This window comes from Danio aesculapii, chromosome 4, assembly GCF_903798145.1.
Source record: "Danio aesculapii chromosome 4, fDanAes4.1, whole genome shotgun sequence".
NCBI lineage: Eukaryota > Metazoa > Chordata > Actinopteri > Cypriniformes > Danionidae > Danio > Danio aesculapii.
The window spans coordinates 32,217,904-32,289,992 of NC_079438.1; the positions used below are offsets into that span (position 1 = coordinate 32,217,904).

At 37.8% G+C, this 72,089-nt stretch overlaps 3 long non-coding RNA genes across 4 annotated transcripts; 2 read left to right on the plus strand and 1 right to left on the minus strand.

Moving 5' to 3' along the window:
- Positions 1 to 23,481: 23,481 nt before the first annotated feature.
- Positions 23,482 to 25,103, plus strand: LOC130222460 (uncharacterized). Its single transcript, XR_008836469.1, has 4 exons — positions 23,482 to 23,721; positions 24,148 to 24,203; positions 24,808 to 24,985; positions 25,067 to 25,103. It is a non-coding gene; the product is annotated as an uncharacterized LOC130222460 (long non-coding RNA).
- A 335-nt stretch (positions 25,104 to 25,438) lies between these two features.
- LOC130222461 (uncharacterized) lies at positions 25,439 to 25,961 on the plus strand. Its single transcript, XR_008836470.1, has 2 exons — positions 25,439 to 25,570; positions 25,667 to 25,961. It is a non-coding gene; the product is annotated as an uncharacterized LOC130222461 (long non-coding RNA).
- Positions 25,962 to 29,126: 3,165 nt separating this feature from the next.
- LOC130222462 (uncharacterized) lies at positions 29,127 to 33,266 on the minus strand. Of its 2 annotated transcripts, none has more exons than XR_008836472.1 (4): positions 33,234 to 33,266; positions 30,962 to 31,130; positions 30,709 to 30,854; positions 29,127 to 29,521 (listed from the first exon to the last, which is right to left on the minus strand). It is a non-coding gene; the product is annotated as an uncharacterized LOC130222462 (long non-coding RNA). The 2 variants fall into 2 exon arrangements; XR_008836471.1 differs by having other exon boundaries at positions 30,709 to 30,866.
- Positions 33,267 to 72,089: the final 38,823 nt, after the last annotated feature.

The window sequence follows — 72,089 nt, forward strand, 5'->3', positions numbered from 1 at the left end:
AGCATATTCTATAGCATCCAAAAAATATATATAAATAAATTAGATTAGAATTTTTTTTTTAATTATTACATGACATTAATGAGTGTTGTAGTAAACATACTTTAACACAGGTTGATAAGGGAAAAACATTAATTTACTGTCTTCTTTAGATTACATTTATATAGGAAAAGCAAAGGGTGCATATGTAAGATCAACAGGAAATTAGATGGAGTTAGAGGAAAAAAAAGAATTCATATTTTTGTAATATTGAAAAGAGACTTCAGGAAAGAAATGCTATGGGGAGTTTGTTAATAAGTCAAGTAAAAAGTTCAGATGAAAATATAATGGCAAAAAAGGTTTTACAGTTTTACTCAAACTGATACACGTCACTTATACACTCCCAAGGATAATGCTGAATTGTTCTTTTAAAAAGTAAACAAATGTATTTCCAAAGTTGAAGAATCATTTAAAGACCTTTGGGATTCACATCTATCCATTTGTGAATTACATTTATCCATTAAAAAAAGAAAACTAATAAATCGCCTGGACCAGATGGGCTAACTTCAAATTTTTACAAGCTTTTTTGGGGGAGGATCTCAAAGTATTTTTGTTTGAAGCATTACAAGCATGCATAAGAAATAATAATCTAATGCCTACTATGAAGCAGGGACTCATTTTTCGGATTCCAAAACCTGGAAAGGATAGAAGAGTATTAGATATTATTCGACATATCATGCTTCTCAATACAGATGATTGCTGCTAAATTAAAGGTCGGTCTTCCTCAAATAATTAGTGAAACTCAATCGGGATTCCTAAAAGGTAGATCTATTCATAACAATATATATATTTTTTCTGAACATGCTAGAAAACAACAACAATTTTAGTCAGGAAGAGGCTTTCATTTTGCTTTTGGGGTTTTTTAAAAGCTTTTGATAAAGTAGAACACCAGGACACTAAAGTTCTTGGGTTTTGGTTCAAAATGTATAAATATCTTTAAAATGCTTTACAAGGACATTAATAGTTCAGTGGCTATTACCAAAAACAACTCCTTGATTTCAGGTAAACAGAGGAAAAAGGGAAAGATGTGGGCTCTCCTCTATTATTTATTTTGGTTGCAGAACTATTAGCAATTCTTGTTAAAAATGAAAATATTGCAGGTATTAATTTTATGGAACACAATTTTTTTAATTTAAGCTAGCTGATGATACGACTCTTTTTTTTTTTTTAAGACCATACACAAATCCCCTTAGCCCCTAAGCTAGTTGAATGTTTTTTTAATGTGAATTGATAGACACCCATGAGCACCCTTTGACCTCACTTTATAATATCTCACTTAAAAAAAGAAGTAAAATAATTATAATAATATAAAGATGTAGAGAGAAAAAAAGCTAAACATTGACACAAAAAATTGAGAAAAGTAAAATAATTTAAAATTCTTGGCTGCAGAGGGATATTACAGTTTTGGTAGAATATTACTGACAAAAATGAAAGTATCTCCAGATTAATTTATCCATGCTTCTCATTGTCAATTTCATCCAAAAAGTTTAAATAAATAAATAAAATTAATTATGATTTCGTTGGAGAAAAAAAAATATATATTAGGAAAGTTATAAGTTAAGGAAATTATATAATTAAGGAATATAGTGAAGGTGGATTAAAGACTATAGATTTTGATATTATGAACGGAGAACTTAAACTTAAATGGCTGCAAACATTTATTAAATATGAGGATTCTTATTGGGTGTAATCCCATGTTATTTGTTAAAACAAACTGGGAGGTATAAAGTTTTTTTTTTTACAATGTGACTTTGAATTATCTAAAATTCCACTGAAACTTTCCAATTTTCATAAACAGGTTTTGCTGTATTGGAAAATGCTGTACAAACATAACTTCAGTCCTCATAATGTTTTATTATGGAACAATCGCTGTATATTAATGCAACGTAAATCTTTTTTTTTTTGGAGGACTGGTGGCAAAATTGTTTTTCGTCTGTACTTCATATTTTGGATAAGAATGATTGTTTTTTTAGTTGCAATGAGCTTGATACTATCTTTAAATTTAATTGTGTTGAAAAGATTATTTAAAAAGTAATTAGACATATTTCCTAGTCTTCATATTTCCTACATATTCATAGTTTATTTCGCTATCACAACAAAAATTATGAATATTAAATTATGTCAGTTTAGTTTTGTGGACACAGGAATGCTATCCTGGTCCTATTAAAATAAATTATTTTTTCTAACCTTTTAATAAAATTTAGTTAAGTAAATGTTTAGTTTAGTTAAATTAGATGCTAATATTTGACATTACATCTTCCTCTAAAAAAGTAAATTTTAAAATTATGTATGGCATTTACCCTGCAAAGGAGTTTCTGAGAAAAGGATTTGATGTGAATTGTTATGTTTGCCAATTCTGCAATAGTGATATTGAAACATGTTGAACATCTATTTCTTCATTGTAGTTTGGTTAATCTTTTCTGGTTTGATGTGGGCAACTGGATAAAACAATATATTTCAATGTTTCCTTCAATTTCTTGGGACACTGTAAAATTTGGAGTACATTTGAACAACAAAGATGATGACAACTGCAAATTGTTTACTTATTTTACCTAAATTCTTTATTCATAAATGCAAAATTTTGAAGACAGCTCCTCAATTGATAGTCTTTAAAAAGTTATTTTATACTTTGTTTGTTTTGTGTAATTGTATAGCTTTACATTTGATTCTTGTATATAAGTTTATGTTAGAATTAAGTTTGGCCTAAACTGGTAAAAAAAAAACTGGCTGGTGCTAGTCCAGCATAAAATTTTTTGAAGACATTGTGAACTGGGGAACAAAGGTGTAGTCACACAGACAAATTCATAGTGGATTAGCATCATGAAAATATTAAAGCTATCAGGCAATCCAGCAAAAAACCTTGCAGTAAACAAGATCAATTCTGTTGATCCTGTTTCAAAATGGGCCACACAGAACAGAGGTGTTCTAAACAGAGGGAGACCTCTGCCCTATTTTCTTAGACATAGACTATTTAATTTAAGGACACAGAACAACACTCTGCAAACAGCCAAAATTCAACTTCAAGTAAAACCTTTACTGAGTTGACAAACATGGCTATGCAAGGTCTCCAGCCATTAGCCTCATTTGCTAGTGGGCTAACAGCTTTATAGAAATTACTTAATAATATAACACCCTGACTGCACTGATCCTTTTTGCATTTTCAAATCTGTGATTGTGTTAAACATGCAGCCCTTCCTCATAACACACAATAGTTGTTTGTACTACATGTATGCATAAACTCTTAGAATTGTTAATCAATCTCTGTGTTAAAGTAGAATTATCTCCTATATCTCCTGATTATCTCCTATAAGTGGGCTACTCTGCTATTTTCCCTATTACTGCAGTTGAACCATGAAACAGGCAACCATGATTCAGCGTTATTCACAATTGTAATAACATGAAAATGCCTTCTTTACAGCAGGATTCAGTATCAATGCTCTAGTAACAAACCTAAGTTTAGAACTTTGAGCCCAATTACAACCCCATCTCACGTTTCAAGAGCTTCCTGTTAAAACAACAATTCACATCACAATTGTCAATAGTAACCTTTATGACCTTTGGTTGGAGCATGGTCACACTAACACATAGTCAAACAGTTAAATGCAAGCACATAGAAAATACAAGTCTTTCTACACAGTGTCAAACTCTTCTTTTTAACTAAAATATGCTCATCAGGGCTCGAAATTAACCTTTTTTTTCTTGGTAGCACCGGTGCTTCTAACTTAAAAAATGTAGGCGCACCAGACAAAATTTTGTCGCGCCCACCAAAAATTATGAGCACTGTTACTACACGTTTTATATTTAACTGATTCTATTATATAATATTTACACTCTAATCACAACTACCAAATAAACAAAAATCTGCATGCGCTCACCGGCCCTGCACGCACTGCTTGACGTGAATGAGATGAACTGAATTAACAATAATAACTGTGCTGTGTTCTCACGGGTGCTTTCAGATATTGCACAGCTGATATTGACATATAACTTATTATTTGCATACGTTATCTTAATAGCAATACCGGTCTTTTCATGAGCTGCAATATTAGTTTCATCTCGGTAAATGCATGCTTTTTAGCGATGGTGAATGCGGTGTAAGTCGCACGACTGACAGCATCGTGACAATTAAATGAAGGATTAAATAATGTTAGAACATCTCATGCTTAAAATGTGTAGATCAATTTTATGCACTCGCACAAATGCTCCCAAATATATTTTGAGGTCGCATAGATAAAAATATTGGAAAGTTATACACCAGCTGTGTGTTTTTTAATAAGCAAATTTGGTAACACTTTATAATAACTACACACTATGAACCATTTATTAAGCATTAGCAAATAGTGAATTCATTATCTCTTAACTCCATTAACTCTACCTTAATAAAATGTTAGTAAGCAGTTTATAACTTCAGCTACAAATGCTGTATTCTTATGAGCACATTATAAATGTTTATTGTAAAAATGTATATTTTCATAATTTGTTAATGATTTATTTTTCATTACTAAATTAAGGATTGCATTCTTTACAAACCAGTTATTTAAGAATAGTTGGTTGTTTTTTAAGATCATTCAGAATGAGTTAGTAAATGATTAATAAACTTTTTAAATGTAACATTTATAATTCTTATTATTCAGGCATTTACTAATAATTAATTTGTATGTTAATAAATGCTTTATTAACTCAACTTCATCCAGTTTTGTGACCTAATCTAAAGTGAGGACTAATCATGCTTTATAAATGCCTTATAAACGACAATTAAAGGCTCAGTTTAAAACGAAAAAATAACATAAACGACTTATTCATTTCTATTAGTTTGAAAATCCACAAATGAAACTGAATCAAATAAAACAACAATCTTTGCAATCTTATATAAAATTACTGTGCAGTTTCCACATTGCATACTATTATATTGTTAAATTATTATATTGTTGTTTTATACAATTTTATGTTATATTTTAACAGTTATTCAGCAATGTTTAAACTTTAAAGTAATTTTACCTTTTAGATAAGATAGCAAAGATTATTGTTCATATTATTGATCATTTGATATCAAGCCTTTAATTATCATTTATAAGGTATTTATAAAGCATTAATAGTCCAAACTTTAGATTTGGTCACAAAACTGCATGAAGTTGAGTTAATAAAGCATTTATTAACATATATAGTAACGTTAGTAACTAAAGTAACCCTTTGTTCCCCGAGGGAGGGAACGGAAATGCTATGTGGAAACTTCCACTATGGGGATTTCGTCAGAAACCAATCATCTGAAAGAGTATAAAAACAGGCCAATGAAATGCCAATGAGTTGGCAGCGTCTGCGTGCACAGCTGGCGTCAATGACAATCAGTCATGCTATAAAGACGCAGCCAGTGCCATGCTCGACATCCTTTTCTAGCTGAAGAGACTTTCACGCTCAACAGCTAAGGGACAATCGTTGTGGCGAAGGAACATAGCATTTAGTATATTTTAGTAACCGTAATGTTCCCCATTCGGATGGGGAACTCCAATGCTATGTGGAAACTTCCACTATGGGGAAATCTATGGAAAACGCCACAACAAAAGAACCTTACAGCGTCCCTGGCAAAGGGTGTGCCACACAGTAGAGCAAGTGCAACTACAACGCCCCGAGACACAGTCTTCCAACGTGTCCCCTGGCCCTTACTTACCTGTTCAGGAACAGTTATATTTTTTGGGGAGTCGCAATAACCCAGTAAAAATGGCTTTAATACGACAGTACATTGGAAAAGCGTTCAGTCCCTATAGGGAGGATGCTGCGGAGCTCACCTGCTGCCCAGTGGGGAGACCTGGTGACAACCTGTCGACTAGCCCAGAGATGGGGAGTCCATGCATAAGGATGGTTAGCGGGGAGGGAAGACACGAGCCCGCCTAGAAGGGGGGACTAAACCATGGCTGAGTGAACGTATGGGATCGCCAGCAGGGATCAGGCATAGCAGGCACCTATACCCAGAATGTGGGCTGACCAGCGAGCATGCCAACAACGTAATGGGCCAACACCTGACTCCTCCGCTGAGTCAGATGTTGGGGGCCTCGGAGGAACTCTGCACGGTTCGCCAAATGGGGAACTGAACTGACAAAGCTGAAAAAGCGCACGTATCTCCAGGTTAGGGAGAATGGTGCAGCAAGCATGTTTCGACACCTCAACCGAATGGTTTCCTTAATCCCCAAGGGTTACCTAATACCCTTGAAGTAACCGGCTCCATTCGCAGAATGTAAAACCTTGCAAATGTAGAGGGTGTCACCCAACCCGCAGCTCTACAAATGTGTGTCAGAGAGGCGCAGCGTGCTAACGCCCAGGAGGATGCGACGCTCTGAGTGGAGTGCGCTCTCACCCCTGGGGGACACGGCTCACCCTGGCTTTGATAAGCGAGGGAGATGGCATCCACTATTCAGTGGGCCAACTTCTGTTTAGATACGGCACTTCCCTTCTGCCGATCACCATAACAGACAAAGAGCTGGTCAGAGAATCTAAAGCTCTGAGTGCGGTCCACATATATTCACTAAGGGCGAACAGGAAACAACAATGAAAGGGCTGGGTCTGCCTCCTCCGCGTGCAGCGCTTGCAGGCTCACTACCTGATCCTTAAACGGCATGGTAGGAACCTTGGGCACATAGCTGGGCCGGGGTCTCTGGACAATGTGAGAGCAGGCCGGCCCGAATTCTAGGCACGAGTCACTGACCGAAAATGCTTCAGGTCAACAACCCCCTTAATCGATGCCAACGCGACCAGCAGAGCTGTCTTCACGTAGGCTCGTTAGCACTACCGCGAGATCCTAAGAGGGCATGAGAGGGGGGTAGGGTGGAAACATCCGCCTCACACCTCTGAGCAACCGGAGAACGAGATTATGCCTCCTCACGGTGCCGCCATCCACCGCATCATGATGAGCGGAGATGGTGGTCACGTAAACCTTCAGTGTGGAGGGTGACAGCCTTCACTCCAACTTGTCCTGAAGGAAAGAAAGCACAACACTGATCTGGTAAGATCGGGGGTCTTCTTGGCGAGAAGCGCACCACTCAGTGAATAGACTCCACTTCAGGGTATAGGCATGCCTCGTAGAGGTTGCTCTAGCCTGAGTGATGGTATTAACCACCGCCAACGGTAGGTTACCTAAGTCTTCCTCGTTGCATCTATGGACCACACGTGGAGGTTCCACAGATCTGAGCGAGGGTGCCAGATGGTGCCCTGTCCCTGAGAGAGTAGGTCCTCTCTCAAAGGGACCCGCCAGGGGGGGCCGTCGCGAGGAAGGAGAGTTCTGATTTCCAGGTCCGGTTGGGCCAGAGAGGCGCAACTAGCAAGACCTGCTCCTCGTCCTCCCTGACCTTGCAGAGTAGCTGCATGAGTAGGCTCACTGGGGGAAACGCATATTTGCGCACGCCCCGAGACTCGGGGTGGAGTCAACATTCTCCAGGGGTAGGAGCTGCCGTGAGAGCCCGTTGGCCTGACGGTTGAGCTGATCCGGGAGTTGAATAGCAAGCAGCGACTTAAGCCGCATATGACTCCAGAGGAGCAGACGGCGAGCGAGCTAAGACATGCGGCGGGAGCGCATACCCCCCATACGGTTAATATACGCTACCGTCGCCGTGCTGTCCATGCTGACCAGCACGTGTTGCCCCCTCAGCACTGGTAAAAGTGACGCAGAGCGAGAAACACTACCAACAGCTCTAGGCAGTTGATATGCCAATGCAGCTGGGTTCCCTTCCACAGGTCCGCAGCAGCATGCCCGCAACACACGGCCCCGCAACCCGTACTGGAGGCATCTGTCGAAATGATAACATGCCTGGACGCCTAACCTAGGGGCACTCCGGCACGTAGGAAGGAAGGGTCCCTCTAGGGGGTGAGGTTGCGGCGACACAGCGCAGTGACAGTCACTCGGTGCGTGCCCGCGTGCCATGCGCGTCTGGGGACCCGATCGTGAAGCCAATGCCGTAGTAGTCTCATATGGAGCAATCCGGGCGGCGTGGCCGCGGTTGCGGATGCCATATGCCCCAGGAGCCTCTGAAAAGATTTCAGGGGGACCACCTTTTTCCTGTCTAACTCTCTCAGACAGTTCAGCATTAGCTCGACGCGTTCTCGTGAGAGGCGCGCCTTCATGGCGAAAGCCCGAAGACAAGGACCCGTACTGCCATGCTCGACCTTCGAACGCAAACCGCAGTTTAATGGCGTGGAAGTATGGAGACATGGAAATACGCGTCCTTCAGGTCAATTGCTGCAAACCAATCCCGAGGACGAACGCATCGGGTGATGCGCATCTGCGTAAGCATTCTGAAGCCCAGCGGTTTAAAACGCGAAGATCTAGGATTGGCCATAGCCCACCGCTCTTTTTGGGCACGATGAACTACGGGCAGTAAAACCCGCCCTCCATCTCGGCTGGAGGGACCGTCTTGATTGCATCTTTTGCCAGGAGAACAGCAATCTCCTCTCGCAAGACGGGGGCAGACACAGGGCTGAACCTGGTGAAATACACGCCCATTAACCTGGGAGGCCGTTTCGCGAACTGTATCGCATAGCCAAGTCTGATCGTATGGATGAGCCATTGCGATGGGCTGGTCTGCGCTAAACAGGCAGACAGAGCCCCTGCAAGTAGTCTCACCCGCACGATTGCTGACGTGCCAGGGGCGGGGCAGCGTGGAGTGAGTGGGCTCACCCGGGGTGGAGCGGTCATACAATCCCGCCGATAGAGATATCGCCCATCGCCTCCGACTGCTCCATCACCGGCGTGAATTCCTGGGCGAATTTACCGATGGTGTCGCCGAACAGGCCACCCTGGGATATGGGTGAGTTAAGAAAGTGAATTTTGTCAACATCACGCATATCACCAGGTTTAGCCTGAGGTGGCATTCCTGGACCACGAATGTGACCATCGTCCTTCCCAGGGCACACACAGCCAACTTTTTTTTTTTTTTTTAAGAGCATAGTCGGTTGTGGTGGGGAGCTCATGCTCAGTCCTGGGTCGGAATCATGTTCGCGCAGCCGGGCCAGCGCCTGCGCTTGGTAGCGCTGGTAAGTGGCCATAGCATGAATGGTGAGGGCGAAGACTGCTTGAGCCTACTGTGCCCATCCAGGAAGAAGGGGATGTGGAGGCTTAGAAGGTCTTGTCTTTATCCTCCACATCACACCCCTCTAATCGGTCCGACCGCGGGGCTGGGGTATAAACCATCTCCAGAGCCATGGCCGAAGCAGCCTGGGGAAGCACAGCCACAAAGTCTGCTTTTAGATTCGACGCCGTGCTCATCATCCCGGAGGGAGCGAGCGGGTTCGAATCCTCATCAGACCTTGACAGCCCAACCTCCAAGGATGGTGAGGATGGAAGCGCACGAAGACCAGGCACAAAAAAAGTGCCGTCAAGACTACGTGAGTTTACTGTACACTTCCGGGAAAAAGGGGACGGGAGGCTTTGAAGGTCTTGCCTCCTTATATCCTCCGCGTAACACCCATCTAGTCGGTCCGGCCGCGGGGCTGGGGGATAAACCATCACCAGGTCCACGGCCGAAGCAGCCCGAGAAAGCACGGCCATCATGTCTGCTTTTTAGATGCCAACGCCGCGCTCTCCACCCCGTAGGGAGGGAGGGAGCGAGTTCGCATCTTCATCAGACAATGACAGCCCATCCTGCGATGCAGCGATGGACATCTGACCCTCTGTGTTATGATGTGAGAGAGCGACCATCCAAGGACAGAGCGCTTCTCTTCACCTGAAGCTTGGATGGAGCGCATGGAGGAGCGAGGCGGCGGATTTACTCCCACTGTAACCCTCAGATCTGCCAAAATGCCAACCGCAATGCGAGACTTTTGCAAGAGCGAGCCGTGATCTTAACTGCGCAACAGACATGACATCACAGTGACGGCATGCACTGCCCGCGAGCACCGCATTAACATGCTAGACCCCCAGACATGAAACGCTGCGCTCGTGCCCATCATCCGGAGACAGGAAACCATCGCATCCAGAAACGCACGGTGGGAGTGACGTCTTGAAAAAGACACGCTGCACAACCGTCTTGCTCTTTTAGGAAAGCTTTTTTCCTATATACAAACCACTCTTGGAGGACCGGACCCAAAGGACACCAGGCAAGGGAAAAAAACCCAGCTCAACCATCTGCCACTCTGGACCAGGAGAAGGTGCTTCTCGATCTCTCTCTGTAGACACAGGTTGAAGATACCCTCAAAGACTCTCTTAGAAGCTTTGTGAAAGGCTCTGAAAGCAAAAAGGATGTCGAGCATGGCACTGGCTGCGTCTTTATAGCATGACTGATTGTCATTGATGCCAGCTGTGCACTCTGATGCCGCCAACTCATTGGCATTTCATTGGCCCATTTTTATACTCTTTCAGATGATTGGTTTCTGACGAAATCCTCATAGTGGAAGTTTCCACATAGCATTGGAGTTCCCCATCCGAAGGGGAACCATTACTATATACCTGAATAATAAGATTTATAAATGTTAATTTCAATATTTTATTTATCATTTACTAACTCTATCTGAATGTTCTTAAAAGTCACCAACTACTCTTAAATACAAATGGTTTGTAAATAATGCAATACTTAATTTAGTAATGAAAAATCATCCAGTCACAAATTATGAAAGTACAATTATTAAACAGATTATAAATGTGCTCATAATTCAAGAATACAGCATTTGTAGCTGCAGTTATAAACTGCTTACTAACATTTATTAATGTAGAGTTACTGCTTAACAGATAATGAATTCACTAGATACTAATGCTTAATGAATGATTCATAGTGTGTAGTTATTATAAAGTATTAACAAAATAATAATTTTTGTTACAAACCTATCGATCCACTTCAAAAGACATGACATGTTTTGGAACAGTTTGACGATGGATAGTTGTACTTTTTTCAACGTTCCAAAAAGGTCACAACAGCTAGGATGGCATAATGGTGAATAAATCATGGGTTAATTTTCAGTTTTGGATGAACTAACCCTTTAAAAGAACAGTTTTTGCTTTTCTTTGTTGAAATGCACTCCAACATTTCTTTTACATCCGCAAACCTCTGTTCCTCACGAAGTCACTTCAGTTTTTCTTCATTCTTTAAGAACATGGTCTTCTGCTATCTTGCATTGATCACACTCTGTTTTTGTGGTGAGGTGTCTCTTTAAAATATTTCATGACTGCATTCACTTCAGTCTGCTTCATGTTTGTATCATAACTCTCCTTGATTTGTTGTCTGCAACAGATAAACACAAATATACAGAAATACATATTTTTTTCTGACATTACTGTGTACTCTGACATTGTAAAAAAAACTATAAAGACTTATTTTACAGTCAGAGTGTGGGCTTTCTGCATCCTACTGGTGCATTTTTTTAGCTAAATACAGGTGCTGGTCATATAATTAAAATATCTTTAAAAAGTTTATTTATTTCATTAATTCCATTCAAGCAGTGAAACTTGCATAATGTATACATTCATTCCACATGGACTGATATATTTCAATCCTTTATTTCTTTTGATTTTGATGACAGCTAATGAAACCCTAAATGCAGTATCTCAGAAAATTTGAATACAACTTAAGACCAATACAAAGAAAGGATTTTTAGAAATCTTTTCCAACTGAAAAGTATAAAGATGAAAAGTGTGAGCATGCACAGCAGTCAATCCTTAGTGTGGGCTGTTTTAGCATGAATGACTGCAGCAATGCAGCATGGCATGGAGTGGATCAGTCTGTGTTCAGCATTGCTCAGGTTTTCTGAGAGCCCAGGTTGCTCTGATAGTGACCTTCAGCTTTTTGTGCATTGTTGGGTCTGGCATAACACATACAGTAGGTGAGAGTTCAAAGTGGCTATTACCGCCGTGGCTTATACCGCCGCCGTTTGAAATAACTGCTGCTCTGTTTTTAGTGTAAGACCGCAGTTTGTGAAAAAGCCGCCAGGGGGCGCAAAGGGACGGCATGCGAACGGAAAGAAATAGCCTTTACAGCAGCTTTAAATATGCTACTGTGCTTGTAAATGATATTAAACAATAGGTCAAAGCATTATAAGTCCTTAATTAATCATTTAAAATTTGTTAACACACTTTATTGTAAACTTTTTAAGTGCAAAGAGGACTCGTTTTGGAATTGAAGAAATAAAAGACAACTAACATGAAAGCACAAACATTCAGTACAATAAGTAGTCTTAAATAAATAAATAAAGCAGTCTTTTAGCCTGCTTTTAGTGTTTGCCGTTTTGATAGGACTAAGACAAGACTTTTTCATTTATGTTTTTATTTATGTTTTTATTTACATTTTCGTTGTTGATTATATTTTACTATCTTATTTTATGTCTGAATTATTGTACATAATAATAAACGAATAATGAAAATAAATTAATAATGAAAATATGACTAAATAAATAATTTATTTAAAGATTTTGCGGCGAAACACTGAGAAACGGTCAGGGGCATGGTCTAAAGAGCTTAAGTTGAATGCTGCTTCATCAAAAGCAAAAAAAAATAAATTGACCTACCTTTAGCAGATCACTAAAAGTATAATAAAAATTATTTTTTGCTCTCTCTCTCTCTCTCTCTCTCTCTCTCTCTCTCTCTCTCTCTCTATATATATATATATATATATATATATAATTATGTATTTATTTCATTATATATAATTATAAATATATTCTTAATAAACTTCCCAGCCACAAATATTAAAAAAACACAACTTGTATTAAAACTGGGCGAGGATTAGAAAGAATAAGATGCTTGTTATATAATTTAAAATGTTATTCCTCTTGTCCAATTTCTTTATGCACATTTTTTCACTCGCTACTCTGCCAGGAACTTCGCCGCTAAAAAGCACCTTCAAAAATCTCAATCTCATGGCTCATTCTTCACGAATATACAATTAAAATAATGGCGCGTTTCATTGTGCATCCCGCGGGTGCAACCAACAAGAGTTGTGCATTTTAGTTTAACTTTTTGAGCTATAAAGCAGTTCGGTGTTAGTTTTTATTTAAATATATCAAGCCGAAACTAAACAGCGCATTCTCTCCGCCTCCTCGTTCATAACCTGCGGGACCGGGACGCACTGCTGAAGCAGGCAATAGAGAAACTCCGTCATTCATCATAATCTTAGCTGATGTTTCGGAGTCGAAAGAATATATTAAAGAGAAATGTTCTTTTAACAGTCCCTATATATTTAATCTTATTCTTTCTTTTTTTCCTGTCATTTCTCTTCAGCAAATTATATTTTTTAAAGCTGCTTGATTCTTTTAAAACCGAAAGCAGAGCCCGTCAATTGGTGTTTTTCCATATACCTTTATCCTACGATAATTTATCCTCTGATCCTTTTGCATAAAGGTTTTAATAAAAAAAAAACAGGTCACTTAATTACTTTCGATGTGCTAAAATATTTGTTAAACGAATGTTATTTAAAAAAAGCATATGCACATATTACAATTGTAAAATAGTCTAAAATGCATGGTCTAATCAGAAATAAAGGAAATTAGTTATATTTAATGCATAAAATAGGCTAGCCTTTCTATAAATTGAGTTTAATTGATTTGAAACTTTTAATTGCATTTTAACGTCCTGTATAAATAATAAAAGTTGCATCAGATTGACGAAAAAACGAATATTAATACCTGCAAACAGGGCCACGGTTACTTTTTTTTCACTGACTGGCAAACGCGTCAGAAAAAAAACTGCTGAATCTCTGCGAATATTTGGTTAACTTATAAAACAAATGTCTGGTTTAGTGATGTTAGTAATGCATAGAAAAATGCAAAGCAGAATTCTCCTGAGCTCATTAAACCACTGATGACAGCGACGGAATCACTGGCCCACCACGTTCTTACGAACATATTTTATTTATTAAAGGTATTATTTCATTGACCTGAACATAACCAGTTATAATATAATTACTAACCCATCGTCATCACCGGTGTGACATTGCGCCACGACATGGATTTTCTAATACCGTCAATACCGTAATAAATCAATTTTGCGCGGCTTGAACGGCTGCATTTACATCAATAATAGCTAATTCTAAATAATAAGGCATTCAATTTTCTTCAAACGATCAGTTGTGGTCTGAATACATGTCCTTATACTACAGGGCTCGAAATTGCAACCATTTTGGTCGCATGAGCGCCCGAAATTTAATATATGCGCCCTCATAATATATTTGGGAGCATTTGTGTGTCTGAATATAATGAATATAATAAACAGGGAGCTTTTGTTACTGCAGGAAATGCAAACAGCTGAAGAGTGAAAAGTGCACAGGTTTGCAAACCTCACTTAAAGTTTTAATAATAATAATGGCGCAGATGGCAGCGATCATGACATGAGGTAAATGTTGATCCACCAGCTGAGATCAATCGAGTGTTTTCGGAGAAGGTGCCCGAATCTCGATGCGTTGCATTCACCGCGTGTTCAGCGCAAATGTCCGCTAAATATAAAATCTAACACTGTACACATCATTGCCAAAGAAACTCACCTTTACTAAGTTTACACTGAAACTACAGCTCATAACAAAGAGCTGAATTGCGCCGGTGGTCATCATGAGAATCCTGCTCTGTCTGCTCATAAATTGGTGCGGCTGACTCGCCTGCTTTATTCCACCAACACAGAGAAATGAAGATCAGCTCATAACGAGACTGAGCATTTACAATGACCCAAACCGAAACTTTTAAAAAGTGATAGAAGTGAGACTTTCTTTTGTCCGTTCTTCCTTGAGATGTATATTATTTTGCTATTGAAAGTAATACCATGATATTATGCCATCACCGTTCAAAAGATGAAAAATACCGTGATATTAATTTTAGGTCATATCGCCCACCCCTAACAGGTAGCCTAGTTCAGTTCAGAAGTTGTTGTGCATAGAAACATTCATTTTCATAAGGCCCCATATTTAATGCGGTTTCGTTTTTAAACGCATAGGTTTTGTTACGCCATCCGTCCTATGTCGGAGTTTTGGATTTTGTGTATTCATGTTTGTGAAAAACACTTAAGAGTGGAGACCCCTTCCCCCTTCTCATAACCAAAAGCTTGTCTGTCAGGTGTTAATGGGCATCAGTGAGGCCGAAATCATGTCGCGTTTTCACTGTCGGGCTAGCTGCATGCAAACCCTGCCCCCAGAACATCCCCGGAATTAGATTTTTCATATTATTCTGTGATCTTAAGGAAAGTGTTAAGTAGACTATTTAAGTGTCTTAAATATGGTGTATAGATTATTATGCGTTATTGAAACATCAAGGGGGACGCAGCAAAGTCACTTATAAATTAAAATTGTATTATTTTATGCAATTTTATTATTTTACGCAACAGCCTTACATTTAAAACGGAAACTTAACGGCGATTAAAATCAAAAAGAACTCAGCCTATAAGGCTAGATGTTTTCTTTCCCTTATTTATTAATTTATTTGTTCATGTGTTTGGCGCATGTAACTCTGTGCCATCGGAAAACTAGTGTAATGACGGCAAGCCATCTTTCCCAGACTCGGGGCAAAGTCCGCCTCTCCTTTCACTCCGTCCCGAAGCCCTAGCTGGCCCTCCTGGCATCCTCTGCGTAAAACATATGCTTGATAAGTTGACGGTTCATTCCGCTGTGGCAATTACAGACTAATAAAGGGACTAAGCCAAAAAGAAAATGAATGACAAATGAATGAATGAATAAATAAATAATAGTAATAAAATAAAAATAAGGTAATAATCTTTACACACAGATGCCGCGTAAGTGGCCTTTTTTAATTTAGAGATGGTACATTTGAATTGCCTCTGCCACTTCTTCCCCCACCTCAAACCTGAAAGTTGAAGAGAGAACTATAGCCTATTCACACCTTGATGCCTCAGCCTCAATAGCAACAGTTCACAGCCCATTTATGCCAAGACAGTGCAAGTTTAGCGGAAGAATGTCAAATCAAAATCACGCAGATGAAGCACACCAGCAACTATTATAATGAAACTATTAAAATGGCATTGGCATAACTAAAATAAATGTTTATTTGCAGCAGCTTTTTTTCGCGCAACAGAAATGCGGCGTTGGGAAGCATTTAATAAATAAAAGCAGGGTTAATAGTGACGTGATTCAAATGATGGATCTGCGACAGAGAAACTAAGGGTTTTGGGAAACACTCATCACTATATTCTTTCCCCCCCAAAACTATGCATAGTTCACCTGCAAGTTACTGTACGTCTTTGTTTGGGAAAGCACAGGTCCGCTGGTGCCGCGCGCCTCTTTCTCTGGGCCAAAGCGAGGTGATTTTAAAAATATTAAAGATATAGATTAATTAAATATTCAGCAAATGAGACATTTATTTAATATTTCACTATGCATTTCATCTGATAGGCTAATCTTTATAGCTTAATTAAACACATATTGTCAAAACCCACACATGTATGAAAATGAAAATGGCATTTATTTTATTATTAGACTCCGATTTGTTATTTGTTGCCTAGGCTATTTTCACATTTGAGGTGCTTTATTGGCATGACAAATAACTGTACATTCGTATTGCCAAAGCAGTGCAGCGTCACTGCGGACAAAGACAGTGCAAAAAGGGCAGTAGTGCAAACAATTATGGATATAACACAAAGAAAATAAAATAAAAAAATAGAATAATAAAAATAAAAATAGAATCAGGATAAAGGTAATGATATAGCCTATTATCAAAAGTAAGTCCACAAATAAAGAGTTCGAGTATTTGTGTGTTGTAGACAGTGGAGCGGGCATTGCTGGTTGAACGCACAACTAACAGCGCTTTGTGCTGGACTTTACACCTGCTTTGATCTGGTGCAGGCATAAATGTGCTTGCGGTGGAGGCGCACTCTAAACTCACACTGGAGAAAACTGGACTAGTGGATATCACGAAGACACGCAGCTTAATTTATTTCATGTTTTGCTTAACTAATTCTTTGAATAAAACTATTGAGCTATAAAGGGAAAAAACGCAGAAGAAATTTGCCATTATATTAATTTTAGCACAGCTGCCAGTCATTTTCACATTAGTTTTTCAGTTAGGGATTAATATTAAAGTAGCCTAGTAAAAATGTCTATACTATAATATTATAATTTGTTATATCCATTATTATTATTATTATTATTATTATTATTATTATTATTAAGCTATACAATTGACAAAACGCAGAACCCTTAAAAAAATTTGCTTTCATTTTGACATAGCTAAAGCACACGTTTAAAGTTATGTAAAACAAAACATCCCATTCTACAGCAGCAGTCAAGTTAGGACACTTAAAAATGCCTTTTGCGTTTGAAGATGATCGACCTGCGAAGTTATGTTTACAGTGTTATAAAAGAAAAAGGTAGGCTATTTAGTGCGTGTGGGTTTACCGTAGACAGGCTTTCTGTTTGGCTAATGCCTAAAAATGTAACTAAGTAACACATTAATTTTAGCAAATATTTTTAAATGGCATTTAAAATTTAAATTCATTTTTTAAATTTAATTTAACATTTAAATATAATTTAATTTAAAACATTTATTTTTTCCTCGCTGATTTTGGTTGGGTAATAAAGCGTGATGACTCAGATATGATCTAGTTTAGCTTGCATGTGTGGGCATATTTTGACGTCTTTACCTAAAACTTTAAACATTTATAATATTTAAAATAAAACGGAAAGAAATAAGGAGACTAACATAATTTAAACCACTTGTTTGGTGCTTAAACCATGATCTTTCTGCATTAATGTAAACGGTATCGTTGCCTTCATTAATAAAATCGGTAATAGCGAAACTGCATTATTATTACTATAAAAAGTAGGACTATATCGGTAATGAATGAATAAATAGCCTAAATAAAAGGAACAAGAAAGGACCAAATTCAGTCGTCAAGTGCAATGGGATTGCGCCCTTGCGCCCTCATTTATGATATCCTGCCGCCGGGCCTGCTATAGCGAAACTTTATTGTTTGAGAAGAAACAAAAACGGAAACTGTGCATGAAAACCTGGCTGGGAAGACGGCGATAACATGAATTTTCTGTTCTTCAACGAGAAAAAAAAAAAAAAAAAAAAAAAATCGCAGACACGACACAATGATGGCGTTAATTATACAACGCAGTGTTTACGGTCATATTAACAACTAACATTAATATCAATAACTCCTCTGGCTTTAGACTTTACCTTTTAGAGCTTGTTCTTGTCAGCGCAATATAAGTTTATTGCATGTATAGCTACGAATCAGATTATGAAGAATGATTAAGAGCATGCTTTTCCTTTATTTCATCCTTTCCGTAAGGTGTTTTATTTATTTATTTATTTATTCATTTATTTATAATTTTTTAAATAATGATGACAATATTCACTGTCTAAGCATTCCTCGGTATACTACCAACAAATTACGCCACTCTACCCAAGTAGCCTACCTAAGTTAATTTACATTTCATGTAAAACAATAAGAAATCAAAAAAGACCAAAGTATTATGCTAAATATCCGTACAAACGAACATGTTTGTTGTTTAACTTTCGTTGATAAAACAACACAATACAGCCTATAATAATGTAGGCTAGTTAAATAGAAATAACTTTAACTGCTTGAAACAGTAAACGTTACATTTTAGAAACTTCACAAATACTAATCAATAATAATATAAATAGTAACGAAGAACAAAAATATTAGCCTAGGCTTGTAACAACATAAGTCAGATGTTGAAAAAAAACTGCGTTTCTCCGCCTTTTGTTTTCTATTCATATTTTAAATTCTTTGCCAGAAAAACTAACATGTTGACTTTGTTCGGTTTAAGCTGAGACTTATTTGAGATTACAATGTTTCCAGCAGCACTGAGACGGTGTCCCTGTAGCGCATGCAGATACTTTTTCGCAACCGTGGCAAAGAGGGTATCCTGCTCCGCCGCCTGCATTTCTCGGAAACCAGCTCTACATCGTGGAGCGGCGCGTTTTTAACTACCAAATATGCTGCTCCATTTCTCATCAACGTCTACTATTTATCTGTTTCTCTTTTGTATTTGGCCATTTTTCAAAAGGCCTCTCTGCCATACCTGGCTGGACTAGCTGGGCATTTGCGTTCAGTAGATGACACCGGAGCTGGCTCCGCATTTCATGGGCTGGGTGACATGACCGCAGCTCTGGAGGTTCGACGTGTTTGTCCATTTAACACTTATTTTTCTGCCTTTTATGAATGACAAAAAAAAGAAGCCCTGCACTCTTTTGTATGTCACTAGAAAACGACTGAATCAGCTGGTGTGCGCGAGTCGAGTTGCTGTCGATGTTATAATTGTAATTTTAATAATATTGTAATATTCAAGATCTATAAATACAACTCTGGATAACTTGAAACAGCGACCACAAGTACTCTCCTCCATCTTTAAAAGTTTGCAATACTCACATTGACAACCCAAACCCCGCTGTCACCTCAACAGAAGTGCTTTCATTTGACTGAACAATGAAACAGAAGTAATACGCTTTTCCGCTCGAGCACACAGCATACAACGGCAAAACTTGAAGCGCGCTGAGCGAGCATAAGATCATGTTTATTACTAAGAAAACTAAGTCAAAATTATATTTTAATTGAACACATCTGATCACATAAGGTACGCACAGAAAAGTCTGTTTAGTGTTGTGGAAAGGCAAAGCTGAATATCTGTGGTTAAACTGCCACCCAGCGGTCAAAAGCTGCTGGCGCACCAAGTACCGCTGTCGCCGCGGTATGAATGGCGCCAAAAGGAACACATTGAAGTAGTAACATCTGTATTCCTCTTCATAATAGCCCATAGATTTCCTATGGGGATAAGGTTAGGCGATTTGCTGGCAAATTAAGAACAGAGATACCATGGTCCTTAAAGCAGGTACTAGTAGCTTTGGCACTGTGTGTATGTGCCAAGGACAGGTACCTGTTGAAAAAATGAAATCTGCATCTCCATAAGGTTGGTCAGCAGCAGGGAGCATGAAGTGCTCTAAAATGTCTTGGTATAGAGCTGTGTTGACCTCAGTCCAGTCTTTAGACCAGGCGAGATGCTTCTGATGCTGTCTGTTTTTCAAGAGTGGTTTGACACAAGGAATGCAACAGCGGAAAGCCATTTCTTGGACACATCTGTGCGTAGTGGTTCTTGAAGCACTGACTCCAGCTGCAGTACACTCTTTGTGAATCTCCCCCACATGTCTAAATGGGTTTTGTTTCACAATTCTCTCCACAATTATCCCTATTGCTTGTACACTTTTGTTCTACCACATCTTTTCCCTCCCTTCGCTTCTCTATTAATATGCTTGGACCAAGAGCTCCGTGAACAACCAGCCTCTTTTGCAATGACCTTTTGTGTCTTGCCTTGTGCAATGTGTCAATGGTCATCTGTTGGACAACTGTCAAATCAGCCATCTTCCCCATGATTGTGTAGCCTACAGAACTAGACTGAAAGGCCATTTAAAGGCCTTTGCAGGTGTTTTGGTTAATTAGCTGACTAGAGTATGGCACCAGGTGTCTTCAATACTGAACCTTTTCACACACTTTTCAAATTTCTCATTTTTAGTTGTCATCAAAATGAGAAGAAATAAACACTTGAAATATATCAATCTGTGTGAAATGAATGTATACAAGTTTCACTGCTTGAATGGAATTAATGAAATAAATTAACTTTTTGCAGATATTCTAATTATATGACCAGCACCTGTAAATGAGTGTATGTTTTATCTAATCTATAGTGTTTGCTGTGCTGTAAAACTTTATTTTACATAGCACAATCAACCCAGTCTCACGGCAGTTCGTGAAATAGTCACGAAATTTAATCTATTGATTCGTGTTCGTGGGCACGAATTTCCCTCTTTTTTCGTGTCACCTTGCACGAATTTCCATCCAATGTATTTCAATAGGAAATAATTTTCGTGTCTCTAGCACGACTTATTTTGCCATAGGGTACCCGATGCTGCGCTTTTAAAAAAATATTTGTATTAAATATTATTATAACCACAGGGTACCAGACGCAGTATTACGATTATTATTATAGCCACAGGGTACCAGACGCAGTATTTTGATTATTATTACAGCCACAGGGTACCAGACGCAGTATTATGATTATTATTACAGCCACAGGGTACCAGACGCAGTATTATGATTATTATTACAGCCACAGGGTACCAGACGCAGTATTTTGATTATTATTATTGACACAGGGTACCAGACGCAGTATTATGATTATTATTATAGCCACAGGGTACCAGACGCAGTATTTTGATTATTATTATTGACACAGGGTACCAGACGCACAATTTTGATTATTATTATAGCCTAGGGTACCAGACGGAGTATTTTGATTATTATTTTTACAGCCACAGGGTACCAGACGCAGTATTTTAATTATTATTGTTGACACAGGGTACCAGACGCAGTATTTTAATTATTATTGTTGACACAGGGTACCAGACGCAGTTTTTTTTTTATTATTATTATTGACATAGTGTACTAGTTTTTCTAAACCGACGCAGAAGGAATTCCATTGCTTTCAATAGGTTGCCTCAGACGTCATACGGAGACGTTCAAAGCGTCGTATAATTACCAAAAGATGTCAACGCAATATTTTATACCTGGTTTACGTCTATTATAACAGTTTTTTTTTTTTTTTTTTTTTTTTTTTTTGATTTTTGTTTTGTTTATGAAAAGCGTCTGTAAAGAGGGTCGAGACAACTGTAAATGAGAATATACATCGGTCAACGTGACTTCTATTCAACAGTGAGTTTAACATCGCTCAGCTATTGGTCAAAATGCATCACCGATGAGTTCACCGATGAGTTAAACTGCAGCAATACGTGGTAGGTTAATGCTACATAATGTATTTTTTATTTTTTTATTGGAGATTAGTTGGTATTTATGTTGGTATTTATAAATGTGTTATCATTTACTTTATATTTAATGAGTGAAATTATATTCAATTGCCCAGTTTAGGGTAATTATGCCTAATAAAACTGATTAATTTGTTTGTTTTTTTTTACTTAAAAAATATTACATTTAAAGTACTAAGTTTTAAAAATATTTTTAGCTGATCTTTGTATTATTAAATTATTCATTGAAGTTGGGGTCATAGTACGTCGAGATCTATTTTTTTTTTACAGTCTATGGTCGCAATCCCAAGGTTCATTGCGATCCCAAGGTCCACTGCGGTTTTCCACGCGGTAAGTAAAAAGTAAACAAATAAAGACGATTTGTTGATTTAGATAAGGGGTTTGTTTAGAACTTTTATAAAAGCAGGGAAGTTATCTCCTGATGCATTAAATGACTGTAGACTTGATATAAATAAAGCATGTACTGCAAACTAGCGATGCTATCTAATTACATCTAAGTTCATTTATTAAAAAATATATTTTCCCCACATATAGTCGTGCATAGCTCAGAACAATATAGTTATACATTTGAAGATGAGGAACAGTGTTACCAGATTGTTGTTTTCCACAATAGTAATCGTCCAAAATCGAAATAAATTATGCAATATACAATAAATATTACCTCTAATAATACAATTGTATTCATAACTACATCAATATTAAAGCAAATCAAGTGTTTCTCTTAAGTTTAAAGGCTACATTGTAACTGCAATTATTTTTCATGCCTTAAAAGAAACAAAAAAGGCAGACATAACTGAAATTCTGCCTGTCTGAGCGCATTTTATTCATTTTAGACCACAAAACTAATATTTGTATTATTAAATACAGTCTCTTTCTGCATATATATATATATATATATATATATATATATATATATATATATATATATATATACATATATATATATATATATATATATATATATATATATATATATATATATATATACAAATATATATATATATATTTGTGTATATATATATATATATATATATATATATATATATATATATATATATATATATATATATGCAGAAAGAGACTGTATTTAATAATAATTCTGACTAATAATTCTGACTTCAACTATATATATATATATATATATATATATATATATAGTTTAACAGACCAAGGAAATTTTCACAGTATGTCTGATAAGATTTTTTCTTCTTGAGAAAGTCTTATATGTTTTATCTGGCTAGAATAAAAGCAGTTTCTAATTTTTTAAAGTCAAAATTATTAGCCTATTAACCTAATTAACCTAGTTAAGCCATTAAATGTCACTTTAAGCTGTATAGAAGTGTCTTGAAAAATATCTAGTCTAATATTATGTACTGCCATCATGGCAAAGATAAAATAAATCAGTTATTAGAAATGAGTTATTAAAACTATTATGTTTAGAAATGTGTTGGAAAAAAATCTTCTCTCTGTTAAACAGAAATTGGGGGAAAAATAAACAGAAGGGGGCTAATAATTCTAAGTATAAGGTGTTCAGATATGAATATTTTGTTTTCAGGTTCTTCGAATTACTTTAAATCCAATTTCCCAATTTTCTAATAAGCAAAAGGTAAAGGCACTTTTAGAACCCATGTTTATATTTTTAAATTGCACATGTCCCTCTCTATCTCTGTTAACACATTTGTGTTTGTTTGTTTAATCCTTGTGTCTTTCAGTCTGTTTCTGCCTATCACAATGAGTGATTCAGAACTTCAAGAGCAACTTTTGAACCTTGATACTCGGATTGATCAAGATTTCAATTATAAGCTCAAGTCTTGATGACAACTTGGTGATCTGCAGGAAGCAACTCCAGTAAAGACAACTGAACCAAGGGTATGGTGGAGAAAGAGACACATTGTGTAAGGAAGGCCAATACCAATCTGGAATCAATAAAGGGTTAGTTTTTCATTCCATGTATATTAAATATCTGCAATGTTTAGGCATGTATGATTGTATGAGATAAAATTTACATGCATTTATTCTTCCACTACTATCGTATTAACGGAAAGAGACGCATAAATTTTATTCTTACTATTGTTTATGAAAAACATTAAACTACAGTATAAGCTCACAAAATATTGTGGCTTAACTGTTTAAAACAATTTGTCCTATGTGTTGATTAGTGGCCAACCTTTTTTTTTATTTTCCAGAAAGTATTTTGTTTTGTCTGATTTGTATGACACCTTATAGACCATAAACTGATTCGGCTGTCCACATTGGAGTCCAGGAAATTAGAAGTCTGCTTATGCTGCTTGTCTACTAGTCTTGGGATAGGTTGAAATGTTATTAATGTTAATTTTCTGTTGTTTTAATCTTGTACAGCTCATAGGAACTCCAATCGTCCCAACTGTGAGAGGGCCTTGCTCCAGTGACTGTTGGTGTGTACTTCATTGTTTCCATTAGTCCCTGTATCTGTAGAGGTGACAGTGGGCTAGAGTGAAATTTTGGTTTTATTTAAACTAAGGCATAATGATGGCTTTTTTATCTCAGATTTGGTCATGCAAGTAATTAATTGATATCATAAAATATTTTTATATTCTTTCCATTGTAGGTGGAAAAGATGTTGGTATAATTATTTTTAATAGACTGCCAAGATCTCAGCAGACATTTTTCTTAGATATTCTTGAGTGGGAGTCTGTGCAATACAAGGTGGATAGTATTTGCAAGAAGGATGTACTAGGTACTTTAAACTGTATGTGTTGAAACTAAATTAACAAGAAAACAGCTCTTTGATGTTCACCTAGTAAAATTAGATTAGAAGATATAAACTGTCATGTACTTGTTCTTGACAGGAAGATTTGTGGACAACATTAACTAATGACACTACCTCCAAAGAGTTGCAAAAAGCTGTCCAAAGTTCCAGCGCCCTCTTTAAGTCCTTCATTTTGGTGTTCCATGCCAAAGCACATGAGTTTTAATGTGAGATTGGTGAACTATATGAGCATCTTAAACTGATGCCAAAATTTTGTTATTGCTTTCCAGGATATTGGCATACCAGGATAGGCGTGGTTTAACTGTTGGGAAGGAGGTTGGAACAGTGCAATGTTTCCTCTCTTGGATTGCAGTGACCAGACATGCTACTGTAACTCTCATGGTCATGTGCTGGAATTAGCAGATGTTCAACTATTTGGCCATCTCACTGACCTGTTGATATCAGAAGGTAAAGACATCAGTAATATTTGTTTTAGATGTTCAGTAACCTATTTGAATAGTATTATGATTTTTGATTTCTTATCACTAGACCACAACAGCTCTGCAATGCAAGTTGCAAAACAGAATCTATTAAACTGGCAGTGACCGGAAACCAATTGGAAGACTTTGGTTTATGATGTAAAGAAGTGGGCAGATGGTGAGGAAATTATTATTAATATTACATATAGTCGTGAATAATTGTAAGTGTTACCATTATTGTTTTGTATTTTCACTAGCAGAAGCAAAGACAACAAAAAACAGAAGTGATGTGGATGTCTTCGCCTTATAGCATGGTATGTACACTAGACTTCTGTCAGTTTTGATTCTTTAAAAGTTGATGTATAATCCATGTAATACAACTTTCTTCTTATGAATACATTTCAGACACTGTCGATCTAACGAGAAGGGCATTCAACATTATCCTGCTAGTAAGGACTCTTTAAGAGAACAGAGGATTCTTGTGGCAGAGATGGCCAACCATTATAAATACCAAATACCTTTCAACTCATCCTGGTTCCTTCAGAGAACTGTCCTGATTATGTGCTACTGAAAAGTATGTATTTGTATTATTTAGCACAAACATAAGCATAAGGTTACCCAGTCCAAAGGATGTTAATACATTTTAATGTGGTTGTGTTCTTCTTTTAAGATACGACATGTGGCCTAAACGAAGAGGGGTTAAAAGGTCTGTGGATCATCATTCTCAGAAAGCAACAAAATAACTGAGAAAAAAAAAACTACGACACGAGGGTGCAAGCTAGAGACCTGCAAGGTACCTGCATGTTTTGGCCGGAGCAGAGAACATACATTTTTTAAATAAAGCTCCAACTGATGAGTATGACATTGACTACAGATTTTCTTTTACTGTAAGGAAAGAAGACGATGACCTTAACACTGAATCTAAAGCATGTAATAAAATCTGAATTTCATAATCTATAACCAAATTGTTGTCTCTTTTTTTTCAAATACATATACATGTACAGTATGTATGCATGCCTCTTAAATCAATCAGTGGTGTTAATTTGGAGCATTATTGAACGCCTAACTGCTTACAACATGTATAGATTTGAGGTACTCTATATGAAAATAAAATAAATACATTAACTGACATTGAGAGTTTTTAAAATATGAATTCTATGATGAAGAATGTGTATTGAATTTTTGCATATACTTGGCCAAAAAATGTTTATTATTATTATTATTATTATTATTATTATTATTATTATTATGGTCAACTGCTCAGATACCTCCAGTCAATATGTGGCTGAGTCAGGCAACCAGACTTCTACCACTTGAAAAATTTACCTATGATTTACATCAAAGATCTGATGTGTTCTGGCGCATTTGGTCCTCCTTCTGGATTTTTCTTGAGGGTACTCCATGACTAATTCTTCACCTTGGAATTATAAAGTTCTATCTGCGTTCTGAATGATTTTGAGATATTGAGCTTCAAAGTTTTTGCATTTCATAACAAACAGTATGTGTGTAACATTTGTTTAAATAAAAAGTCTTAAAATTTAAACAACTTACAACATACAAAAAACATCCCATAAAGTTAATAAGTTGTCATTTAATAAGAATATGTCAATAACCCAATTTTGACAAACATGTCAGATAGAACCTTATAACTCTAAGGTGACAATATGTCTTTCTAAATTTGTTTTATCTCCTTTTATTTTTGTCTTTGCTTTGTTGCATTTGTATGCATTTGTTAGAATGTCCAACAAAAACTGCTGTACATATTGTTACAAGATACCAGTACCACTGTTGTTCTGTTGAAAATTAAAATAATAATAATAAAATTAAAAAACTATTTGTACAATGTTCTATTGAATGCAAAAAAATAAAATAAAATAAATCAAATGATGCCAATTAAAACATTTTCAAAACTAACAGAAAATCTATAAAATATGATTTTTTGGTAGACATAATCCATCTCAATAGCTTATACTTACATATAAGTACAGCACAAAATTATTTTACTTTTAATTTAGATCATCTGAAGGTTTGCATTTCTATTTTGTTGGTTAATGGCTATGTGTTATAATCATTTGGAGGTTTGAACTATTCACAGCATTTGTAAAGATATCTTTTCGTCATTGTAACCTCATTTCTTACTATTTTCATGATTTTTACAATAAAGAAATTCTTACAAATCATTTAATTAATAAAGAAAATAATTAGCAAATTAACCCATGATGAAAACAATAATTAAATGCAGTGTCTACAAAATTATCCAGATTGAGTTTCACCACAAGACACAGTAAGTTGCATGGTGTAATACTAATTTGAATAAATATGGTATGCTAAAGGGGAAATTTTTATTTTAGACTTCAGTCCTTGGCTGAAGAAAGATAACAAAGGCCAGGTTTGTCAGTATCTTAGTGTAGTATGCTGTAATAACCGAAAACTGTTTAAAGATTATTATTATAGGGACACATGCAGGACAAAGACATTATGTGGAATCATTATTTCCTGGATTAAATACATAAGTTCATACATTGTCATCAAAACATATTGTTACACAAACAAGTTGAAGATTTAGAAAGTAAAAATATTCAGATAAAGAGTTTTTTCAAAACAAATACAAAAAGTCTTTAAAAGGTTACATTTATAAACATTTACATATTTTAATATAACTTATCCATATTTCAAATAAAGTAGAAACAATTAAACATCACATGATGACCATTAATGAAACTTCTTTTCCATGATTAATCCAGTGTCATAAAATCCACTCATATTATTCAGAACACCAGTGAATTAACCAATTACTCATATAATTTGTGATGAATATTGATCACTATTGCTAATAACTAGTGATTTAAGAGTATACTGATGTTGTACAGCTTATTTTTTAACACAACTGTACATGTGACAATAACAATGTCTTGTTCATGTTGAAGATGATACATCTACTGTACATAGGTTTTACTGCCTTTCTACTCCCAGGGGATGTGTAGAGCCCCATGGAAAAAGAAAAAATTATTCACATTTCAAACGTCTCTAACTCGAAGTCAAATTAGAATATATAAGGGAAAAACCACAACACTATTACTTATGCTATATTCAATAAATAATATTGGACATAGTTTTCAGATATATACTGAAAGTCAATAAAAGCTGTTTAAAAAAAACACTCATTGTAAAACAACAAATTTATGTCTGGCTTTCACATATGTCATAAATATATGGACAATGACCTTATATAGATAGTCCTATGTTCATTAAAGATCGTATTTATTCCATTTTATTACAAAAATACAAGTCTTTGTCACTCTATAGATGGGACGGGAACAACATGGCGCTGCAAATTGTAGTTCATTGAAATGTGTAATTAGGGTTAGGTTTAGGGTTACGATCTTAGTTAATCGGTAACTATTTGAAACATGGCGATACCTCATTGATAAAGGACACTGTTAGTAAAGTGGCAAAGTTAGCAAAACATAGTTAGCAACACGAAGCATCTTTTAATTTGGCTTTAAAGTTAGTCCAATCACAACGTCGCAATCTACGTCACACTTGTTGTCTCTATTTGGTAATCCGGCTGAAGGTAGATTATCAATTAAGGATTTAAATATTAAAATTCATATTAATATTACATATTAAATATTATGTCTTATTAAAATACAAATGTATATTTACAGCGAGATTCCTTTGTGGGTGTAACCTGATGTGCAAAATAATCACAGTAAAACCAGATCATAGGCATTCATTTGAAATGAATAATAAAATAATAAATGTCATGTTTGAAAACAAATATAGCTCAGCATTTCCTGTAAATTGACCCTGCATGCTGTAGGTATCCAAATATAAATATATGTCAAACTTCAAGGACAAATATTGTGCCCATTAAATAGTAAAAATAGTGTTTAAAATGAGTACGCAAATAAAGACAATACATTTTTAATGAAACATTTATAATTTATTTATAATACCACAAAAAAAAAAAATCACACAAACATGCAAACACCAAAAATATATATTTTATAACAGTTTTATTGCAATATTTTATTACATACATATATATGCAAATGGTTAAAAACAATTATAATTGAAGGAAATGTATATTTTGTATTATTATTATTATATTTATTTATTTTGTGATATTTATTCATGTCATACATCTGGTATGTGAAGCTCAAGTAAAACTGCACTGCAAAAAATCTTTTCAAATGATGCCTTTGGAAATGCCATTATAACAAACTTTCACAACAACAGCAAGTCAAGTTCATGACAAATACAAAAATGTTTATAATGACAACTTTCTGAACTTAACAGCAAAAGTACCTAAAAGCTATAACACTTTTCAAAAACATATTCAAGTACTTACTGAAGAATAGCAACATTTTTACAAAACACTGAGAACCAATGTGTGCTTGGCGAGTCCAGGTGTTTATGGTGACTAGACTGTCATATTGCAAACCGGTTGGCATGAGGAGACTTGGGTGTAAAGTGTCGGAAATTCCTGGAAGGCTCCCATGTGTTATCCCAGGTTTTGCCACTGTAAAGTATCAGAAGTGCACAATATCATTAAAGAACAAAGAATCAAGATGATTGTTAGGTTTCATTCAGAAAGTTCAGTGATACTTATTTATATCTGTAAAGTGTCATTAAATCTGGCACTCTTGAATTAACTGCTTGAATAAGTTTAACATTTTCAGCATGTTTTCATGTATCCCAAGCAGATCTGACAGTCCTACAGACTCAGATATGAGGATAGTGACTGCACTGATCACTTCTTGCTATTTAAAACACACTCTTTGACTCATCAATTATATGAAAACTACAACAGCATACAGTGCTCCACCCTAATAATATTGCTAAATTATGACAAGTTTATTACTTTACATGGCTAAACATTTATGTTATAGCTGCATGATTCACTGCTATTACTGTAACCCATTACAGTCTTAGCCCAACCTAATTGACTTTATTAGAAAACTGCATAGAAACCTGTTGCCTTAAACCACTTGTGTTTTTATACAAGGTGAAACTAAACAGCCATACTTGAATTAACTTACAACATTTACAATCTTATCGGACTTACAGTAACATTTTAATTCAAGTAGGGCTGTTAAGTTTTATCTTGCATATAATATATATATATATATATATATATATATAATATATAAGGGGTTTAAGGCAATGAGTTTCTATACAATTTTCTACTAAAGTCAACTAGATTTGGTTAAAGGAATAGTTCACTACTTACTCTCCCTCAAGTGGTTGTAAACCTTTATTATAAAACTTCCAAGTTTCTTTGTGTGGAACATGAAGGAAGTTTTTTGAAGAAAGCTGAAAACCTGAAACCATTGACATACATAGGAGTAAAAAAAAATACTATGGAAGTCAATGTTTACAGATTTTCATCTTTCTTTAAAATCTATATTTTTTGTGTTTAACTGAAGAAAGCAACTCAGACACATTTGGAACAAATGAAGGATGAGTCAGTAATGACAGAGTTTTCATTTCATTTTTGGGTGAACTATCTCTTTAAGAGTATACTGAAAGATATGTCCTACTCAATATAGCTAACTTCAGCTACATGTATAGCCCCTTGAGTACTTAATTAGAAATCAAAACAATGATCAGATCAGTCCTATTTTATGCCCTATATATCATATTGGCCACAGAATGGACTACTTAGTGTTGCAATGAAATTAAACAAATAATAAAACTATGACTTACCACACAATACAAGACAACCAGTGAATTTTCAACTCTACTTTTTCTGTACACAAGATGAGGTTCCAGCTTCAAAATGGCACCATAACACTGACCCTGAGTGGGGTGGTTGTGCTGCTCTGTGAGGTTGTGACTGTTCAGATGCAGTGCTGTGAAGAGTTCTTTATTAAAAGAAAGTACATTCTTTTCAAATCTGTACATATTAACAAAGAAAATACAATAATTTTAAATAATGATTAATTCTGAAAAACCTTACCCTTAGTGAAGATGAATTCATATGGCCTCTGCATTCTTTTGCTACATGTATGGAAGACAGATGAGTAATTATGTCTGCAACCCACTTATTTGCAGATTTCTCTACTGTTTTCCAATAAATACATTGGACTTAATCCAGAACATTAATCCAGTGTCTAAAGGTTCTGCACCTGAAATGAATAAAAACAGATGTGACATTAGTTAAACCCACTAAACTACTAGATACATCAGTACTGCTTTAAGCAATTGTAATGTAATTTAAGTATAGTCCAAAATTAGCCTTAATCTGTTTAAGATTATGATTTAAAAAGCATTTCTTGCATTAAAAAAATCCTGCCTCTTGTAATACATATGATCAATAGTAAATTTCTGAGAAGGTGCAAGGTAATCCTTGAGTTTTACCATTAACATCATGACTAACATAATATTTGAGAAGACAGCTTGTTGCGTCTCTTTACCACAATTTAGAGATGATAGATTCTTTCTTTTATTAAATAAATTGTTAAAGGCCAAATTATACTGGTAATAGTGTATGATATTATGTGAAATACATCAGTTTATGTTAAACTTGAGCTTATGTTATGCTTTGAATAATGAAAAGTTGCATTTTTACCTACTGGAATAAGGGCATAATCAATTACATGCCCTGCAATTTTCCAGCCTTCTTTTCTCAACAGGCTTATCTCACTCACTCAGTCACTCACTCACACACTCACTCACTCACTCACTCACACACACACACACACACACACACACACACACACACACACACACACACACACACACACACACATATATATATATATATATATATATACAGTTGAAGTCAGAATTATTAGCCCCCCTGATTATTTTTACCCCAATTTCTGTTTAACGGAGAGCAGATTTTCTCAACACATTTCTAATCATAATAGTTTTAATAACCCATCTCTAATAACTGATTTATTTTCTCTTTGCCATGATGACAGTAAATAATATTTGACTAGATATTCTTCAGGACACTTCTATACAGCTGCAAGTGACATTTAAAGGCTTAACTAGGGTAATTAGGTTAACTAGGCAGGTTAGGGTAATTAGGCAAGTTTTTGTATAATGATGGTTTGTTCTGTAGTCTATCGAAAAAATATAGCTTAAAGGGGCTAAAAATTTTGACCTTAACCTCTTAAGGCCCAAGCTGTTTTTTTTACATGCATTTTTTATTTCTCTTTATTTTTATTTTTTTATTTTGGCTTATTGGAACCTGATTAGAATAAAACCTAAGTACCATCTTTTGAAATGATGTACTTTTAGAGAAAAGTATGTCCATATATGTGGAATATGTCCGAATTTATATAAAACACAATAAAGTCACCTTTGTGTAATAGAATGAAAAACTCTTTATTTCTGCCTTGAACACAGCAGTTTTTTTCTTGCCTTTTTAATGCATTAATAACACATACATACATATTTTTGAACATGCTTTGACTATCAGTAAAAATATTTTTTTGCCCTTTTTGGACAGTTAAAATAGTGTTTGGGACATTTCATATGCTGCAAAACAGTTGCAGTATGACACTGTATGTCTGTAACAAAATATAAAACATAAGACATAACAGCTAAAATGTGCTGTCCATGTATGTGGCCACTAAGCCCTAAGAGGTGAAAATAGTTTTAAAAAAAATTTAAATTGCTTTTATTCTAGCCGAAATAAAACAAATAAGACTTTCTCCTAAAATATTATCAGACATACTGTGAAAATTTCCTTGCTCTGTTAAACATCATTTGGGAAATATTCATAAAAGAAAAAAAATCAAAGGGGGGCATTATATATAATGTGTTTGTGTGTGTGTCTGTTTTAAGGCATGAAAAATAATTGCAGTTACAATGTAGCCTTTAAACTTAAGAGAAACACTTGATTTGCTTTAATATTGATGTAGTTATGAATACAATTGTATTATTAGAGGTAATATTTATTGCATATTGCATAATTTATTTAGATTTTGGACGATTACTATTGTGGAAAACAACAATCTGGTAACACTGCTCCTCATCTTCAAATGTATAACTATATTGTTCTGAGCTATGCACGACTATATGTGGGGAAAATATATTTTTTAATAAATGAACTTAGATGTAATTAGATAGCATCGCTAGTTTGCAGTACATGCTTTATTTATATCAAGTCTACAGTCATTTAATGCATCAGGAGATAACTTCCCTGCTTTTATAAAAGTTCTAAACAAACCCCTTATCTAAATCAACAAATCGTCTTTATTTGTTTACTTTTTACTTACCGCGTGGAAAACCGCAGTGGACCTTGGGATCGCAATGAACCTTGGGATTGCGACCATAGACTGTAGAAAAAAAATAGATCTCGACGTACTATGACCCCAACTTCAATGAATAATTTAATAATACAAAGATCAGCTAAAAATATTTTTAAAACTTAGTACTTTAAATGTAATATTTTTTAAGTAAAAAAAAACAAACAAATTAATCAGTTTTATTAGGCATAATTACCCTAAACTGGGCAATTGAATATAATTTCACTCATTAAATATAAAGTAAATGATAACATATTTATAAATACCAACTAATCTCCAATAAAAAATACATTATGTAGCATTAACCTATCACGTATTGCTGCAGTTTAACTCATCGGTGAACTCACCGGTGATGCATTTTGACCAATAGCTGAGCTATGTTAAACTCACTGTTGAATATAAGTCTCGTTGACCGATGTATATTCTCATTTACAGTTGTCTCGACCCTCTTTACAGACGCTTTTCATGAACAAAACAAAAATCACACATAAAAAAAAAAAAAAAAAAAAGCTGTTATAATAGACGTTAACCAGGTATAAAATATTGCGTTGACATCTTTTGATGGCTTTGAACGTCTCCGTATGACGCCCGAGGCAACCCATTGAAAGCAATGGAATTCCTTCTGCGTCGGTTTAGAAAAACTAGTACACTATGTCAATAATAATAATAAAAAAACTGCGTCTGGTACCCTGTGTCAACAATAATAATTAAAATACTGCGTCTGGTACCCTGTGTCAACAATAATAATTAAAATACTGCGTCTGGTACCATATGTCAACAATAATAATTAAAATACTGCGTCTGGTACCCTGTGTCAATAATAATAACAATCGTAATACTGCGTCTGGTACCCTGTGGCTGTAATAATAATCATAATACTGCGTCTGGTACCCTGTGGCTGTAATAATAATCATAATACTGCGTCTGGTTCCCTGTGGCTGTAATAATAATCAAAATACTGCGTCTGGTACCATGTGGCTGTAATAATAATCATAATACTGCGTCTGGTACCCTGTGGCTGTAATAATAATCGTAATACTGCGTCTGGTACCCTGTGGCTATAATAATAATCGTAATACTGCGTCTGGTACCCTGTGGTTATAATAATATTTAATAAAAATATTTTTTTAAAAGCGCAGCATCAGGTACCCTATGGTAAAATAAGTCGTGCTAGAGACACGAAAATGATTTCCTATTGAAATACATTGGATGGAAATTCGTGCAAGGTGACACAAAAAAGGAGGGAAATTCGTGCCCATGAACACGAATCAATAGATTAAATTTCGTGACTATTTCACGAACTGCCGTGAGACTGGGTTGGCACAATATACAACTATGCTTATGTGTTGATTTTTGCCTTACATAATAAAATGAATGCATGTTATAATACTGAATTTAATTTTTCTTGAAATAAAATATGTTCTCTAATCCTAGTACTGTTACTGTACTGTACAAGACATACCACAACTTTTATACGCAACCATCAATTTGGTGTAAAGTTAAAAAAATTATCAAATGATATGCCTGTTTAATTAAAAACTGAATACTTTCTTTTGATAGCATGAAAGTCGCTGCAGTTATTTCTGAGTTGAAAGCATGTCCAGACTAAAACGTGTGCAAATAAGGCAAACCTTATTCTCTCTAAAATGTCAAATCAATACAAAATCACTTTGGACATGATTGACAAAAATCTTAGTGCCAGATGTAAAATGAGCCAATATATTACCAACCAAACTCCAATCATTGGTTATGTAAACTTTAACTAGTTTCTCTAAAATATTAAGGTGTTTTAAACAATTTCGTCTGACAGACTGGCATGACTGCGCATGCAGACTCTAATTTTAAAAATCTCGTGTCACGGCCAGACATGCGGCGAGCCTCTCCGTTTCTGAGTTCTCTCATCCTTCAGACAGAGTTTGTTCTTCCTAGGTAATCAGGAACACACTCAGTGCTGCGAATAGCTTGTAAAGCCTGTCCTGCTCTTTTAAATTGCTTGATAAAATGAATTAAAGTGAAACTCGTCAGCGCAATGGGTGATTTTGTCATTAACAGTGAAAACAGTTTAATATATGCTTCTCTGAAACTGTGAATGTTTCATTTTAGTTTTATTTATATTATTATTTTATTTATTTAAAAAAAAGTTTGTGTTTTGGCACTGAATAGCAGAGCCTCTTTTGAAACACTTCACCACAAATGTTATTCATTCTTTATTTTGTAGATAACTGACCAACAAAAAAATACATTATTTTCCAAGAAAAATATATGAAGTGTATACAACTGCACAACTGTACAGTGGATGATTTGTTTCACTCCCTGAAAAATAAGGATTTAATTAATGTTCCGCTGTAATTGTTTTATCCCAAATCTCTGTCCTATATTTGCTACAAACTTTACATTTAAAATTTAAAATAAGTCATTATTTTACAGATTATGTCTTAAGCATCTGTCTTAAGTATCTGATTTGTCATCTAGGCTGATGTGCCTTCATTTTCTCCATCTTACTTTGGGCGAGTTCAGGTGAAAGAGTAATAAGTAAGATTGGCCAAAATTTAAGTTGGCTGCGTCAAACTGGCAGTAAATTCTACATTTAAAATGCATGAAAAACAAAGGCTAGTTATTTTACCGACAATGAGGGATAATAGTAGTATTACAGAGAAAATATCCTAATATTAAAAAGGAAACATAAGTTTGACATCAACAGATCCTATCAAAGAGGTAACGAATGCCCTTAAATAATGTAGCCTGTTTGACATCAAGCACCAAGTGTTTAATGAGATAGTGTGAGATCATATATAGTCTGTTCTTCACAGAAGCTTTAAGGCACCTTTATTTAGCCTAGTCTACTACTGTATATAAATTTAGATTTTTTACATATAATGTTCCTTTACTTAAAATTTATTTTTTTATATACTTATAGTATAATAAGCACTTAGCTTATTTCGCTGTGATCATTATGCAAAGAGCATATTGCATATTGGTTTTATTCTTCAGTAATCTAAATTCATTGATTATGTATTTTATAAACCAGGTATTTATAAAGACTAAACTATTAATTACTGTAATTTGGCAGGAAAGGGCTAGGGTGATTTGTTTAATATTTCAAATCATTCAAAACTTTATCTATTGTGTTTATGGAGTGGTGATTATGATGATTGATAATTTATCGCTAATTTTAATGATCATGGATCATTGGATTTTGTGGAAATTGTATTCCCTAATAGAAACTTATCTATTTTACTCAAAGAGAATCATCACAACAACTTTTTTGTGATAACAACCCAGGACAATCAGCCTAAAATGGCACTCGTTGTCAAAGAGGAAAATATTTTGTTTGCAATAAGTTATATTTGCAGTTTTGGATGGAAACTCTGCTGATATCAAGAAGGAAATTAAATTCACTCCTTCCCTAATGTGGAAGTTTCTGCACTGCATTCAATCATTGCCAATTATGACTCTTCACATTCCTGTAAATGTGAAAAGGAAAGGCACAATATTGGGTCAGAAAGCTTGCCAAGTAATTACTACAGTTAACTAATGAACTAATATTACCTGGCCAATTTCAGGTGTTAGGCAAAAGCAAATGAATGAAAAATTCATGAACAACAACTACAATTTAATTTCATTTGTTTTCTGAGTTTTTGTACAAGAGAGCAAATAGCAAGCAAAAAGCCAACACATAACCGACCAAACTATTCATCAAGGCCAAACTGTCCTTACATTTCATGTTCATCCCCCAATACACTATAAAGCAAACACATAACAGAACCAACTCTATTCATCAAATGTGTCTAAATATGGAGGTCCTCACAAGGCCAAACTGTCCTTACACTTCATGTAGTTCAATTTAGTTAGCAGGAGAAGTACTTTAGCATCGAGAGCAACACCGTGTAAGTACATTTAGACTCGTTTTTAGTTGCTGTGTTTGGTTAGAGAACACTTAGACTTGTTTTCAGCTGGTTGTGTATGGTTGTAGGACATTTAAACTTGTTTTCAGCTATCTGTGTATGGTACTAGAAAGTTTACCCACTGTTTCCTTGGTTACTGTAAGAGCTTGTGTGTTTCGGGTGTTTTTACTCTGGAGGCGTGACCAGCCGAGCTCAATCAGCAAAGCGCTCAGTGGTGTATATAAGCAGCTAGTCTCACCGCATCAGCGGTCGCGGCAGCCTAGTGTGAACGCCGATGAGAGTAAAGACCATCGACTCTACCTACGCGACTCCACCCAGCAAAGACACAGACAAAGCACTTGAATACTTTTTACTTTATTATTTTACTTTATCTCTGCACTCATTGTTGTTTTCCTTGCACTTTTATTATGTGTTTACTAATTCCTGTTGTAACTAACATTCGCAAAGCACGGGAGGTACACTGCAGGCGCAATCCTCACAACCTTCGATCAATACAGGTATCTGCTATTTCACAACTCTCTCTCTCCGTGGACCTCTGTAATTGTCAATCTGCTGTTAACAAGGCAGATTTTATTACCTCCATAGCCACTCAGTCTGACTTTAATCTCATGGCTCTAACTGAGACCTGGTTGAGACCGGAGGACACTGCTACACATGCAGCTCTTTCTACTAATTTCTCTCTTTCCCACACTCCTCGTCAGACAGGGAGAGGGGGTGGGACTGGACTACTGATTTCCAAAGAATGGAAATTCACTCAGAGACCGTCCCTGCCAAAAATCACCTCCTTTGAATTCCATGCAGTCACCATTATCCACCCCTTCCACATAAATGTGGTTGTCATCTACAGCCCACCGGGTACATTAGGTCACTTCTTAGATGAACTGAATGTTCTTCTCTCATCTTTCTCTAATTATGACACTCCCTTGTTGGTGCTAGGTGACTTCAACATTCACATTGAAAGACCTCAAGCTGCTGACTTCCAGACTCTGCTTGCCTCTTTTGACCTCAAAAGAGCACCTACTTCTGCCACTCACAAATCAGGTAATCAGCTAGACCTTATTTACACTCGACATTGCTTCGCTGATCAAACACTAGTAACTTCACTACAAACATTGGATCATTTCCTTCTGTCTCTCAACATCCACATTACTCCTTAGCCGCCACACACTCCAACTCTAGTTGCCTCTCGCAGAAACCTACGCTCTCTCTCACCCAATAGACTATCCACCATTGTTTCAGACTCTCTTCCTCCATCTTGCAAACTCTCTGCACTTGATACGAACAGTGCCACTAATACACTCTGCTCCACACTAGCATCATGTGTCTAGACATCTAGACAGACTATGTCCTCTTACGTCCAGGCCAGCCCGTGCCAGTCCTCCTGCACCCTGGCTCTCTGATGTTCTCTGTAAGCATCGCTCAAAACTTCGGGTTGCAGAGAGAATTTGGCGAAAAACTAAAAATCCTCAACAGCTCATAACATACCAAACTCTTCTGTCCTCTTTTTGGCTGAGGTTACTTCTGCAAAGCAGACGTACTTTCGTCAGAAAGTCAACAGTGCCACCAATCCTCGCTTACTTTTTAAAACATTTTCCTCCCTCCTCCATCCTCCTCCTCCACCCTCATCCTCCACACTCACTACTGATGATTTTGCTACATTCTTTTGCACCAAAACTGCAAAAATCTGTGCTAAATTTGTGGCCCCTACAACAAACACGCAAGATACACCACCAACACCACACACACTCACCTCTTTTTCCCAGCTCTTTGAGTTGTCCAATCTCGTGCTATCTAGCCATGCAACCACCTGTCCGCTTGATCCCATTCCCTCTCATCTCTTGCAAGCCATTTCTCCTGCAGTCATACCAACACTGACTCACATAATTAACACATCTCTTGACTCTGGTTTTTTCCCTACTTCATTTAAGCAGGCTAGGATAACCCCACTGCTAAAGAAACCCAACCTGGATCAAACGCTACTTGAAAACTACCGACCAGTATCCCTGCTTCCATCCATGGACAAGATTTTGGAGAAAGTAGTGTTCAATCAAGTCCTGGACTTTCTTACTCAAAACAACTTCATGGACAACAAGCAATCTGGCTTTAAGAAAGGCCACTCAACTGAGACTGCCCTGCTCTCGGTCGTGGAGGATCTCAGACTGGCTAAAGCAGACTCTAAATCATCTGTCCTCACCTTGCTGGATTTATCAGCTGCTTTTGACACTGTAAACCACCAGATCTTGCTACCTACGCTTGAGTCACTGGGCATTGCAGGCACTGTTATTCAATGGTTCAGATCTTACCTCTCTGACAGGTCATTCAGGGTGTCTTGGAGGGGAGAGGTGTCCAATCTACAGCATCTAAACATGGGGTACCTCAGGGCTCTGTTCTTGGGCAACTTCTCTTCTCCATCTACATGACATCTTTAGGACCAGTCATCCAGAAACATGGATTTTCCTAACACTGTTATGCTGATGATACCCAGCTATACCTCTCTTTTCACCCTGATGATCCCTCGGTTCCAGCTCGCATCTCAGCCTGCCTGTCAGACATTTCACACTGGATGAAAGATCATCATCTTCAGCTTAACCTTGCGAAAACGGAAATGCTTGAAGTTTCTGCCAACCCGACTCTACATCATAACTTTTCAATCCAGATGGATGGGGCAACCATTACTGCATCCAAATGGTAAAACGTCTTGGAGTAACGATTGATGACCAACTAAACTTCTCTAACCACATTTCTAGAACTGCTCGATCTTGCAGATTCGCACTTTATAACATCAGAAAGGTCCGACCCTTCATATCTGAACATGCAGCTCAACTTATTGTTCAAGCTCTTGTTCTCTCCAAACTGGATTATTGCAACTCTCTACTAGCCGGGCTTCCAGCTAATTCTATCAAACCTCTTCAGCTGCTTCAGAACGCAGCAGCACGAGTGGTCTTTGATGAACCCAAAAGAGCACATGTCACTCCGCTACTCACCCGTTTGCACTGGCTGCCAGTTGCTGCTCGCATCAAATTCAAAGCTCTAATGTTTGCTTACAAAGCGACCTCTGGCTTTGCTCCTTCTTATCTGCTCTCACTTCTGCAGATTTATGTGCCCTCCAGAAACTTGCGTTCTGTGAATGAACGTCGCCTTGTGGTTCCATCCCTAAGAAGGAAGAAATCACTTTCCCGAACTCTCGCATTAAATCTTCCCAGTTTGTGGAATGAACTCCCTAACTACATCAGAACAGCAGAGTCACTTGCTGTCTTCAAGAAACGACTAAAAACTCATCTATTTAGTCTCCACTTTCCTTCCTAATCTTAACTGCCCCTCTGGCTATACCACTAACTGTACTCTCTTAAAAAAAAAAATTCTAATGCTTTGCTTCTTAGACTTTACACATCTGAAACTTGTCTATAGCACTTGTTCACTGCTGCTCTTATAGTTGTGTAAATTGCTTCCTTGTCCTCATTTGTAAGTCGCTTTAAATAAAAGCGTCTGCTAAATGACTAAATCTAAATGTAAATGTCCATGTCATGCCCATCGCCTAATACACTAGTTATTATTATAAATGAATAGAGCGGAGTATATTTTACTCAATGGGAGTAATCACAACAACATTTTTGAGAAATCAGCCCAGGAAAACTTCCTAAAATGATGGTCAACTCTCCTTCTACAACCACAAATCAGAAACAATTCAGACATTATGGAAAATGCTAATAAAAAATAGTGATTTCTAAACTTACTTTGACTTGTATTTCATTGCAGACAATATAACAAATTTTTTTAATGTGTTGCTCATGATTTTCCTCATGTATTCCAATTTTGTTCCTGCAACACAAAAAAAGTTAGAACAGCACCACTTTGTAATGTTGCCATTCCTTTTTACAACACTTAAAAATATGTTTAGGGACTGAAGACACCAAGTGATGAAATGTTTTAGGTGTAATTTTGTACCATTCTTCCTGCAAACAAGTCTTAAAATGGGCAACGGTACGGGGTCTTTGTTGTTGCATTTTGTACTTGGAAATGAACCACACATTCTCTATTGGAGACAGGTCGGGACAGCAGGCAGGCCAGTCCAGTACCTGTGTCCTCTTCCTCCGCAGCCAGGACTTTGTAATGTGTGCAGAATGTGGTTTAGCAATGTCTTGTTGAAAAATGCGTGAGCGTCTCTGGAGAAGAAGGCAGTATATAGTGCTCCAGAATCTCTATGTGCTTTTCATCATTAATGGAGCATCACAGAAGTGCAAGTTATCTTTGCCAAGGGAACTGACACAGCCCCATACCATGACATAGCCTGGCTTCACACACTGATATTCCGCAAGATTCCTTGAATATTAATCCTGTTCTGCTCTGTTGAAGGTGAAATATCCAAATGTCTTCCTCTCTTTTTCTCTGAGGAACATTGTTTATAAAGATTTCAATAATTTTCTCATCTATTTGTCGGCAAATTGGCGATCCTCTGCCCATCTTTGCTCCTAAAGGACAGGACCTTTTATTGGATGCTGCTTTTGTACCAAATCATAATCACATTCATCTGTTTCAAATCACATCATTATTTAACCAATTTACCTGATGATTAGCCCTAAACTGCTCCTGTCACAACTTTTTTTAAATATGTTGCAAGAACCAAAATTGGAATACAGTCAAAGTAAATTTAGAAATCACTACTTTCTTTTTTTATTTGTGTTTTCCATACTGTGCCAACCTTTTCTGGTTTGAGGTTCTAACATGGTTAGCAGGAAGAAGGAGATTAAATTCACTTACTGTCTCTTTCCCTGATGTGGAAGTATTTGCACTGCACTCGATCTCAGTCACCAATGCATTTCCTGAGAAACACAAGATTGAGGCAAGAAGATTTGCAAAGTGACAATTTTATTATCTTTGACTCATTTGAGTGAAACAGTGATTGTTTGAAACATTTTAATGCCTTATTTTAATTTTCCAGATAAGTTACATTTGCCTATTGGCTTTTTGTCAAGGAAACCAGTGTGATGCTGACAACTGGTTTGCCTACAAATGTGTTCAAATATGGGGGTCAGAAGGGAAACTAGAGATATTAATAATTTAACCACTAACTGAAAGGATGCATTTTTAACCAATTTATGGTATTTGTTAAACAATTAAAATGTATTATTATATTATATAATACATTATATTATATTATGTGCAACCATGGGCTATAATACACCAGGAGCTACCTCAAATACTGGGGAGCTAAGCCATTTAGGGCTTTGTAGGTAGTCAATAAAATTGTAAATATATTTAATAGGGAGCCAATGCAATTATGAAAGAACTGGAGTAATATGATCATATTTCTTTGTTCTAGAAAGCACTCTAGCAGCTACATTTTGAATTGTTAATTAGGCCAACAGGGCAACCGCCTAGTGAAGCATTACAATAATTGAGAGGTCACAAAAGCATAAATAAGCTTTTCTGCATCAGACATTGATAGCATATGTTGAAGTTTAGCAACATTTTTAAGATGAAAAAAGGCAGTTTTACAGATACTTGAAGTCTGGACTTCAAATGACAGGTTGCTATCAAAAATCACCCCCAAATTTTTGACTGAAGATGAGGACTGAACTAAAAATCCATCAAGGGTTAGATAGTGTTCTAGGTTTTTGCATGTGAGGTTTTTGGGTCCAGTAAGCAAGACCTCAGTTTTATCTGAATTTAGAAGTTTCAGAGATCCAATTTTTTATATCAGCTGTACAATCTGTTAATTTCATAGTTCATAACTGTTATCAGGTATAGAGGAAATATAAAGTTGTGTATCATCTGCATAACAGTGGAAGCTAACTCCATGTTTTTTTTTATGATAACGCCTAGCGGTAGCATATATCGTGTGAAAAGTATAAGGGACCAAGAACTGAGCCTTGTGGTACCCCGCAGTGTACTTTTGATCTGTATGATGCCTCTTCATTAACTGATACAAATTGATAATGTTCAGATAGATAAGACCTGAACAAGGCCAATGCAGTTCCTGTAATACCAAGAGGAGAATATTATGATTGATTGTATTAAATGCACCACTGTGGTCCAATAACACTAAGAGAGAAATGCAACCCCGATCGGACGACAAAAGGAGGTAATTTCATCAGTTTTCTCAGTGGGTGCATCACTGAGGGGGCTAAACCTGTTTGATGTTGGAACTGGTTTGCAGTGTTTTCTCCCACCTCTACATTCTATCACAGTGACCCAGTCGTCTCTCTGCGAAGACGCAACAACCGGAGCCGAACAATGTGAATGGAATGCTAGGCTCGTCACATCCAAATCCTTATCTAGAGACCTAGCACTAGGGTCAATTAAAGTTTAGATGTGTCTCTCTAAATCTGAGATCTTCTCTGTCAGCCTGACTGTTTCCCTACATTTATCACATGTAAACCCCTCCTTGCTGACAGAGAGAAGACATTTTTACTCACCGTGAGTTCAAGTAAATTCTGACTTACCACAGTAGTATATTGAGTAAAGGGAGCTGAAGAGTGTGTATGAAATAAGCAATAGGCAATGAAGGGAGAGAGAGAAAGAGCATGAGAGAACAAGAGAACGAGAGAGAGAGAAAGAGAGAGAGCGCACCCACACAAAATTATTTACAATGTAATATAAAAGGTGTTAATAGGTGGAATATGTAAATAAACTGGACAACGCATGTGAAAGAGAACAGGTGCGAGCTAGCAAACTAGAAAGCAAAAAACAGAGGAAAAAAGAAGAGTACTTACAGCTGGACTGTTGAAATATGTTAGCTGTGATGCTAACAGTGAGCTCACAATTTTAGTATTTAATATTTCTGGAGTTAGTATTTAATATGATCGGTAGAGTTTGATCTTAACGTCTAGTAATCAAATTTAAAATAAAAACTGAACTTAGCAGAGCAGACGAGCTGAGCTACAGCTACACTCGAATAGAGAGCAACAGGGAACAGAGCAACAGGACAGCAGAAGAGCAACAGCAAAGACACTATCACTATCACTATTAAAGCCTTGTTTCTCACGCACCACAGAGCCCCCTGGAGCTGATATTGTGCCCCCTCCTCCCGACATCCTGAAACCAAATTCGGTGAACACAGTCAGGGAGATTGTAGATTCACAATGCTGGGCCAACCAGCTCGAGTATCTGATCGATTGGGAGGGGTACAGTCTGAAGGAAAGATCCTGGGGACCCAAAGCCGATGTCCTGGACCCATCACTCTTGGAGGACTTCCACCGAACCCACCCAGACTGGCCGGCCCCTCAAAGTCGTTGAAAGACCCCGGCGTCATGTCAGGGTGTCAGGATGGGGTAATGTTAGGCAGTCGCTGGATCCATCAGATTCACCTGAACTCACTTGCACTTGCTCTCACTCACCTGATTACTGATTGGCACCACCTGCACACAGACACACACACACACACACATACTATAAGAAGCACCTCCGCTGACTTCACCTCTGTCGTCCCTGATCATCAAATCCATGAGATTTTATCCAACAAATCCCCAGCATTCTCCTACTCCTGCGTCTCCTCGATTCCCTTCTTTGTTTTCTCAGACTCTGTGTTTCAGTGCATTCCATGTTCATCGCCTCCATGGATGAGTTAAGTGTGTTGTGTGTCTTCAACGAACTCCATGCTACCTGAGCACTTTCTTGTTGAAATCGAACTCTCTCTGAACTCCATCCTAACTTCATTTAACGACATTGCAAATAATACTTGTTTACATATACCCTTTCTGTGTCCTGTCCCAGATTGTATCTGGGTGTTATTTTAAATCAAATTTAATTTCAACTACCTGTGACTGACTGGCATGATTCATGCGATGACCACTGTCCATTTAATCACCATCCAGCATGCGTGTGGAGTGGCCACGAGAAACGAGAGGCACGTACAGCACTGTATGCAGAGAAACACCGAGATAAGTCACATATTTACAGACGCAAGTTAACTACAGGCTGCCACAACCCTCAATTTAATGACTCGGTGCACTTTAATTTTCTTTTCTATTTATAATAGTAAATTTTGAATTTGCATTAAACCTACCGGACTTTCAGCTGTACAGAGTCAACGAGCAAAACGCGCGGTGGTGGGACATGCTTTTATATCAACAGAAGGTGGTGTACGGATGTAACTGTGTTAAAGAAGATGTGCTGTCCTGATGTGGAAGTGCTTTTCATTAACTGTAAGCCATTTTAATCAGCAAAAGAGGTTTCCTCGTTCATTCTCATCTGTGTTTACATTCCACCGTAATCACACGTAAGTACTGCGCTGTAACAGCTGGCTGATCTGATCACAGAGACAGAACAACAACACCCGGACTCTGTTTTTATCATTCTTGGTGACTTTAATCAGGCAAAACTCACACATGAGCTGCCTAAATTCAAACAGCACATTACATGCCCCACCAGAGGCAATAACATTTTGGACCATTGCTACACCACAATAAAGAATGCGTATCGCTCCGTCGCCAGAGCAGCTCTAGGACTCTCCAATCACTGCCTGGTAATTTTAAGCAAAAACTTAAAACTACTAAGCCAGTATTAAGGACTGTTATGAGATGGACCTACGACACAGAGCATGTCTTACAAGCCTGTTTTGAATGCACTGACTGGAGTGTTTTTGAAGCTGCAGCCACAGACCTGGATGAGCTCACAGAGACTGTAAAATCATACATCAGTTTCTGTGAGGAGTTATGCATCCCTACCAGGACCTACTTATCATTTAACAATGATAAACCATGGTTCACACCAAAACTCAGACAGCTTCGTCAGGCCAAAGAGGATGCTTTCAGGAGTGAGGACAGAATCTTGTACAATCAGGCCAGGAACACACTGATAAAATAAATTGGTGTGGCTAAGAAGAACTATACCAAAAAGCTGCAAAACCAGTTCTCTGCCAACGACCCTGCATCAGTGTGGAGAGGCTTGAAGGATTTTACTAACTACAAGACACCGTCCCCCAGCATCGACAGCAATAAACATCTTGCAAATGAGCTGAATTTGTTCTACTGTCTATTTGACACCTTTGACCAGACACCTCACACCCACCCGGACCATCTTCCTACACAGCCATCAACAACACATCAGCACAACCCAGACCATCTCCCTACACAGTCATCAACACCACATCAACACAGCCCGGACCATCTCCCTACACAGCCATCAACAACACATCAGCACAACCCAGACCATCTCCCTACACAGTCATCAACACCACATCAACTCAGCCCGGACCATCTCCCTACACAGCCATCAACACCATATTAACACAGCTCGGACCATCTCCCTACACAGCCATCAACACTCCCAGCCATCTTCCTCCCCTCCTGCACTTCTGATCAATGAGGATAATGTGCGTCAGATCTTCAGTAAACAGAAGAAAAGGAAAGCGCCAAGCCCAGATGGTGTTTCACCAGCCTGTCTGAGAACCTGCACTGACCAGCTGGCTCCCATTTTCTCACAGATCTTCAACAGATCACTGGAACAGCGCAAAGTTCCATCCTGCTTTAAGCGCTCCACTATCATCCCAATCCCAACGAAGCCAAAGATGACAGGACTCAATGACTACAGACCTGTTGCCTTAACATCTGTGGCCATGAAGTAATTTGAAAGACTGGTGCTAGCATATCTGTAGGACATCACTGGACCCCTGCTGGATCCCCTGCAGGTCTGTGGATGATGCAGTCAACATGGGTCTGCATTATACCCTACAACATCTGGACAAACCAGGGAACTACGCAAGGATTTTGTTTGTTGACTTCAGTTCTGTCTTTAACACCTTCGTCCCATCGCTGCTCGAGTACAAACTGACCCAGCTCTCTCTTCCTAGCTCTGTCTGTCAATGGATCACCAGCTTTCTGACAGATAGGCAGCAGCTAGTCAGATTGGGCAAAATCACATCCGACAGCCACACCATCAGCACTGGTGCCCCCCAGGCATGTGTTCTTTCTCCACTGCTCTTCTCCCTGTACACCAACGACTGCACCGCAAAATACCTCTCCATCAAACTCATTCAGTTTGCAGATGGCACTGTTATCTGTCTACATACAGACAGGAGGTGGAGCGGCTGGCTTTATGGTACAGATACAGCAACCTGGAGCTGAACACTCTCAAAACAGTGGAGATGATAGTGGACTTTAGGAGAAAACCCCCTGCACTCCCCCCACTCACCATCATGAACAGCACTGTGGCTGCAGTTGAGTCATTCAGGTTCCTGGGCACCACCATCTCCCAGGATCTGAAGTGGGACATTCACATAGACTCTATTGTGAAGAAAGCCCAGCAGAGACTGTACTTCCTTCGCCAGCTGAGGAAGTTCAACCTGCCACAGGAGCTGCTCGTACAGTTCTACTCAGCTGTCATCCAATCCATATTTTGCACTTCAATCACCGTCTGGTTCGGCTCAGCTGCCAAAACCGACCTCCGTAGACTACAGCGAATAGTCCAGACTGCTGAACGAATTACTGGCACTACCCTTCCTTCACTTCAAGAACTGTACTCTTCCAGAGTGAGTAAAAGGGCTCGCAAAATCACTCTGGACACCTCACACCCAGCACACTACCTGTTCCAACTGTTACCGTCTGGTCAGCGCTTCAGAGCACCAAGCAAAAAAACAGCCAGACACAGGAAAATTTTCTTTCCTCAGGTTATCTACATTATGAACAGTTAAATATTCCCCTACTGTGCAATAAATATGTACAATACTTTCTCATACGCACTTGTACACAGCACCTTATATCAATATACAATGCAATACCTTCTCCATTCGTATTTGTACACAGCACCTTATAATCTGTATATTTATAACAAATCTGTACACACAATTCAACATCCAGATTTTTTGACCAACTGCATCTCTGTTTAATGTTTATTGACTTAAAAACAAAAAAAAAAAAATCATATTTATTTATTTTGTGTTGTCACTTGTCACTTTATGTACACTGGAAGCTTCTGTAGCCAAAACATATTCCTTGTGTGTGTGAAGCACATTTGGCAAGAAAACTGATTCTGATTCTGATATATACCTCTATGGGGACAGCTGGAAACACTTTGATGTGACTGATTTACAAGCCCACATTGGGTTGCTCATTTAGGCAGGAGTGTACACTGTTCCAAAGGTGATGCAAAAGCAAGCCTTTGGAATGCTGACACTGAAAGGTCAATATTTCCAGCCACCATGTCTCTGGAGACATTCCATATTTTCTCCCGTATCATATGCTTTGATGACAAAGAAACAAGGCAGGGCAGACGAGAGCATGACAAACTCACAGCAATATGACATGTATGGGAAAGAAGTGTCATCTGTACCATGTCATCCTTTAGCGCCAGTAGATGTCTGATCCACCTCAGTGTGTCACCATAACCCTGAAAACGGTTATGGAGCTCCACACGAGACAAGACCATGAGAATGGTCAAGCACTAAAACAATAAACTTTCTAATCTGAGAAGAAGATCAGCTAGAAAACCAGTTGTTCGGGTTGTCTCGATCATGCATCCTGAGCCCCCCTCTTCACCCTGGACTTTACCTTCTCCACCAGAGCAGCTCACTCACATTCCACACAGAATGTTTAAGTTTTTAATATGGTGTATCTTGTGGCTTTATATTCATGTTTGGTGTCATTTTAATGTCTCTGTGTGATTGGTAAAGTGGTCCTAATTTCACTGTAATATTTTTACAATCTCCCTTATATCAGTTAATTTGGGTTTTGACTTTGATAAGATCTTTGCCAGATGCTCCACTCCAGGGAAAATGGTCTTTACATCAACTCATGACCAGGCAAGAGGCTTGGTGAAGCTTTTATTGTCTTGAATTTATGATGATTTGAGTATTTTGGCAAAGGGTGCAGAAGTGTCTGTGGGATTCTGTAGGCAGCATACCCCATTGCAGTTTGTGAGTATCTGAGCTCTGCATCAGGACTCATATGCTGCAATGTATTTCTACACGGTCAGGTATTAATCTCTAACTTAAATGGATCTTCGAACAATTGATGTTGTACAATCTTGATTGGCTTATTTTGTTTAGTTATGTGAATTGGAATGGAAAATCTTTGCCTGACAAATAAATGTAAAGTTCTTGTTTAACTCTAATATCTCCTGAAATCTTTTAAATCTAGTAGATTGTTTAGGCTGATGTTTCCGCAGCCTACGACCAGGATTAGTCATACATTCAGGCTCAATGGATGGAGCATGGGCACAGCATTAGAGACCTGGTGATTTCTGACAATCACTGACTTAGTATGATATAATCTAGGGACTAAATCAAACTTTCTTTAAGTATGTGCAAGCATGGGGCGGCCTATTATTACTTAAAGGAAATTAGATTATCTGCTGAGAATCGGTACTGGCAAGGATGTGTCTGTGAGCAGATGAAACTGGCCAGCATACTGACTCTAAGCGACTTTGGGTAAACAATGAACCATTAATTGAGAATAAGGATTTATTAGGTTTACCAACCTAAATTAGACCTAATCACAACCTCTAAGCTAATCAGCTTGAATTAGATGAATCTAAATCTAAAATTATTATAAATTAGAGTCAGATTAAAATTCGGAGTTGGAAACAAATTAAAATAAATTTTAAGGAATAAAAATATTTCTTTTCACATGTGCTAAAAGGCTTACACGCATTTAACCTTCACCCATGCTATTAGTTCTGTCATAGGACTAATAGATGGACCCTTACAATAGGGATATCCAAATATAGTTAAGTTTTGTGTCTTCTACAATTAATGTCATAAAACCAACCAGACACCACAGTTCCTTCATCAAAATAAAAAAAGTGTCATTATTAAAAAATACCATCACTTCGCAGGATACATTGTGTAATAATTGGAAGGCTTTCAAGAGTTTTACATCATTGTATTTCTAATTTAATATTCATTCAAGGATGTATTTTAGCACTTTTTTATTCTGTGCCAAGAGAAATGACTTAGGGAATTTCATTGTTTCAATAGCACAACTTATTAAAGCAAATGCAAGCAACATAATTTTTTTTTATTATGTACCTAATTCACATGTTAGTTATTTGTTTTTGGAATGAAAAGGCTAAAATCCTGATTGTAGCTTTAACAGATCCACAAAGTCAACAGCACTTCGGAGGTTACTGGCATTGGGTTTGTCATTGACTGCAATCGTTAAATGACAGGCACACAATTGGAGTTGTCAGAGTTGGTTTTCATCACTCATTGTTGCTGCACTCAAATCAATAGAGGCTAATTACACCCAACACTGAACATGCATGGTAGACATTGACCACACAATGAATTTATGAAGTTAACACAGTGATTCACACTGGAGGCATATTTAACATACTACCACATACTAACCAAAAATAAGTTTGCTTGTTTACGCCATGCACAAACCATCCCTGTAAATATTTGGTTGGTTGTTCTTGCTTCTTTTTTGCTTCTTCTTTTTTGCTTCTCTAACCTGGTCAGGAGCCGGCTTTATTCTCTAAATTCAGAGTTGCTGTCAGTCTCCTACCCTTTTTTTTAAAGATAAAGCAGTATTTCTCGCCTTAGCCTTACATTTCCACCCACCAATTTTTATGCGCATTTTGGTTATGCGCATTAAAAAAAAAAAAACGCTTGATGGAAACCCTAAGATGCGCATAACTTTTGAAAACCATTAAAAACATATGCATATAGAACTGAGTAGGATAAACTTTGGTAATGCTTTCTTTTCCAACCCGCAAAGTACCGCACAAGTATAGCGAAATAACGGTGTACTTTTCTGTACGTATAGTATAAGAAGAAAGAACATATGTGTAGATATAAGGGAACAAACTGTAATGCTTGGGTAATAAGGGGGTAACAACCAGATATGCAACATGCAAAGTACCGCATAAGTATACTGAATTTATGGTGTACTTTTCTATTAATTGCAAAGGAACAAACCATAATGTTTAGTTAATAAAAGAGTAACAATAAGATATTCAACACGCAAAGTACTGTGTCAGTATATAGAATTTACAGTGTAGTTTTCTATAAATTGCAAAGGAACAAACCATAATGTTTAGGAAATAAGGGGGTAACAATTAGATATTCAACACGCAAAGTACCGTGTAAGTATATAGAATTTACGATTTACTTTTCTTTAAGTATTGTATACATATAAAGAATTATGCAAGGGTGGTGACAACCTAATGCAACCTGCAAACACCTGCGTAAGTACATTAATAATAGTACCCTTATTCAGTGCTTGGATTCTATATGGGGTGTTTAATAAATAAAAGATTTACAAATCATGCCGTGTAAAATGAGTTTTGACTAAAAAATAACATCGGCGATCACCTACAGCCAATAAGAGGGCAGCATTCACTACAGGTACCTGCAGCCCAGCGGGAGGTTGGGGTAGAAGTTAAAAGCGCTCATTTTCAGTTTCCAAGAAATGGAGGAAAAACTCATGTAAATTTGGCAGGAGCACAGTGTCTGTTTGACGTGTTATCTGATCAATATCACAACCAGGTCGAAAAGTAAAAAAAAAGTTGAGAAGAGTTTGTTAATTCTCTTCAAAAGCCAGGTGAGCAACACAAGTTTCTAAAGCTAAAGCCTTCTTTTTCCATTGTGTAGTTAATACTGAAAGATATATTACGTGACCTCGCATTGTTTCCATGTCACTTCTCGCATTTGTTTGGTTGTGAGACATAGTTTGGACAAAATTGTCTGCGATTCTTCCTATTTTAAAATCATGCAGTGTGAACTCTCCTGTCGCCGATCCATCCTGCGGTGTAAACACAGCACCAACAGAACTGTAACCCAGATAGTCATGCAGTGTGAAAACATCTCTGACATGATTACTTGTCATTTAAATGACCATATCACATTTTAGAGTTATGATTACGACAAGCATTTGATGTTTTTTCTTTCATAGCGAACACAAAGTGTTGTGCATGAGAATAAATGTTTAACAGTGTCAGTATAACTACTCTATCCTATATAGTAGAATTTTGAGTTGAATAAAATGCAACAGGGAATCTGATAATGAAAAATGTCTCATTTTACCAGGGAAAAAATGGTGTAATAATGTCAATGGCAAATGACAAGCATATGTCTCAAAAATAATAATTTAAAGTTAGAATTATGAATAGTTGTGTTCTGATGTAATCACTTTACTGTGAATTAACAACATATTTAAAGTCCGTTAAAGTCCACCATTGCAAGTCCATACAAAATTTAGCATTTTAACCAACAGTATAACTACACATAGGCCTAATATTATTAGTGTTGTTTTACCATATGTTTGAGAAAAAAAAAATAGGCTACTTGTATTAACATTTATTTAACATCTATAGAATCTTTAGAAATTTATGATCTTGATTTTAAGCCAACAAAATAGTGATTCTCATTTTAGCCAGAATCATGCAGCCCTACTAGTATCCTAAGACTTTTCCACAGTAGCCTACTGTTTATTTCAACTTTTCCCTCTGCGCTTTAATTATTATCTCTAGAAATTATCACAGTCTCTCATATGGTCTGATGATAGTTCACTGTTAAGGCTTACTGTAGATTATGAGGTAAATAACTGTAAAATAGCCAGTTTTTGTGTTGTAATAAAACGAAACAGTATTTTACTGTAAGAGGAGAAGGATTTGTGTAAAAATGTGTAGTTCAAAGAATAAATTACAGTAATTTACTTTATGTACCCATTACAGGTAGTAACTGTGACAATAAATGGTAAATTACCGTTTAACCATTACTGTCCCATCTACTCTGATGCTTTATGTTGCTATATATAGACAAGTGCATTTATGTTAAGGCAGAAAACAATGATTTCGGCATTAAAGCACACTCGTCTCATTCTAAACACAAAGTTGTAAGAAAAAAATTCAGAATATGTTACCCTTTTAAGGGAGCCAGGTGTTTAATTTGTTTACTTCTGAGTGTCCCCATTCCCTGTCTATCAGTTGAGATGCAGAGTCTGATATGTTTTAAGTCATAAATGAGAATCTACAATGTGTGAGTAAAATGTGTTCAAATGTTTTTGAGGGTTTCTAAAATAAGTCTGAGTATTAAGCAGTGGTGGAGGTAACAAATTACAACTACTCACGTTACTGTAATGAAGTACATTTTTGGGGTATTTGTACTTTCATGAGTATAATTTTAAGGCTGTAATTTTTCTTGTACTTGAGTACAAATTAAGCTGAGTAATTTACTTCATTACTTTTAAAATCACAATACGCTACAGAGTACTGTAATTTAATTAATATTTCAACCACTGACTTCGGTAGCCAATAAAAAAATCTCATCTTAATGGACCAATGAAAAGCCTGGTACATTATTTGAACCGAAAAACAAGTTCAGGCTACTGTAGATTTACGTGAGCTGACCGTCATCATACAGTCACAAAGTTATTGATTGACATGGAGATTCAAGACAACAATAATGAATCTGAAGAACGCAGAAAAGAGTAAGAAATAGCAGGGGGGGAGGGGGGGGGGGGGTTCTAACATGGCGACGAGCTAGACAGACGTGCAACTCAATGCTCCTACCACAGACAGCCAGATTTTCAACTTTAGAACACTTTGAGATATTAAACTGACGAAATAGCCTCCGAGTTCAACCGTGGTCACAAAAAATATTGCTTCGCCATGGCTAATCGAAGAATTACAAGGAAGAATCCAGAGAAAAATCCTGACGACGACATAGCTAATGGTAGCAACAAGCTAATGGGTGACGCTACAACGAACAACGAGGAGAACAAGGTGATTAAGGCTCTCGCAACTTTTTCACATCTCAATTTGAAGGCGTTCTGAATGCTATTCAAGGAATTAAAAATGAAATCTCTGAATTTGGAGGCAGATTAGCAGAGGCTGAACATCAAATTAATGAAACGGAGGATAATGTGGATAAGCTACAAAAAACTGTGAAAATTCTGGAAAACCGAGTTGTAACACTCAGCGCGGACCTGGATGACTTAGAAAACCATAATCGCCATTTCAATCTCCGCCTTGCCAACCTACCTAGAAAAGTGGCTTACCAATATATTTGAAGCTTCTACTTTTCCGAGTCCAGTGATTATTGAAAAAACGCACAGAATCGGCAGGCTCCAGGCATAGCCTCAGCAATACCCGCGAATACTTATCATGAAATTCCTCAACTTTCGTGACCGGCAGAGAGTGATACAGGCTGCCAGAGAGATGGGAATTGTGAAATTTTAGGAACACAAGGTGATGTTTTTCCCGGACTTCTCGGTAGCGGTGAGGAAACAACGAAAGCAATTCGATGATGTGAAGAAACGACTCCAGGTACTTAACATTCCTTACAGATTTGTGTATCCTGCCAAACTGAGCATGATGCCTAAGGGCCAATGGAGGATCTGTGAGACGCCATGGGATGTACAGAAGTGTATTGAAGAATTCGGAGAAACATCAGGAGAGTAAAGACAAATTTCAAATAGTTGACTGAATGTTCAACAGTTTAATTACTCAAAGCTATTATCATAAATCAAGGCAATTAACCGCGAACACGTAATGTGACAGTTATTCACCTACTGTGTATTGGCTGGTTAAAAACAAATAGGCCTATATTTAAATACAAGTCAGTTCAACGATTGTTTGAAGAAAAGGTTTGATTATTCTTAATGTTCTATTTCATTAGGTTGTCTGTCGTTAGGGCAATGTCCAACGACTCTTTTATTGCTAGCCAAGGATGTGTTCCTAGTAGTACGACCATCCAGACCTGTTTAAGAATCTTTGCAATATGGTGGGAAGGGGATAAAGGCCGGCTTGTTCTGTTCAAAAAGGGTAAACGCTGGTTTGTTAAGAGTCTTCTTTTCCTTTCATTTTTTTCCTTCTTTTTTTTCTTCCTTTATTTATTCCCTTTTCTTTCATGGGCAATTTTTTCTCTTTCTTTGTATTTATTTTTTTAATTTAATTTTTGCATCATGATTATGGACATATGGACATGTAATATTCCTAAATATGTCAAGTGAATCTCAGTTAACATATATATCCTGGAATGTTAGGGAGCTAGGTAAACTTTTAAAGTTAAAACAAGTCATGATTAGACTTAAAAAATTTAAAGCATCTATTGTATTTCTACAAGAAACCCATCTTCTGTCTAACGAATTATTAAAAGTACGTAGAAGATGGCCAGGTGAAGTGATCTCTGCTTCATATGCATCTAACTCAAGCGGTGCATTAATTCTGATACACAAAGCCATTCCCTTTAAAGTGTCAAAGGTGATTGCAGATAAATTCGGCAGATATTTAATTGTTCAAGGCTTTCTTATAGATAATATTATCACCCTTGTAACTGTATATGGACCCAACTCTGACAGTCCAGAATTTTTTGAGAACTTGTTCTTAATCTTGGCCACTCAACCAGGCTATTTAATTATAGGAGGAGATTTTAATGTGACACTAAACCCACATTTAGATCGGTACAATAGTAAAGAGATGGCCCACATGCAAAGCAGGAAAAAACTTAATAGTTTTATAGAGGAACTTAATTTATGTGATCCACGGAGGAGAAAATATCCCAACAAAACTGAATATTTATGTTATAGTTCATCATTAAAATCATATTCACGTATAGACTATTTTCTGATCTCAAATAATTTATTTCATCAAATTTTTGACTGCTCCTATGAGTCTATTGTAATCTCAGATCATGGTCCAGTAAAACTTGTATATAATGTTTCAAAAATTATTAAGGGGCCTTGTAGATGGAGATTTCATCCAAGATGGTTTCATGATCCAAAATTTAAGGAGTTCATTGGTGTTCATATTGATTTATTTTTTAAAACTAATCTGAAAGAAACATCTGCATCTATAAGAGGGGAAGCCTTCAAGGCTTATATAAGTGGCCAAATGAAAAGCTACATATGCTCGGTCAATAAAAAAAGGAAAATGGAATTACAAAATTTAGAAGAAAGAATTCGGAAATTAGAAATAGATATATATTCAGATTCGTCAAATTCAAACATACTTAAACAGGAACTGCTTACTCTAAGAGCACAATATAATAAACTATCTGCAACAAAAGCTAAAGACAGTTTAATCCATCTTAAACAAACATTTTATGAGTATGGAGAAAAGGCAAGCAGACTTTTGTCTTGGCAGACAAAACAATTACAATCAAGTAAAGCTATACATAATCTTCATACAACAGCTGGTAATCTGACTTCAGACCCAGTTGAGATTAATGAATTTTTTTCCAAATTCTTCCAAATGCTATATAATACAAAATCATCAGAATGCAGTATGGACCAAACTTTATTTTTAGATGGTCTTTTGACCCCTTCTTTAACCATTGAAGCCAAAAAGAACTGGAGAAACCTCTAACTAGTAAAGAAATTTTAAATGCAAAAGTGAATATGAAAAGTGGTGAAACAGCTGGACTAGACGGAATACCAATTGATATATATAAAGCCTTTAAAGATAAATTAGCAGTTCCTTTGTTAGAAATGTATGAGGAGTCGATGTTGGAGGGCTGTCTTCCTCCTTCTCTAAGAGCTGCATTAATAACACTCATTCCCAAACCCCATAAACCCTTGGACAGATGTGAATCATATAGGCCAATCTCGTTAATGAAATCTGATGCCAAAATTATAGCCAAGATTTTAGCTCTTCGATTGGAAGCTCATACCGTCCCTAATAGGAATGGACCAAAATGGCGTTGTTCGAAACAGACAGGCCTTTCATAACATCAGGCGAGGACTAAATATCGTTCATGAGATGGATGGCTCTAAAGATACATGTATTTTATCGTTAGATGCAGAAAAAGCATTTGACAGAGTCGAATGGCCCTATTTATTTGACATACTAAGCCGTTTTGGATGTGGACAGAATTTTTGCCAGTGGATAAAGACGTTATATCATAATCCAACAGCAGAATTAATTACCAATAACTTAATCTCCAAACCATTTAATCTATATCGTGGCACACGTCAGGGCTGTCCACTTTCACCGTTATTATTTGCAATGACTTTGGAACCTCTGGCAATAGCAATTACAACTCACCCATCTATAAAGGGAATTGAAATTGCAGGTGTAGAGCATCGAATTTCGCTCTACGCAGATGATATTGTTTTATATTTAACAAAACTTAAAGATTCGATACCCAATCTTAACAAATTGATTAATAAATTTGGAATATTTTCAGGTTATAAAGTTAACTATTCAAAGTCATCTATCCTCTTTCTTAATGAACAGGAGAGACAAAATCCTTTAATACAACACCCTTATGAAACTTCTATAGATGGATTTAGATATTTGGGAATCAAAGTTACTCCACAAGTAAAAAATCTTATCTCAGCCAATTATACTCCTCTGATAACTCAGGTGAACGAAAAAAAAAAAGTTTGAACAGATGGATGTCTCTTCCTCTCACTACTAGGAAGGGTGAATACTATTAAAATGAATATTCTCCCTAAATTTCTATATTTGTTTCAGTCAATCCCCCTGACCCCTCCTCCTTCCTTTTTTTTAAACATGAAAAAGGCATTTATTAAATTTATTTGGAATAATAGACGCCCAAGGCTTCGCTTATCACTCCTGTATCTTCCTTATGAATGAGGTGGGTTGCGACTCCTTAATCTTTTTTGGTATTTTAAGGCAGCTCAGCTAAGATTGGCATGTTTTCGGTTTGCTGGCTCATCTTGTATTCCATGGATACAGATTGAAAGAAAATATACAGGCAATTTGAGTCTTGACACACATTTATACTCTGATTCTTAAAAGAAACTCAAACAAAATACATCTAACCCCTTTGTGAGAACTAGTATTTTATCGTGGCATGAGTCACAGCTTGAGCTGGGAGAAACCCCGGTACTTTCTAAATTCTCTCCTATTTGGGGTAATGCATTATTCGTACCAGGGAAATCAGACACGGGTTTTAAGCTGTGGTTTCAGAAAGGTTTACAGAAAATATCAGATCTTTATGAAGATAATATATTGATGACCTTTGAAACCTTAAAGGAAAGATATAAAATTCCTCAGTCTCATTTTTTTAAGTATTTTCAGATGCGTAATTTTATAAGATCTAAAATTCATTCATATCAGTGGCCGACCCTAAGTAGTTTAGAATAAATTGCAGTTAAAGATCCAAGTGCCAAATACAAAATTTCTACACTATATAGCAAATTCGTTAATGCTTCCAAAGAATCTACAAATCATAAAAGACTGGCTTGGATTGATGACTTTCAAATGGATATTACAGAAAATGAATGGGGAGAAACTTGTGTTCAAGCGCAAACATTATCAATCAATACCCGTTTTAAACTAATCCAATATAATTGGATAATGAGAACATATATAACACCAGAAATGTTAAATAAATTTAATAGAAATATTTTAGACATTTGTGGAAAATGTTTGACTTACAAGGGCACACTGTTCCATTGTGTTTGGCAATGTGAGCACTTGCAATTCTTTTGGAAAGGAATAATTAGAGAAATCTCTAAAACTATTGGGAAAGAAATCCATGTTTGCCCTAAAATCTGTATTCTGGGTCTTTTCCCACCTGCTTTATCACTGAAACCACATGAACAGAAGTTTATAAATCTGTGCCTATTGCATGCAAAGCGCCTGATTGCCATTCACTGGAAAAGTATTCATGGTCCATCTTTGTCACTCTGGATAAAGGAAATGTCTTCATGTATAGCAATGGAAAGGTTGACTTACTCAACCAAACAAAAGTTGCACATATTCTACAAGATTTGGGACTTGTTCCTTCATTTTTTAAATAAGAGTGGACTGACCGTAATCCCAAACAATGTGACTGTGTTAATGTGCACTGTGTTTGTAACGACTAGCTTTAATATGTTTTTCACTTTCATTAAAATGTGTGTTGAAATGTCAAGGTCTTAATGGTATTTTTTAATATTTATTTATTTTTTTTAAAAAATAGTTTTCTTTTATTTTCTTTTTTTTTATAATTATTTAATCTTATTTCAGTAATTTTTTTATTTTCTATTTATTTGTTTATGTATTATATTCCTTTTTTTTTTTTTTTTTTTTAATGGCTCTGTCGGGATGGGGTGGGTGTTCCGTGATTGGTATTTGATTACTAATACAGTATGTATGTATCACATTTTTCTGAAACAATAAAAGTGTTTAAAAAAAAAAATAGCAGAAATAGCAGAGGATGAATGCTCATGGCCACACCCGGAGAAGCTGTTCACCTACAGGTACATAGGGAAGAAAGGGGCAGCTGTGATGATGCAGTGTGAATAGCAATGTTTTCATCTAAAAATGCTAATTAAATTTATTTTATTTATTAACTGGAATATTGCATAAAAGATGTGCGAATAAAGCAGTGTTTCCATCCAACAAGTCAAAAAGAACAAAATTGCCACTTCCTGATTAACTTTTGACAAATATCAAAAGTAAAAACAGAATTTTCTGCAGTAGAAGAAGCAGCGTGAATATATTATTTTCATTTAATAAATGACTTGCACCTCAGAAGGCAATCCTGAAATGCAGTAAACGCGCGCTGGCATTTGAAGGCGCGAGACACGGAGTGCAGACGCTCTTGACAATTCTGGAGGTAATTAAAAATATAATAACACTAATACTGAAATGGTTAAGGCGTTTTAGAATCACCAAAATTTTTAAAATGTTTGCGCATCATGGCGTTTTCATCAACTGTTTTTATGTGCATATACAAAAAGCGCATAAAATAAGTGGATGAAACCTGCCCTCTGCTGTGCCATCTGGCTTACAAAGGGTTTCCAAGGGTTCTTAAAAAGTCTAAAATTTAAAAATCAATTTTAGGCGATAAAAACTCTTAAATTCGCTGTTCTAGGTCTTAAATATTTTTGCACAGGTCCTATTTTTCTGATGTTCATGTAAAGCTACATCTAATGCTCATTTTAATTCTATTTTGTTTTTGTGGTGTTGTAGTTCTTTATTTCACTAGTCCTACTGTAAGTTGCGGTATTACAACTACAAACGAGACCAACATGCAATAGCCAATCAGCTTTCTGTTATTGAAGTCGTTGCGCACGGCAAATGTGATATTATCGCTGTGTTTGCAGAGGTTCGCTTTCGGTGCGTGCGACATGATTTCGGCTGGCGCTGTGAACAGATTTTGATTTGAGTTGAATATGTAACACTTTGTAGAGATTTTGTCTGAAACAGGTATGACTGTACACACATCTTAAAGATCCATCCATGCGTGATCATCATAGAGATAACCAGATGACCAATAGTTCTTAGCTAGAAATTGCAACAGCTAGGAAGCGAGGAAAGTGTTTTGTTAAAAAGTTTGGAAAAACCTGAGGGATGAGTTTGTTAAAACAAAAAAGAGGCCATGGCAAAGTGGAGACCCATGTAGTTTTAATATTACAGAATATGTTTTTCCACCATTTAGAGGTTTTAAACTGATGTATAATTTTGAAGTTAAAACAATGTAACAGCTACAAACTAAAATTAAGTAACAAATTATGTCTTTGATAACTGGAAAATAATATTTAAACCTATCAGTTTACAATATACTGATACCCAATTTCTAGACTTTATTGGTGATAATGGACAGGATTATTGGATAATTATTTTTTTTAGCTTTAGCTATAAGTAGAGGACAGAAACTAGCCAGACAGTAATGTGTGAATTGTTGAGTGGGCAAAATAAAATAGTCTTTTTGCTTTTATTCTTGCCTTAATAACAAATATAATTGTAGAGCAACCCATTTTCTCTTGTTATTGATATTTAAATTTAATTGGTAGAACTGTTAGAACTGTCGAGATATGAACAAAAGCAAGTGATGCATCAAAGTTTGATTTAAAAAAAATCTTGAATGGTTAGAAAACTTCATAATCATTCATTCATTTTATTTTCGGCTTAGTCCCTTTATTAATCTGGGGTCGCCACAACTATTCCAGCATATGTTTTTACGCAGCAGATGCCCTTCCAGCAACCCATCACTGGGAAACACCCATACATTCTCATTCAAACACATACTCAACATACACAATTTAGCTTACCCAATTCACCTGTACTGCTTGTCTTTGGACTTGTGGGGGAGACCGGAGCGCCTGGAGGAAACCCACACAGGGAGAACATGCAAACTCCACACAGAAACGCCAACTGACCCAGCCGAGGCTTGAACCAGTGACCTTCTTGCTGTGAGGCGAAAGCACTACCCACTGCACCTCCCCGTCGCCCAACTTTGTAATCATTATAATAAATTATAAAAATAATAAAAAATAATTAGTTTTAAAATCTTGAATGATATTAATGATATGGCATAGTTCCGGAAACTTCCTACTTCTCTGTTTATCCATCTGACTTTACGGTCAGTTTCTTTTGAGCCTCATCTTTTTCGTGAGGTGCGGAGCCAGGTGAAAACATAAATCAGCCTTAAGATGTTTGTTAGTTTTTTTCCTGTAGTTCAATGGTGCATCTAACCTTTAGTACTGTTCAATTTAAATAACTTTATTTTACCACAAATTTTGTGATTTTTCTCTCATGTGTTTTTGATATTGTGATATAGCTTTTAACTTTAACACTTACTGGTCTTAAGAACGTCTTAAAAAGTCTTAAATTTGACATCATGATATCTGCAGAAACCCTGTTACAAGACTTACAAGACTTACCAGACTGATATCTACAGAAACCCTCTTACAAGACTGTTACAAAAAAAAAAAAACATTATGGTAAGAAGACATGTAACTTCATTTGTGTGATATTTAATTTATTTATTACTATGTTTAGGCACTAGGCAGTGTTGTTCTGTGGTTTCTGATGGTTCGTTCGCGCGAACATTGCTAATTAGGTAATTAGCAATGTTTCTCCATAATTTGCAGGTGTTTTTTCTAATTAAATCATCTATTGATCGTACAGATAACAGAGGCATAATTTGAAATTACAAAGAGTCTATTTTTTTGTATATTTCTGTTGTCTTTATATTCACAATAGCAAAACATCGTTTTTGTAAAATAATCGTGGCGCTTTTGATAAGATAATCATCACAAGAACATGTAAATTCATCATCATTGTAATACAGATTGCTTTAATTCATTAGGGATAATTTAAAACTGTTTATAAAATTACAAAAGTGTTTTTATTAAACACAATGGTAAGAAGACTTACATTTTAATTTTTGTGAGGTTGTTGATTTGAGCCCCGGTTGAGTCAGTTGGTATTTCTGTGTGGAGTTTGCATGTTCTCCCCGTGTTGGCGTAGGTTTCCCCTGGGTGCTCCGGTTTTGATTCGTATATAAACCACAGCTGACAGTTCAGTTAATGCTGTTTACAAGATTTCAAAAGTGTTCATAGTATCGTTAAATGTTTTATGTAAAATGCGTTTTATTGCCTGGATCATAACTGATTCCGCAATTATGGATAATTTCTCCAATACCAATAATTCCTGGGTTTCATTATTTATTTTGGAGATAATATATACAACAGAAAGACATAAAACTTTACAAATTACGTGTCCACTTTTAAGGGCTCAACACAATTTCATAGATCTAGATAAAATAGCCTAAGTGATATTGAAATGATTTAAAGATATACAAATGTTGGATATAATAAAAACATTGAATAAACCAATATGAAATAAACAAAAGCTATAAAGATTTAAGAATACAATATAATAGAAATGAATTTAACCGTTTTAAGCCTTTTTGAACTTTAAGTTTACAAAGGCCTGCAAGAATACAGCTTCAGAGCCCAAATCTAAGCATTTTTCTGTCTCCCTCAAAATAGCTTGCTTTTCACTTGAAACTTGTTAAAACATGTTTAAAATGCATTCAATTGTTGTTTAGAACAAAAAGAATGATGAGATTCTTTGGTTTAGGCAGTTTTTATCACTTTGTGATTTTGGACTGGAAAAGTCATATTTCAGCGTGAGGAGTAAGAATACAGCTTCAGAGCTCAAATCTAAGCTTTTTTCTGTCTCCCTCAAAATAGCTTGCTTTTCACTTGAAACTTGTTAAAACATGTTTAAAATGCATGTGATTGTTGTTTAAAACAAATAGAATGATGAATTTCATTGTTTTAGGCATTTTTTATCACTTTGTGATTTTGGCCTGGAAAACTCATATTACAGCGTGAGGAGCCAGAATACAGCTTCAGAGCTCAAATCTAAGTATTTTTCTGTCTCCCTCAATATAGCTTGCTTTTCACTTAAAACTTGTTAAAATGTGTTTCAAATGCATGCAACTGTTGTTTAAAACAAAAAGAATTAATCATTTCATTGTTTTAGACAGTTTTTATCACTGTGTGATTTTGACCTGGAAAACTCATATTACAGCATGACAAGCAAGAATACAGCTTCAGAAGTCAAATCTAATCAATTTTCTGTCTCCCTCAATAAAGCTTGCTTTTCACTTGAAACGTATTAAAATATACGTTAAAATGCATGAAATTGTTGTTTAAAACAAAAAGAATGATGCATTTAATTGTTTTAGGCAGTTTTTATCACTTTGTGGTTTTGGCCTGGAAAACTCAAACTACAGCGTGAGGAGCAAGAATACAGCTTCAGAGCTCAAATCTAAGCATTTTTCTGTCTCCCTCAATATAGCTTGCTTTTCACTTAAAACTTGTTAAAATATGTTTAAAATGCATGCAACTGTTGTTTAAAACAAAAAGAATTAATCATTTCATTGTTTTAGACAGTTTTTATCACTGTGTGATTTTGACCTGGAAAACTCATATTACAGCATGACAAGCAAGAATACAGCTTCAGAGGTCAAATCTAATCAATTTTCTGTCTCCCTCAAAAAAGCTTGCTTTTCACTTGAAACATATTAAAATATGTTTAAAATGCATGAAATTGTTGTTTAAAACAAAAAGAATGATGCATTTCATTGTTTTAGGCAGTTTTTATCACTTTGTGATTTTAGCCTGGAAAACTCAAATTACAGCCAGAGAGACAAGAATACAGCTTCAGAGGTCAAATCTAAGCAATTTTCTGTCTCCCTCAATGCTTGCTTTTCACTTGAAATTTGTTACTATATGTTTAAAATGCATGCAACTGTTGTTTAAAACAAAAAGGAATGATGCATTTTATTGTTTTAGACAGATTTTATCACTTTGTGATTTTGGCCAGGAAAACTCATATAAAAGCCTAAGAAGAGGGAAAAAAGAGCTTCAAAGGTCAAATCTAAGTAATTTTCTGTCCCCTCATTATAGCTTGCTTTTCACTTGAAACTTGTCAAAATATGTTTAAAATGCATGCAAATGTTGTTTAAAACAAAAAGAATGATGCATTTCAACGTTTTAGACAGTTTTTATCACTTTGTGATTTTGGCCTGGAAAACTCATATTACAGCCCGAGGAGCAGCTGAGGTCAAATCTAAGCAATTTTCTGACTCCCTCAATATAGCTTGCTTTTCACTTGCAACTTGTCAAAATATGTTTAAATTGCATGAAATTGTTGTTTAAAACAAAAAGAATGATGCATTTCATTGTTTTAGGCAGTTTTTATCACTTTGTGATTTTGGCCTGGGAAACTCATATTACAGCCTGAGAAGCAAGAATACAGCTTTAGAAGTCAAATCCAAGCAATTTTTTGTCTCTCTCAATAAAGCTTGCTTTTTTTTACTTGAAACTTGTTAAAATATGTTTAAAATGCATGCAGCTGTTGTTTAAAATAAAAAGGAATGATGCATTTCATTGTTTTTTGGGCAGTTTTTATCACTTTGTGATTTTGGCCTGGAAAACTCATATAACAGCCTGAGAATCAAGAAAAGAGTTTCAGAGCTCAAATCTAAGCAATTTTCTGTCTCCCTCAATAAAACTTGCTTTTCACTTGAAACTTGTTAAAATATGTTTAAAATCCCTGCAACTGTTGTTTAAAACAAAAAGAATGATTCATTTTGATTTAGGCAGTTTTTATCACTTTGTGATTTTGGCCTGGAAAACATCTCAGGTTACGTATGTAACCATAGTTCCCCGAGAGGGAACGAGACACTGCTTCTAACCAGAAAGCTAGAGGAACACCTCTTTTATACGCATCTTGAATCACATATGAAATCAATGTAATGTAATTAAGCGGTGTCGTCAGACCAGAGAGTATAATAGCCTGCACTGAGCATTCAGAGTTAACTTCAAATTTGCTTGAAAGAAGTAACAGGCAGAAGAGAGTATGGCGGAGGACGCAGTGTCTTGTTCCCTCTCGGGGAACTATGGTTACATACGTAACCCAAGACGTTCCCCTTCTAGGGAACTTCAACACTGCGTCTAACCAGAACGCTAGGGGAATTGCAATACCCACCAGGCCAGACTCACTGCTGACTGTGAACACACACTACGCAGTGAGAACAGAGGACCCTGGTGAGGGGTCTACATCAAGTTGATAATGACGCACAAATGTTTGTGGCGTCGAACATCCTGCCGCCAAACAAATGTCAAAAAGGACAGAGCCCGAAATAGAAGCTTTGGAGGCCCCTACAACCCTTGTGGAGTGGGCCTTAAATTTAGGTGCGGGATGTCCAGCAGCCTGATAGGTAACTGAGATAGTCTTAACTATCCAATTACTTATTGTCTGCTTGTTCGCCGGACTCCCCCTCTTTGAGGGTCCGAAGCAGACCAGTAACTGCTCATTCTTTCTCCAGTTGATAGCCCGGTTAACATATGTTTCCAGAGCCCTAACTGGATTTGAGCCACCACTGCAGGGGTCTCATGTACAGCAGACCAAATGGAATCACGCTGGCTGCTTCTGCCATGAGACCCAACAATCTCTGAAAGTGTTTCACAGTGATGAACTGGCCTAGTTTGACTCTGTGTACGGCTGACTAAATCGAAGCGATTCGTTGCGGGGACAGACGTGCTCGCATCGTCATGGAGTCCCATAGCACACCTAAAAAAATGGTCATCCTGGCTGGGACAAGCACAACCGAAACCCCAAGCTTCTGATATGGGTTAGAACGACATCTCAATGTCGAACTGCCATATCGTGAGTCTGAGCTAGAATTAGCCAATCGTCTATGTAATTTAGGATGCGTATACCCTGCATACATAGTGGAGCTAGTGCCGCTTCGACTACTTTGGTGAAGATTCGAGGTGACAGAGCTAGGCCGAATGGAAGAACCCGATACTGGAATGCTTCGCCCCCGAAAGCGAACCTCAGGTACTTCCTGTGTTGGGGAATGATGGATTTATGGAAGTATGCGTCTTTTAGGTCTATTGTCACAAACCAGTCCTCGGACTGAATTTGTGACACCACATTTTTGATGGTTAACATCCTGAACCTGAGGGCCCCGACGGACCGATTTAGATTTCTCAGATCTAGTATGGGACGCAGTCCCCCATCCTTTTTGGGAACAATAAAATACCAGCTGTAATCTCTATCGCGCCTTTTTTAATAGAGCCAGTACTTCTAGTTCCATAACCAGAGCCTATTCTGGCTTCACTACGGTGGGCGTAATACTGTTGAAGTGAGGTGGGCGTGCACAAAACTGTATTTTGTAGCTGTGTTCCACTGTGAACAGGACCCACTGAGACACTATCGGCAGGTGTTTCCACGCTGCCAAAAAATGTGCTAGGTGTACCAGGCTCTCGAGACTGGCCTCTGGTTGCTCTTGGACCCTCCGAAGAGGGAGGGGCCCCCAATGCCCTCAGACACTGAGGAATGCCCACCGCGGGAGACAAAGATCCCCCCACCAACGTAAGTGATGAGATAATGTGTCCCTTTCTCCACGGACCCTGGTTTAATGAGTGCGCCGAATGGTGCTCTCGATGTCCAGGGGGGGCCCTGGGAAGCCTAACTCCCAACACGTCAGGACTTCCTTTTATCCTTCGCCTCCAGGCCCTCTTTTCCTGAGGGGGAGCCCAAGACGGCACACTGTCCTTTTGTACCGCACGATATGAGGAGCTGGTTGACGGCCGGGGCTGTCTTTTAACAGCCCCCCGACTTTTAGATCTTGGGGGGAGAAAGTCCCCGAGGGAGCTAGAGCATTTTTTCACTCTGTCAAAGGATTCGGCGACGCAATCGACGGCATCACCGAAAAGCCCTGAGCTCGATATTGGAGGGTCCATAAAAATAGCTCTATCAGTTTCTGACACCTCTGCTTGTGTCAGCCAGAGGTGCTGCTCAGTAGCCACCAGGGTTGCCATAGACCGCCACAAACTCTTCAGTAGCTCTTAAAGCTAAATCCGACGCCCGAAGAGCTTCTCGAAGCTGTTCCGGTGTCGCTCCCCCATAATCTAAGCACTCTTTAATTAGGTCAGCCTGATATGCCTGCAACACTAACATAGTGTGCAGGCATCCGACAGACTGACCAGCCATCATATATGCTTTGCCGACTAGACCAGATGTGACTCTTAATGGTCTAGACGACAAAGGAGGGACCCTTGCAGATTTTAAATCTGGACGAAGATGACGTGCTAGATCCTCTTCTTTTATTGGCATTCCTGTACATGCTTTTTTCACCAGCCCACGAACTGCAGACTAAAAAACCATTTTTGGTGTCATTAAACGAGCTGAATACGGAGTATTCCATGATTTAGAAACAACGTGATGTAGTTTGGGACAGAAGGAGAGGTCCCTCAGTGGAGGATCAACTCTGCTGGATAATTCTCTGTCATCCAGCATTCCTGTCAGATGCAGCAGCTGCTGCTCACGTGCTGGCTGCCAGTCACATCAAACCTGTCAGCAGCATGTGAAATCACCTCCACTAACTCCTCATATTCTACTGACTGGGGCGGCAGATCTCCCGACCCTCTTTGCCTTTGCTTCAGCGCACATCTGTTTCCTCGGAAACGTATGATGCCGCCCTCCCACGAGGCGTAGAAGAAACCACAGAGCGAGCTTCTGACACTCCCAAGGGAGGATTAGATCTCGCGGATAGAGAAAGAAAAAGGACAGAGTCTGTCTCCATCTCGTCCACTAGATCTAGTTGCGAACCCCACGACCGAAGTCGACGCTCTGCCTCAGCATGAGCGGGACCCGAACCGCGAGGAGCTTTATTTTTTTAGTTTTATTAAAAAAATCCCTCCGACTACGCAGCACTTTGCGGGAGAGAGCATCACAGTGCCCATAGTCAGCATTCTCAAATGCTGCCAGGGCATGCTCCTCTCCCAAACACTCTAAACACAAATCATGTAAGTCACCAGCCGTGATAAAACGGGGACATGGAGGCACACATAGTTTAAAGTTCTTTTCTGCCATATAAAAACAAAAAGCAAGTTTGTCAAGTCAGTAGTGAATGGTCACAGAGAGGATGTTTTTTTCACGTGCGTGATTCTTGAAAGCAAAGTTAACACTGAATGCTCAGTACAGGCTTTTATACTCTCTGGTCTGACGACACCGCTTAATTACATTAGATTGATTTCACATGTGCTTCAAGACGCGTATAAAAGAGGTGTTCCCCCCCTAGTGTTCTCGTTAAACGAAGTGTTGAAGTTCCCTAGAAGGGGAACTCATATTACAGCCTGAAAAGCAAGACTACAGCTTCAGAGGTCAAATCTAACCAATTCCCTGTTTCCCTAAATATAGCTTGCTTTTTACTTAAAACTTTTTAAAATATGTTTGAAAATGCATGAAATTGTTGTTTAAAACAAAAAGAATGATGCATTTCATTGTTTTAGGCAGTTTTTATCACTTTGTGATTTTGACCTGGAAAACTCATATTACAGCCTGAAAAGCAAGAATACAGCTTCAGAGGTCAAATCTAAGCAATTTTCTGTCTCCCTCAATAAAGCTTGCTTTTCACTTGAAACTTGTTAAAATGTGTTTAAAATGCATGCAACTGTTTTTTAAAACAAAAAAGAATGATGCATTTAATTGTTTTAGGTAGTTTTTATCACTTTGTGATTTTGACCTGGAAAACTCATATTACAGCCTGAAAAGCAAGAATACAGCTTCAGAGGTCAACTCTAAGCAATTTTCTGTCTCCCTCAATAAAGCTTGCTTCTCACTTGAAACTTGTTAAAATATGTTTAAAATGCAAGAAATTGTTGTTTAAAACAAAAAGAATGATGCATTTCATTGTTTTAGGCAGTTTTTATCACTTTGTGATTTTGGCCAGGAAAACGCTACGGTTACTAAAGTAACATTTCGTTCCCCGAGGGGGGAACGGAAATGCTATGTGGAAACATCCACTATGGGGATTTCGTCAGAAACCAATCATCTGAAAGAGTATGAAAACGGGCCAAAGAAATGCCAGTGAGTTGGCAGCGTCAGCGTGCACAGCTGGCGTCAATGACAATCAGTCATGCTGTAAAGACGCAGCTAATGCCATGCTCGACATCCTTTTCTAGCTGAAGAGACTTTCACGCTCAACAGCTAAGGGACAATCGTTGTGTCGAAGGAACATAACATTTCCGTTCCCCCCCTCAGGGAACGAAGGGTTACTTTAGTAACCGTAGCGTTCCCCTTCGGATGGGGAACTCCAATGCTATGTGGAAACTTCTGCTATGGGGAAATCTATGGAAAACGCCACAACGAAAAAACCTTACTGCGTTCCTGGCGAAGGGCGTGCCACGCAGTCGAGCGAGCGCACCTACAACGCCCTGAGACACAGTCTTTCAACGTGTCCCCTGGCCCTTACTTACCTTACTTACCTGTTCAGGAACAGTTATATTTTTCGGGGAGTCGCAAATAACCCAGTAAAATAGGTTCTAATACAACAGTAAGTCGGGAAAGCTTTTTGTCCCGATAGGGAGGACGCTGCGGAGCTCACCTGCTACCCAGAGGGGGAGACCTGGTGACAACATATGGATTAGCCCAGAGATGAGGAGTCCTTGCATAAGGATGGTTAGCCGGGAGGGAAGACACGAGCCCGCCTAGAAGGGGGACTAAACCGTGGCTGAGTGAGCGTATGGGATCGCCAGCGGGGATCACGCATAGCAGGCACCTATACCCAGAACGCGGGCTGACTAGAGGGCATGCCAACAACGTAACGGGCCAACGCCTGACTCCTCTGCTGAGTCAGATGCTGGGGGCCTCAGAGGAACTCTGCAGGGTTCGCCAAATGGGGAACAGAACTGACAAAGCTGAAAAAGCGCACGTATCTACGGGTTAGGGAGAGTGGCGCGTATTTCGACACCTCAACCGAATCGTTTCCTCAATCACCAAGGGTTACCTAATACCCTTGAGGAAACCGGCTCCACTCGCAGATTGTAAAACCTTGCAAATATATTGGGTGTCTCCCAACCCGCAGCTCTACAAATGTCTGTCAGAGAGGCGCCGCGTGCGACAGCATGCCTGGACGCCTGACCTAGGGGCACACTGGCCCGTAGGAAGGAGGGGTCCTTCCAGGGGGTAAGGGTGCAGCGACACAGCACAGTGACAGTCACTCGGTGTGTGCCCGCGTGCCATGCGCGTCTGGGGACCCGATCGTGAAGCCAATGCTGTAGTGGTCTCATATGGAGCAATCCGAGCGGCGTGGCCGCGGCTGCGGATGCGGCTGCGGATGCGGCTGCTATATGCCCCAGGAGCCTCTGAAATGATTTCAGGGAGACCACTTTTTTTCTGTCAAACTCTTTCAGACAGTTCAGCATTACTCGGCGCGCTCTCGTGAGCGGCGAGCCTCCATAGTCATCGAGTCAAGCTCCAACCCGTGAAAGGAGATGCTCTGCACGGGGAGAGCTTGCTCTTTTCTCGGTTGACCTGAAACCCCAACAGGTGGAGGTGCCGGAGCACCTTGTCTCTGTGCATAATCAACTGCTCCCGAGTGTGGGCTAAAATCAGCCAGTCGTCCAGATAGTCGAGTATGCGGATGCCCGCAAGCCGAAAAGGTGCGAGCCTGGTGGAAACCCGCGGAGACAGAGAGAGCCCGAAGGGGAGGAGCTTGTATTGCCATGCTCAACCTTCGAACGCAGACCGCAGAAACTGCCGGTGGCGTGGAAGTATGGAGATATAAAAATACACGTCCTTCAGATCTATTGCTGCAAACCAATCCCGAGGACGAACGCATCTCGTGATGCGCATCTGCGTAAGCATTCCGAATCGCAGCCTGTGAAGGCAGCGGTTCAAAACGTGCAGATATAGGATTGGCCATAGCCCACCGCTGTTTTTGGGCACGATGAAGTACGGGCTGTAAAACCCGCGCTCCATCTCGGGTGGAGGGCCGGCTCGATTGCATCCTTCGCCAGGAGAACAGCAATCTCCTCTCGCAAGACAGGGGCGGACGCAGGGCTGACCCTGGTGAAATACACACCCGTGAACCTGGGAGGCCGTTTCGCGAACTGAATCGCATAGCCGAGTCTGATCGTATGGATGAGCCATTGCGATGGGCTGGCCTGCGCTAACCAGGCAGGCAGAGTCCCCGCAAATGGTCCCACCCGCACGATCGCTGACGTGCCAGCGGCGGGGCAGCGTGGAGTGAGTGGGCTCATCCGGGGAGTCCCTGGGGTCCCACAGCAGAGCAGGAGACGAGATATTCTCGTCTCACACCCAAACTCCGGAAGAGGGGCTGGAAGAGGGAGAGAAAGGAGACCGTTCTCTCACGCACTGTGAGCCATTGGCAAAACGCACCAATCCTGCGAGCTGGAAGGCATAGCGTCCCAGACTGGCAGTGTTCAGGCTGTCACATCCGGAGAAGGGGAAAAATGCTCTTTCACTGAGGATTTGATGGCGTTTTTTTTTTTTTTTTACCGCGTTAAATAAAGTGCCCCGCCCTCCAGCGGGGAAAGAGCAAATTCCCTCCTCCCCAGATGGCCCGTCTCAGGGACGCTTCGCGGTCCGTTTACCGAACTTAGCGGCGCCCTGGGCGGGGGACGCTGGTTGCCTGAGCAATGCTCTGCGCAGCCGCGTGGCAGGCGGGTGCAGCGAAACAAAGCTGCAGGAGGGCGTCCTCGGCGAAAAAGCAGTGGATGTGGATGGCTCGGAGGGGGGGATCGGTCATACAGACCCGCCGGTAGAGACATCGCCCATCGCCTCCGACTGCTCTATCACCGGCGAGAATTCCCGGTGGAATTCACCGCCGGTGTCGCCGATATGAGTGAGTTAAGAAAGCGAACTTTGTCAACGTCACGCACATCACCAGGTTTAGCCTGAGGTGGCATTCCTGGATCACGGATGTGATCATCGTCCTTCCCAGGGCACACACAGCCGACTTTTTTTTTTT